Source organism: Pipistrellus kuhlii, unplaced genomic scaffold (assembly GCF_014108245.1).
Source record: "Pipistrellus kuhlii isolate mPipKuh1 unplaced genomic scaffold, mPipKuh1.p scaffold_m20_p_1, whole genome shotgun sequence".
NCBI classification, from domain to species: domain Eukaryota; kingdom Metazoa; phylum Chordata; class Mammalia; order Chiroptera; family Vespertilionidae; genus Pipistrellus; species Pipistrellus kuhlii.
Window position 1 is genome coordinate 10,226,473 of NW_023425404.1, and position 54,158 is coordinate 10,280,630.

Genomic DNA, 54,158 nt, shown 5'->3' on the forward strand with positions numbered 1-54,158 from the left:
GGGAGGTCCCTACAACCGATGGCAGCTGCCTCACTTCTCAGGTGGGACCGTGAGGCTCCCAGGCCAGGAGGCCAGGTGGTGCCAGGCTCACTTAGACGCCAGGTCTCTCTGCCTCCCATCCGGGCTCTCCTCACGGGACCCCTGGGCATATGCTCCTAAAGGCCCATGTCTGCATCCGCTGAGTGTCTGTCCTCTGCCATTGCTTCCTGCATCTTGAGCTCTCTCCCCTTGACACAGTTCATCATTACCATGACAACACGGCGTCTCCATGCACTGGCCTGCTCCCCACTGCTCTTTCCCGGCCGCCTAGCAACCCCACTGCCTCCCCCAGGTGTCTTCCTGGTTCCTAAAGAGGCCGACGTGGACACGCTCCCCTGTGGCCCTGAAAACCAGGGGGTGCTCCCCTGAGAAGGGCGCACCACCAGCAGCCCGGAGACGCCTAGATCAGGCCAGGCTTTATTGGCTCTCTCCCAGGCCCGGCCTCGGTGTTTGTCCGCGGGAGTCTCAGCCGGCGCTCCTCCTCCTCCTCCTCCTCCTTGCCGGGGGGACCGGCCTGCCAGGACTTCTCTGTCACAGACACTTCTCTCCGGGCCAGACTTGTTGCTATGGCTTCATCATTTCCAAGTCACTGGTTTGAAAGGTAAGGGGATAATGTTACCACCAGTGCAGCCTCCCGGCTGACGAGAGAACATTTAGGCTCAGATCCAATCGAGACCCTGGGGAACCCCACCTCTCGGCTTGGCAGAGTGCTGAACAAGGGTGAGGTTCGGAGTGGGCACAGGGGGAGGAGCAGAGAGCTGGGTTTCGTTGTTGGCCAGGATCTGGCAGTAGACTGACGTTTAGAATGTGCACACCCCGCCCTGGCTGATGTGGTTCAGTGGTCAGAGCACTGGCCTGCACACCAAAGGGTCACAGGTTCGATTCCCAGTCAAGGGCATGCATCTGGGTTGCAAGTTCAATGTGTCTTCCTGGTTCTTAAAGAGGCCAGTAGAGGTGGTGCAGGGTGCAGGCAACCAATTGAGGTATCTCTCTCACATTGATGTTTCTCTCTCTCTCTCTCTCTCTCTCTCTCTCTCTCTCTCTCTCTCTCTCTCTCTTTCTCTCTCTCTCTCTGTCTCTGTCTCTCTCTCTTCTCTGTCTCTCTCTGCCCCACTCCACTCTCTCTAAAAATCAATGGAAAAATTATCTTCGGGTAAGGATGAACAAAAACAACAATAAAGAATGTGCACACCTTTGGCCAGCTAGCACACCAGGTCTGCACCACCAGGCCTTTGTCAGAGAACACACATGTGCAAGCACTGCATACGGAAGGACATGGGTGACAGTGCCACTCGTAGTCACAAAACAGAAAACAAATGCCATCGTCACTGGCACGGGGGCGCTTGAGAACTCGGGCACCTGTGCCTGTTTGGGCCTGGCAGAGGCTGGCACGAGGTCGGGCTCACAGGTGTCGGTTATCGTTCTCAGTATTGTCACAGCCCCTTCCTATCTCTTCAAGGACTGAGCCTGCATCACAGCCTGCATCCCTCCCTAAGCCACAGGGGAACTGCGGGCCCCGTGCATGCTCCAGGGCATGGAACCCAACGTCCCTCTGCCCTCTCCTCTGTGTCCGTGTGCCACCCCCTCACCATGCCAGGGCCTAACCACTGCTCCTTTGTGCCACCTCCTATCTGCTGTGAGCACTGTGTCCCCAGAATCAGGCTCGCAGCCTGCAGTGTGCACTGAGCCCGAAACTTGGCCAAGTGAGCCAGCGGAAGATGAGGAGGGGATGGGGTGGGGGGCGGTGGGCAGACATGGGAGGGGGCAAAGGCAGCCTGCTATGCAGGGGAGACCAGGCCTGAGGCCATGCAGACGGGGTGGCCCCTGGAGCTCAGGGGTGCCTTCTAGAGCACCGGGCACCAACCTTTCGGACCTCACGGACCACCAGTGGTCTGCGGACGGTGGGTTGGCGACCGCGGTTCTAGAGAACCGAGGGCCTGCTGGGACAGAGGCTGGATGGGGCCCGGGCACGGGGCCTGTGCTGACCTGAAGTTCACCATGCCAGTGTTGTCTTTCAGCCGCTTGATCAGCTCCCTGAGTTGGTACCGGGTTAGGGGGATCTTGTTTTGCTGAGGAGGTGGGTGGAACATGTGAGGTTAATGGAGCTCTCAGCCTACCTGCTCTCCAGCCCCCCCCACATACATGCATGTGCACACACATGCACACATGTACCCAGGGGCACAGGGACAAGCACACCATTATCATGGCTTTCCAGAACTCGCCCACAGGCATCTTCATCAGCCCCGTCGGGGTCAAGCTCTTGAAAAAGTCCACGACCCTGATCTTGTTCTGCTCGGCATAGATCTGGGGGAGGGAGACACCAGGAGCAGATGCTGGCCCACGTAACACCTCTAACAACTCCCCTCCCCACCCAGGCCAGCAGGCCAAAAGAGGGCATGAAGAGGCAGTCCCAGGAGCTCGAGTCTCCCGCATGTGGGCCACTTAAGATCAAGAGTGCTATCCGCACAGGGCACGGAAGGAATGGGGCAGTGGCTGTGTTCATGTGCATTATTTAGTTTTGAAGTTGCCTCTGCTAAGACTCATGTGGATGGTGCACTGTGGGCAGTGGGTGAGCTGGTATTGGCTTAGAGTCCAGAAGCCAATCAACCGAAGCCACGCTGTTGTGAGGGGCGGGTCTGGTTCTCAGAATTCACTTAATCCTCATCATTTCACACAGATGCTTATAACTGTCTTAGAGTATTTAAAAAATACTCTAATTTAATTTAAAAAGTATTACCCACTCGCATTGTAAGGTAATTTTAGATGTGTAGAAAGAAGAAAATGAAAAATAAGCCATAGATCCAATCCCACTATCCAGAGGTAACATCTTGATGTGTATCCTTTTTCATCTATCGATCTATCTCTATCTATGTATCATCCACCCATCATTTTTCCACTGAACATACTGGTTTATGAAATGCACTCTACCAATACACTGTGAACACCCTTTCAATATCATTAAAATATTCTTTGGGGTCCTTGTTTAGGATCTTTGCTCACCTGAATCCTTGATCATCAAGGCCCTTCCCAACCCTATCTCTGCCAGGAAGCATCCTTTCCTGTTTTCCAGCCCTACATGCCCTCTCATCTGGGCTCTGATGATCTCTGCTGCTTTGCCACTTATTTATTATCTTTCGGACAAAGCAGGGGCTGCAAGGAAGCCAGAGTCCAGGTGCCAGAGGGAAGCCGGTGCTGGCAGCTGGGGGGGTGGGGTGGTGGTGAAGGCCTACTCTTGCACGAATTTCATGCATCAGGCCTCTAGTTTACCATATGACCCTTTCTATTAGCAATTCCTATGTCTGTCCCATTTTCCAAACCCAATTGTTGGCCCCTGAGTGGAAGGACTGCATTTAATCTTCACAGCACCCCTGCCAGGGTGTGTATTTTTGTTGTGTCCATTTTACAGGTGAAGAGATTGAGGCACAGAAAGCTCCAATGACCTGCCTTTGGCCCTACAACAGCAAGGGGAGGAGCCTGGCTGGTAGAAACCACCTGGTTCCAAGCCCCTCCCACTTCAGCCAGTTCTCAGCTGTTCCCTCCTGCTGAGGGCTCCCGCAATCCAGAGGGAATGTTCCTAGTCAGAGGATCCTTGTCAGAGAGGATTGTGCAGACGCTTGAGGGGGGAGGGGGGGGGAAGAGGCGGAGAGACTCTGGGTAGCTGACTGGGGCCAGTGCACCACTCTCTGCAGGGGTCCCTGTAGGGGCTGAGAGGAAAGCAGGGGCTCACCTGGATCAGCTTCATGGGGTTTGAGGACTGGAAGATGGATTTCTTTGCAGAGAGGCCTTGGATTGCCTTGTAGATCACGTCCAGCTGGGGGTGGATGTTATACACCCCATCTAAGATTCTCACGAATTGCTCGGACACCATCACATGCTGGGGCAGGGAGAGAGGGGACACACCATGGGGAGGGGGCCACCATCGTGCCATCCCCCTGCCCAGACCAGTGTCCAACCCAAGCCAGCCAGAGGGCCATGTCTCTTCCAGTTTGTCCTGCAATGCAGCTCCTAGACTGAGGGGAGGGGGGAGTAGGGGCTAAGGGGAGGGTGGGGGTGGTTCCCGTTGTTTAGAGCTTGTGGTTTAACTTGTATGCTTCCTGTGTGATGGGTCGGACGTTGTCTGCGTGCTGGGGGCTCATCACAGTGTCATCTCAGCGCTCTCAGGCAGCAAGCCTAACGGTCTGCGTGCGGCAGGTAGGATGCAGCGATGGGGCTGCCGACGGGCCCATCCCTGTGCCAGGGCTGGTCTGCAGAGCAGGTGCCCTGGACGAGGACCCCGCGTGCCCCCCACCTGGGCACGGCTCAGGCCACTCTGGGAACTCCCCTAAGGAAGTGCCCCGAGACCTGGGGGTCACAGGCCGCAGGAGGAGGTGTGTTCCGTGAAATAGCGTCCGAGAAACCCTGGCCTTCCTGGGGAAGATGAACCCGCTTTGTTCCTCGGGTTTGGTTCTGAGTATCTCCGGCCTTTCAAAGACTTAGATCCATGCTGAAGGGCTGAAGGCTTACTCTTTGTGTAGGTATTCTAGAGAAAGTTCTAGAAGCATCTACAGTGAAGGAATTCCAACACCACAGAGTTATGGCGGCATAGGTGAGGACAGGGAAGGAAAAGGCTAATTCAGACCTTTTGGTTCTGGTAGGCTTGTGGGTTTATTTTATTTGTTTGTTTGTTTGTTTGTTTATTTAGTAAAGAAAGCTAGAATTTATTGACCACAGCAACAAAGACAACAACAAAAACTCCCCCAAAACCCCCTTAGGACAGTGAAACACAGAAGGAGCTAGAGGAGGCTACAGTAGCGCCTAGGCCGGTCTGCTCTGGCTCACTGGGAGGTCAGAGAAAAGGGGGCCTCGGAGACAGGCTCAGGGGTGAGCCTGGGTGAGCTGCTGCTGCCCATGGCTGCCCTGGTAGCTAGCCTCATGGGGCTCCGTGAGGTATGTTGTGGTTTAGGAGATGCGTGTCTGCTGGGGAAGGAGAGCGGGAAGGGAACGGCACGGGTGTGCCCCCTCCTGGTCGGCTTGTTTAGTGGCAAAGTGACCCTAGGTCATGGGGCTCTGTGTTATCTGGAGCCTAACAGCACCATTTCTGACATCCCCTCAGACACACCAAGGCAGGTCCTGGCTCCATCCCTCCAATCAGCTTCGTGGGAGGGAAACCCAAACATCCATAAAATCTGAACCCGTGGTACCTGTGCATGTGACCCTACTTAGAAACAGGGTCTTTGAGTTAAGATGTGGTCAGAGGTGGACTTACTCTGATGTTGCCAACAACCACTGGATGTTAGGAGAGGGGAACAGATTCTCGTTCTAATCCTCAGATTCTCTCTCTAATCCTCAGATGGTGCCAAGCCTGCCAACACCTTGATCTTGGATTTCTAGCTCCCAGAATTGGGAGGCAATAGGTTTCTATTGCTTAACCCTCCCAGCTCATAGTCCTTTGCTACAGCAGCTCTGGGACCTACCTCCCGGAGGAGGATCCACTGAGCCGGCAGGTATAAAGTCACTTTGGGGGCAAAAAGAGTATAAAGTGATAGACAAGTGTAGGACACAGTTATTCTCAGCTACCGCCTCTAGGATGATTCAGGTGGGAGTGCCTGCAGAGTGAAGTCACTTCCTCAGGCTTTCCCCATCCTTCAAGGGATTTATTATTTATTTATTTATTTATTTATTTTTTTGCCTTAAAGACTGCTCTGAGTAGAGTAAGTTAAGTTATGAAATGAAAAATGCAAGCCTGTGCATGTTTTATTACTCAGATTTTAAAAGCCCTGTGATTCTGGAACCTTGCTGGGATCCGGGGCCGTCCTGGGTCGGATATCTGTGTTTTCCGGTGGTCTTAGGCTCTACAGCTGCGGTTCTCACCCGCTAGCAGGGTCGCCTAAGTCTTAGACCCTAAGGCCATCGGAAAACACAGATATTTACATTACGATTCATTCACAGTAGCAAAATTACATCTATGAAGTAGCAACGAAAATAATTTTATGGTTGGGCGTCACCACCACGTGAGGAGCTGTATTACAGGGCCTCTGCATCAGAAAGGCTGAGAACCACTGGGGTGGACGGCGTCTCACTCCCGGCCTCTGACTGACAGCTGCTCCTACAGAAAGGATTCCTGGAGGGGGCAGAGTCGCCATCCAAAAGGAGTGACCTTTTCAGGGAGCTTCTGGGTGAAGGCCCTCTGAGGGGTGTGGCTATTGGCACCTGCTGACACGGGTGCAAGCCACAACCATCTGACTACTTACGGAAATGTCAAGGTATTCCATCTTGGACCTGGGGTTCTTCCTGATGGACGTGATGAGGGACAGAGCTCCCTCCACGGTCATAGGGTTCAGGAACAGCTGTGGGGAGAGGGGCGGCACGGAAAGAGGCTAAGGCGGCGACAGGAGAGGCTGGCTCAGGGCACGGCTTCCGTTCCTTTCCCTCGAATCGCAGTCTCTGTCCCGCCCAGACTTGTCTGTGAGCACTGTCTCCCCGCCTGTCTTTCTATCCTGTGTCCCGCCCGCCTGCCCACTGGGGAATTGCTGCTCAAACTCGGCTCTGAGGCAGGAAGCCATGAAGGCCAGGGGAGGACATCAGCCTGGGAGAGCGTCCTGCAGACCCAGCATGGGAGTGAGCAAGGCCCTGGCAGGCCCATGGAGATGAAAGGAGACCCTGAGGCCTTGGGGGGAGCAAGGGAAAGCATGGGGCAAACGGAGTTTGGAGAAGCACACAGGCCTGAGAGACCCGGATTTGAGCAGCAGGTGGCCACAGAAGGGTCTCAGCAGCAAGAGAGTAGGTGGGTGAGAGTTGGGGGGAGAGGTGGTGGAGTCATTTATGCTCAAGAGCCTGCAGGAGACCCCCATGGGAGGAAAGAAGACCATCTAGGGGGTGAGTACTGTACGTGCACCAGCTGAGAGCAGGGGGCTATACTGGGTGGATAGCAGAGAGGCAGCCGGGAATATACGTACCATGTGAAGCACCAGGCACATTTCACAGCGATTCTCCTCAGCAATATCCAGCCCCATTGCCCTGCTGCAGCCATCCTCACACACAGGACGCACACATACCTACACACAATGCACCGATACATACCTGGATGCGCACTCATGGATGCACACACACACACACACACACACACACACACACACACAGAAGCACACGCAAACGGCTCTACCTTCAGAGATCGGAGGCACTCGTTGAACTCCAGGCCTCTGCTGATTTTGGAGATCCCTTCGTTGCTGATGTCATTGTTGCTGAGATTTAGGTAGGCCAGGGAGCTGTTGTTTTTGAGGACCTCCCCGAGGGCCGCGGCCCCCTCGTTCCCACAGCCATTCATGGAGAGATCGAGTGTCCTCAGGGTCACGTTGGACTCCAGAGAGGGGGAGAAGAGCACCGGCATCAAGGTGCATCTATCCCCGCCGGCATCCGGGCTGGGGACTCGGGGTCCCTGGAGAGGGCTCGCTGCCAGATCTCCGCAGACCTCCTGGCTGCACTCAAGTCTCAAGAACACACTCCTTTGGGTTCTGGTCATTCCCTACCCCATCATTAAACTGCTCTCTTGAAGTTCTTCCAAAGATGCCACCTGGGCCCTAGCGGGGTGAATTTCTCCTGGGCAGAATTTATGCTAAAGAACAACGTGCATCCGGGAATTGTGGGAGGAAGAGCTCAGTATGTCCGTATCAGGGGCAACCATGAGCCAGAAGTTCAAGATGGCAGGGCAGGACCTCCCTCGCACCCCCACCATCCCACCCTCACTCCGTCACTTCTTACCCCGCACCCCCGGCTCAGCACACCGCTCCCAGGGAGACCTTACCCGGAGACCGTAGTTCAGGGACACAGCAGCCCGGCCGCATAAATGATTCCAGCTCAGGTCCAGTGTCAGGAGCCCTACATTGAGGGCTAAAGAGGGGGTGGGGGATCAGGTTAGCATCCACCCCCTGCCTCCCAGAGAACCCCCTCTTAGGGCTGGCAGATAGCTATGCCACTGGGAATGAGGAGAGGTCAGTGCTCAGAAAAAGAAAAACACAGAGGGAACATCTGCTCAGTGATTCATTTGAACACAAAATGGTAAGATGATTTCCAATGTTGACAACGATGAAGTAAAAATAATCCTACTCATGCACTGCATGTGGCAAGCAACTTAATATCATCTATTTGGCAAATATCATCTGGTCACAAGTACTTCCCTATAAACACGTGTGCACCCTGTCACACAGCGGTATCACGTCTGTGATGCCTCCCAAGGGGACAGGCTATGAGATGGCTACACGCCTGTAGCTGTTGGCCATGGCCTCACTTATCCGAGTAAGGCAGGGGACAGGTCAAGTGAAGCATCAATATCCACCTGGTGGGATGTTACTCATGAAAGTAGAGGGAGACAGCCTGAAAAATAGGAGTTGTGTTGACTCAGGGAGGTTGCGACCCTTCCATGAAGCATTACATCCTGTGGTGTCGTTCACATAGAGACCTGCAGGGGGCAGTGGTGGGTCCAGACTTTCTATTTGGTTCAGCTTTAGGGACCCATTGGAAGTAGCGAGGCATCAGGCTTGTCTAGATGCCAGGTTTGCATGGAACGTGCACTGTTTTTTTGTTTTTTTTTTTTGTTTTTTTAACTTAAAGATTATTTTGTTTAAATGCTACCCGGGGCCGGGAAAGCATCCTATGTAAACATCTGGTCATTGTTACTTTTGTTTGGGACAAGGTGAGATGGAGTTGAGTATAGATAGAGTTGACTACACTCTGATTGCTGGGCCACTCCCTTGTCCCATGGTTTTAAATACATGTAGATGCCTTTGGATCCCAAATGTATTTGTCCGGCTCTGACCAACCTCTAAATTCACATAGCAAACTGCCTCCCTGATGTCTCCATTACCAATATTCCATGGACTGAATGGAAATCTTGCCTCCTAACTCCTGCCCCTCTACCCCTGTGACTCCCTGAGTTTTTCCCTCATGTAAGTAAATGACACCCACTCAACCAGTATCTGAAACAAAAGAACCACGAGTCTATCTTTTTCTTCCCCTCGTTCTTCAGGTCAAGTCCTTTTGACTTTGGAGCCAAAATATACTCTGACTCCATCTGCTCTCCATCACGGCCTGGTCCCTTAGCCCAGTGGTCAGCAAACTCATTAGTCAACAAAGCAGCAAACCGCAGCTCGAGAACCAGTTTGCCGACCACTGGTTAGCCCATGCATCATCCTCGGGCCTCCTCATTGGCCTCCCTCCTTCCATTCTTGTTCTCCTCAGTTGCATTCTTCAACAGAAGTTCCAAAGCTTCGAATCAAACCACATCATCCCCCACATTCACATCCTTCACCGACTTCTCATCACAGGAGAATAAAATCCAGGCTTCGTGCACATCCAGGTCCCACAAAACTGATGCAGGTGGCCACCTCGACGACCTCTTGTCCTTCTATTCTCCTCCACTGTCCACTCTGCTCCAGCCACACTCCCCCCCTTCCCCATGCTCCTCAGATGTGCCACACTCTATTCTTTCTGCCTCGAATGCTGAGCTTCTAGAAGCTAGCACGCTGCTTCTTTAATCATATTCAGTTTTCAACAGAAAGCCATCTTCCCTGTGGGTCTTTCTCTCATCACCCCTCTCCCCAGATTAGCACCCCCCACCCCCATACTAAGTGCCTCCCCTTGTCTACTCCTTTCCCCAGGGATGACCATTTAGGAGCTATTTTTTTCTTTTATGACAAGTTTGCAATGGAACTCCTTAGACATCTGTGTGTATGTGTGTGTGTGTGTGTGTGTGTGTGTGTGAGAGAGAGAGAGAGAGAGAGAGAGAGAGAGAGAGAGAGAGAGAGAAGAAGGAGGAGGAGGAAAAGAAGGAGGAGGAGCAGGAGGAAGAGGAGAAAGAGAGGAGAAGAGAGCTCTGAGACATGGAGAAGTGAATTGCTGCATCCTAGAAGATATGCATTTTTAATTTTACTAAATACTGTCAAATTGCTCACCTAAGTGCCTTTACCTAGCAGCTTCTGAGGGTTCTTATTTATCCCTGTGTTCACTACAGTGTGAATTCTCTGATTTGAAAATTTTGCAGCTTTGATAGATGACAAGGGGGAATCTTTTTGTTGTTTTACTAATGGCATATCTCTAATTACCAAAGAGGTTGGCATTTGGCTTTTTTTCATTGTCCATATGCCTTGAACACTGTTTTATTTTGTTTTAATTTTATTGATTTCAGAGAGGAAGGGAGAGGGAGAGAGAAACATCAATGATGAGAGAGAATCATTGATCAGCTGTTTCCTGCATGCCCCCTATTGGCGAATAAGCCTGCAACCCGGGCATGTGCCCTGACCGGAAATGGAACCATGACCTCCTGGTTCATAGGTTGACTCTCAACCACTTGGTCACACTGGCTGGGCCTGATCACTGTTTTTTGGAGTGTTTATCATCATCCAATTGACCTGTAGGATCTCTTATCAACCTTTTGAACACTAATCTTTTATAGTCTACAAATGCTGCAAATATCTACTTCTGACTATTACTTGCCTTTTAACATTGCCCACAATGTCTTTGATCATCCCCAGTTTTGAACCTATTGTCAAATACAAAGATAATTTTTGTCATGGCTTATACACACTGTACCTATGCAATAGGCGTTAACCTCTCTGAGGTCAGCAAATTCTTTCTCTAGATGTCCTAATCGTTTTAAAGGTTTACTTCCCACATTTACACCGTATTTCGGGTGTGGTCTCTTCTATAATGAGAACACTCAATAGCAACAACAACAGGAGATGCAGCTCTGACAAGAGATGGTTTGCCAAGTCCCTCTCCTTCACCAGCCCCTCCCTCCGTGGGGACTCACCCAGCATGTTGCCCAGGATCTCCCCGCCCTTATCAGAGATCTCGTTGTGGCTGAAATCTATGTCCTTAATTCTGTAATTGTTCTGGAGAAAAAGCAGAGGAGAGAGAGGTACTGTGTGTGGGTCTCCCATGGGACTGCAAATGCCTCGCGGATCCTAGGTCAGTGGGATGAGGGCTCCCACATACCCAGAACAAGGGGGACTAGGGTTCTTACACTGAAGACAATTTGGTGTTCATTTTCTGTTTGACCTTTAATGATACCTGGGCGAGTTTATGGTCATCCAAACAGTCCTACCCGCTGCTGTGGCTTTGGCCAGGATGGGGAGGGTCCAAACATTCACCAGCGCCCTACACCATGCACTTGCCTAGACCCAGAGGCTCCCCAGGCCCCCCAGGTCTCCAGGGACATCTCCCACGTGGCTCAGCGGGACCCACCCCTTGCTTCTTACCGACAGGGCCTGGAAGAGCAGCTCTGCAGACTGGTCCTTAAAACAGTTTCCTGTGAGGAAGGAGGGGTTATCAGTGCTCTCCAGGCAGGGCTCCTTTGCCCTCCCACAGCCTTGCTCTGCCAGTCTCCTCCCCTCAGAACAATCAGATATAGAAAAAGTGGCAAATACTTAAAGCAAAAGTATGGACACAGAGGAAAACAGGAGGAAAAGGGCAACTATTTACCATCCCCTTTGACATTCTCTTCTTGCTCTGCCTGACTGTCAGGGGAGTTCCAGGAGCAGAAACACTATACCCTGTGCATTGCTGGAAGCATCAACCCCTAGCCTAGTGCCTAAAGTGTGTCACAGTATAAAACATGCTCCTACAGCCCAGACGGCATGGCTCAGTGGTTGAGCATTGACCTATGAACCAGGAGGTATGGTTCGATTCTCAGCCAGGGCACATGCCCAGGTTGCAGGCTCGATCCCCAGTGTGGGGCCTGCAGGAGGCAGCGGATCAATGACTCTCTCTCATCACTGATGCTTCTCTCTCTCTCTCCTCTAATGTCCTCTCTGAAATCAATTTAAAAAAATGCTAATATAATCTAAGCAGTAGAGACATACCAGAAGGGGACAAGTGTGGCACTTGCCTTTGCATGCAAAATCTAAGGGGCACTGAAAGGCTCAGTAATCTCAATGAATAATATTTTAACATTTAAAAAAGTCCAAAATCAATGCAGAAGCATCCTATATAATAATCCTTTATAATAAAAGGGTAATATGCAAATGGACTGAACGGCAGAACGACTGGTCACTATGGTGTACACTGACCACGAGGGGGCAGATATTCAGTGCTGGAGCTGCCCTTAGCCCTGCAGGCTTCGATTGCCTGATCAGAGTCTGCCAGCCAACCTCTCAGTTCCTTCCCCCTGGCTGGCAGACTCCGATTGCCCGATAGAGAATGGGGAACCGGAGGTGGGTGGCAGTGGGGGGTGAGGGCTGAATGCCAGCAGCCAGGGAAGATGGCCCTGATCTCAGGCCAGGCCTAGGGATTGTACCGGTGCATGAATTTTGTGCGCCAGGCCTCTAGTTTATGATAAACAAAATTTTTAAATGTTAAATAAGGCAGGACCTGACCTGCACTTGAATAGCCAAGCCTCACTCATCTCACCCCACTCTGTCCCTTTTTTAATTTTATTATTTTATTTTATGAAACTCCATTGACTTTAAAGTCAATTAGCTCTTTGTTTTCAGTGAGACAGATGCTAAACTAATTTAAAACAGGGGGTCAGGTAGTAACAAATGGCATTTGCCCAATCAGGGCAATGGATAGGAAGTAATGGGAAGGGAGAGGGGCTGCTTTGAGGCAAGGTGTCAGAGCCATCCCCTAAGGAGATGACATCTGAGCGGATGTGAATGAAGCAAGAGAGCCATGGAGACATGTCTGGGGAAAGAGACTTTAAAGCAGAGGAAGGAATGTTGCAAAGCAAATCAGAAGTAGATGGTCCAGGGAAACTGGGAAGCCAGGAAGCCAGTGTGGCCATGGATAGGGGACAAGGGTGGCTGGAGGGGCTTGGCAGGTGCAGATACAGGGTTCTGGCCTCTTGAATCAGAAGCGCCCGGTCCAGTTCATCTCAACTCTGATTCTCTCTGCCTTTCACCTTCTTCCTTTCTCCTTTCCATCCCCAATGCCCTCTCCTTTCTCTTCCCTGGGCTCACCTGCTAGCTGAAGACTCACGAGTGAAGAGGAATTTTTCTGGAGAAACTCTGAGATGATTTTGGCCCCCTCAAAACCAAGAGCATTGTCGGAAACATTCTAAAATGCAAGAAACGGTTGTGTGTGTACAAACCCCAACAAAGGGTCCTCATTAACAAATGATATACGAGTGGGGCTGACCGGAGACCTACGCTAAGGGCGTAGGTTCTCGGTGGGGAGAGGGGCCTGGGGTGAAAGAAAGGGAAGGATCAGTGTGGTCCAGAGGATAGAAGAACAATAGGGGCCTGGCTTTTCTGTCGCCTCACTGTGAGGCTCTCGAGCTGGTCTCAGTTTGCTCTGAACTTAGCTTCAATCATTCCCCACTTCCCCAGCTGAGCTCTAGTACTTTAGAGAGCACATGGCAACTCTTTTGAAACCCAAGTCAGCTATATTTGAAGAGTTTGGCATAACATAATTGGAAAAATGAGTTTAGAGTAAATAATTACTTGCCAGTTCCATTCACTGATTCATGAAGCATGAATTGCTGCACTGGGAAGAGGTAGGGAGATAAATGAATATAGTCCTTGCCCTAGCTGGTTTTGCCAAGTGGCTAGAGCATTGGCCTGTGGACCAGAAGGTCCAGGGTTCAATTCCAGTCAAGGGCACATGCATGGGTGGCAGGCTCAATATTCAGCAGTGGGTGTATAGGAGGCAGCTGATCAATGATTCTCTCTCATAATCTAGAGTTTCTATCTAACTCTCCCTTCCCCTCTGAAATCAACAAAATATTGACTGAATGGCAGAACGACCAGAACAACCAGTCAACCAATCACTATGATGCACACTGACCACCAGGGGCATACTCTCAATGCAGGATCTGCCATCTGGTGGTCAGTGTGCTCCCACAGTGGGAGTGCTGCTCAGCTGACTGGTGAGTGGTGCTCCCACAGTGGACCAATCCCTATAGGCCACACTCCTCACCAGTGCACAAATCAGTGCACTGGGCCTTTAGTGTATATAAACATTATACACACACACACACACACACACACACACACACACATTGTCCTTCCACGCTAGTGGGAGAGATTTTATATACATTAGCCATTATTATCTTAAATTTTGCATCTTTTTACTGTGGTAAAATAGATATAACACAATGTTTGGCATCTAAAAACCACTTTTTAGTGTACAGTTCAGTGGTCTTTAGTATATTCATATTGTTGTGTGACCATCACCATCATCTATCTCCAGGCACATTGTATTTTTATGAAATTATTTCATGTTTTTTAAATTTTTTACTTTAAGGCAACTACACAGAAGTGAGTTCATCTATTTAGGGGTTTATGAGGTCCAAACAGAAATGGTTTCTTAGGGTTTCCTACAGCCACCAGGAGCACAGTCCCCTCTGGCCAGCCTATAAGGTGTGAACCTCCTCTGAGAAGTCACTTCTACCAGCGAGGGGCCCCAGACACACTGCAGAAAGCCTGAGGCTGGCCTGGGTTTGGGCAGGGCCTCGGCTTGTCTCCAGCGGGCTCTGGGACCCCGGGTGTGGTGGTGGGAACCAGCGGAGCAGGCACAGTACCAACTCCTGGAGGTAGTAGTTCTCTTGCAGCATCTCCACCAGGCTCAGGATGCCCTCCTCCATGATACTGTTGTCTGCCAGCTCCAGGGTGATCAGAGATGTGTTGGACTTCAGCCACAAGGGATGGGGGGGGGGGGGGGGGGAAAGACAGAGGTGGTTGGTGACCTAGGCAGTTCCCTGACCTTTCCCAGAACTTCCCAGCCATGTCAGAAAAGCACAGAGAGCAGACGAATCTCTGGATGGATCATTTTCAAAGCAGGCAAGGCAGTAAGAGAAGCAGCAGGCGGTAAGGAGCTCTAGCTTCAGCAAAAGGGAGAATGTGCTGCAATGAGGGATGGTCTAGCACCGTGATCAGCAAACTGCGGCTCGTGAGCCACATGTGGCTCTTTGCCCCCTTGAGTGTGTCTCTTCCACAAAATACCACGGCGTGGGTGAGTCTATTTGGAAGAAGTGGCGTTAGAAGAAGTTTAAGTTTAAAAAATTTGGCTCTCAAAAGAAATTTCAGTCGTTGTCCTGTTGATATTTGGCTCTGTTGACAAATGAGTTTGCGGACCACGGTCTAGCACATTGTTACCAACGAGGGACAGTCCTCCCAGGGCCTTCTTGCAATGTCTCTGGTCCCAGCTCTCTGGGGGGGGAATAATTCCATTGTGCTCAAGGGAGATGGCTTAGGTGGCCACCCAGTCTAGGTGTTGTTTAGCAGTGTTCAGAAACAGGTCGCCCTGGGACTAGCACAGCGTGTGGTACAGCAGGCAGCCCGATCCCCAATTCCATCCACATTCATCTCTCCCTCTGTGCTGAGTGTTGGGGAAACGAGATGAGCAGACAACATCGCTGCTCTCCAGGGCACCGAGGGCAAGGACCTGGGGCCAGGCCGTGGGGGAATAGAAGTGAAGAAGCTGGAAATGGGGCCCTTCCTAGTGGGATGCCTTTGACCCACCCCAGGCAAATGCAACATGGGAAAAGTTAAACAGCACAAAAGAAACACAAAGCATGAGTCCACCAGAATGTCATAGCAATTATCTAGTGAGTGACACAGAGAATCAAGGAAGACAAAACTCCTCCCAAACAGGAACTATTGTCACTACTGCCTGAGTCCTGAAAGGATTTCATAATTACCCTTTGTACCACCCCCCACCCCCGCCTGAGCTCCCCTCTCTCCATCTCCCCTCCCACCATGAAACTCAGGAGGTAACGGTGCATTCCTAACATGACATGAATCCGCCTTATAATGCTCAATAAATTTAAAGATGGCTTTGTTCTTTCTCTGTTCTTCCCTTCCTTTCCTCCCCCTTTTACATTTCCAAAAAACGAGTGAGCGGCTTTTCCTTTATTAATTGAACTTGCCCTTTATTGTCCTAAGTGAACAAACAGTGTGGTGCTCACGTACAGCTGTTACATTCTCTGTTTTCCTGAAGCGGGAATCGGTTCCGTACATAACCAGTTAGGATTATAGAAAGCTATGATGCATTCAAGGGCAAGTCCATGCCAAGCCCAGAGAGAACATCATTCCTATGGGAAAACCTGGCCCACGCTCCAGAGTGATCCTTAATGATCAGGTAACATTGCAAAAGGCAGACACTGAATGGAATGGCTCTGGCATTGAGACCCAGGCTGACCTTGGGAGAATGTGCTAGAGGGAGGGAATTAGCACCCGGCCCACTTTCCCGAAGAGGAAAAAGAGCACAAATTCCAAGGTCCAGATCTCTAGCAGCCTCCTTCCCAGCACCTACTGGGGAGTCCCTGACTGTAGGGAAAATGGGCAGTCAAGCTGAGCCTATGGCAGGTAAGGTGGGCATCCCGGATACAACTTAGGGTCCCATCACCCTGCCACCCCCCCCCCCCCCGAACCTCTGCCAGGCTTCATGTGCCTCCATGGGCATGCTCACCACCAGGGCGATCGCAATGGCCTTAGTACCGTGGGGGCCCAGCCCGTGGTGGTTGAGGTTCATGTAGGACTCCTCCATGTTGAGGATGAAGTAGGAGACAGGCACGACACCCATCAGATTGCAGGCCTCCATGTACAGCTCCTTCTGCCCGGTGGTGAAATACTTCTCAGTATCTGCATAAAAAGATGCGAATGGTTGAAGCTGGGGGGGGGCTTCTCTTCTGTCTTTGCCTTCTCTCTTCTGACCCCAGGCCATGTTCCCTTCTGATCTGTCTGTCCCTTGGGTGTGAGGTTAGAGGGCAGCTCCAATGGGGAAGTCAGCCAGCCCTGGGAGGGAGACTCACATCCAGAAAGGCTCAAATGGACGTCTCCCTTTGGGCCGACACAAGGCCCCTGGGGTTTAGGCCCCAGGCTCTCCTAGGACGGTGGTCGGCAAACTTCAGCTCACGGGCTACATGGGGCTCTTTGGTCCCTTGAGTGTGGCTATTCCACAAAATACCACGTCCGGGTGCACACATACAGTGCAATTGAAACTTTGTGACCCATACACAGACGTCGGTTTTCGGCTCTCAAAAGAAATTTCAATCGTTGTACTGTTGATATTTGACTCTGTTGGCTAATGAGTTTGCCAACCACTGTCCTGGGAGAAGGAGGCCCATGCCGACTTCCTGGGTTGGCCACATCCAGGGACTGACCACCAAGGGTGCGTGAAGGCCTAGTCTCCTGCCCCTCTTGGGGCAGCTCTGAAAAGCCAGACGAGAAGCTAGCGATCTGTGGTGGTTGAGGGAGCCTCCATTTCCCTTTTAGTTTTGCTACCACTGTTAAGATGTGAGCCATAAAAGTATTACTGAAGACTTAGAGAAGTGACAACTTAAAAAGCCCACGTAGGGCTGAGTAGGCTTCCCATGGGGGCAGATCAGGGCAGGATGGAGAGACCCTCAAACCAGCCAGAAACAAGGAAACTTGCACGTGAGTTGGCTTCCCTCCTTCGCAGACTTGCATGTCATTTTTTCTCTATAAAGATCTGTGATCCCTACTTTCCCAGTGACAAAGCTAGCCCAGAATACACACAGTGCTAATGCCAGCCGACAGATGACCTTCTGGAGCCTTTGTCTGTAGGCTTTAGACAGCCTGGCCCATGGGCAGCGGGCAGTGGGCCTGCCTGGTTGCCCATGTCCCACTGGCAAGACTTCCCAGGCCAGCTGAGGTCTAAGCCTGTGTCTGTTTTTTCTTCAGATCCCAGGGAACTTTGGCTAAGCCACCCCAAAAATTTCTAAGGTGGACAGTGGAGCTTTGTAATGATCAGACAACAGCTTGACAAGGAAGTTGCTTTTGCAGGTCAGGTTCACACCGGCTCTCTCTCTGCGATGGTTCTAGGGCAGGGTTTCTCAGTCTAGGCACTACTGACCAACTGACCGGCAGTCAGTGTTGGGCATTCTCCGCTGTGAGGGGCTGTCGTGTGCAGTGTAGGAGATGTAGCAGAACTCCTGGCCAGCAGCATCCCCCCAACCCAGTTTGCTAAGTATTCCCTGGGGTGCAAAATCACCTCCGAGGGAGAGCCGTGCATGTCTGCATAGGAGAAACAGCATGAGGCGGGTGAGCAACTTCTGCTCCCTTTTGTCACCTCACACCAGCTTGTATTCCCATGGGCTCCTGTCTCAGGCCGTCCCTGGAAGCCCTCCCTGCCCCAGTACCAGCCTCTCAGCCCCAGCTGCAGGGGCACCAGGAGTGAAGCCTCCGGGCCTCGAGCTTCTGTCTCAGCACAGAGCTGGCACCAAATGTAATCACTAGAGGTTCTCCTTGGCCAAAGCAGCATAGGGCACCCCCAACTTGTCCCTGGCCCTGACTCTGCTCTGTCTGATTCTGCCCACCCCTTCTACCTGTATTCACTATGGTTGTGTTTTAGAGGCAGCCTGCAATACTATTACCACTTGCAGGGAGTCGGGGCGAGGAGAGGAATGAGTAGAAGCAGGGGTTCTGCTTCTTCCAACCATGAAGCATTCAGTGTTGAAAGCAACATTCACAACAGACTTGAAGTGGAAAAGTAGAAAAAAGAGCAATAATCTATAAATCAACAAAATAAAAAAAGAAAAAGAGAGAAAGGGAGGAATGGAGAGAGAGAGAGAGAGAGAGAGAGAGAGAGAGAGAGAGAGAGAGAGAGAGAGAGAGAGAGAGAGAGAGAACAGAGGAACAATATGCCCAGGGGTGGCAGGGCAGAGGTGAATTGTATGGTGACCACAGCAGGGATTAGGAACTGACCCTATAGAGGAGTTTGAGGGTTGAATTTGACTGAACAGCCTCGCCTCCGTGTCTACCGCCTCTGATCACTGCCCACCACCCAGCACACAGGAGAGGAAGGGCCACTGCGCCAGCCTCAGCGGGGAGGTGTGAGGCTGGCCCAGCAGGAAGGGCCTGCATTGTTCTCGCCTTGCTTCATAGGTGTTCTTTGTGGCACTTCCCTTGTTGGGAAAGCCAGGAGGCTGAGGAAGAGGAAGAGGAGGAGGAAGAGGAAGGTGGAGGTGCTGTTTGCAGTAAGAGAGTCTTTGCTGCAGCTGAGACAGTCTCCCACCCGCACCCCCCGCGGTCATGCACTTGGATTTGTTAGGGGCTCTCACACAGGGGAATTCACACAGGGGCTCTCACAAACTCCACTGTGAGGAGAGGCATGTCATCAGGAGGCAGGTCGGGCCACAAACACGCAGGGGCCTCTGGAATATGGAGTGCTGGAGGCAGATTGGCAGGGCGGGGTGATCTTGGAATCAGCAAGCGTTGGTAAGCTCTCGGTGGCCTTGGGCAACTCATACAATCTCTTTAGGCCTCAGTTTCCTCCTCTGCCAAGGCAGGCAGGAATGCCTCCCTCCTGGGGCTGTGGCACAAGATGCCACGTGTGGGAACATTTGGGAGACCAGAAATGCCCGTTCATCGACTGGCTCGGCACTCAACAAGCTGATGTGCCCACGCTGCTCACCCGCCAGGCCCCATGCATGGGGTGGAGCCATGGCCAGCTAGGGAAGCCAGGTCTGTCCCCCACCCCTCCCAATGCCCCGTTCACCTTCAATCTCGAGGTCTGTTTCTGAACTCTCCCGGGTGGGTTTCCCTTTATCCACAGCCGGGGCGGACTCGGCTTCACAGTAGAGCATTTCATCACTGCTGTGCGGTGTTGACTGGGTTTCAGCCTCCTCTGGAACGAAAACACATCTCCGTGATGTTGGAAAGGAAACCCGCCAGCCTTTTAGGTGGAGCCACTTCCGCTTCCCTCCACCTCGGTTTCCTCCTGTGCCTCCCAGGTTCTGGCTGCCGCCTTTGTCCCCCAGCTGCATGTGGCTCCAGACACCAGGGACTCCATTCTGCAAGCCCTCCCTCCCCGGCACTGTTGGCCCCCCCCACCCCCAGCATCCGTGGGGTCGCATGCTACCCTTCTGCCATATTCCCACCCTTGGGCCTGACTTGGACATTGGCTTCTTGCTCCCTCTTCTCTTTCTTCCTGGTTTGGGTGGGGTTCAGAGTTGCTTTACTCTGAATGATGGTGAAAGTCACAGGCAGGGTGGGCGACTCGGTCAAATGTAAAATGAACCAGAACAGGAGTGGTCTCAGGAATCAAGAGGGATAACTGGATTCCTAAGAATTTGAGCTAACTTCTCCTCCTTCCAACCCAACATCTATTTTATGACCACAAAGAAGGCAGGGCTTGTAAAATCACCCTGGGATTAAATTCATTGCTATAATTAAATAGCTTCCCTCACTTGCTAGACATGGTCTTTCTGCCACTGGGCCACTGATCTGCGACCAGCTGTGGGTTCCTGACAACTATACACACATGTCCAGAGCTCATCCTATATCAGAAGGAAGCAGTGGTTTGGGAAAGCCAGGCTGCACTGCCAGAACTGAGCCAGCCTATTCTTTGGGTGGACTGAGTATTTGTGGCAGGGGCTTCAAGTTTTGACCACCCAGGTTCTAAGATGAGAATTCCTAATGAGTCTACACAGGTCTGTGTCTTTCTTAATCCTTGTCTATAGACCCACGCCCCGACATTTATTTCCCAGCCTGTAAGATAAGGTCTTTGTAATAAGGGGTGAGAGTAGCTAGTGGCCTGGTAGTTAGAAGACATACAGCAGATTAGCCAGCAAATTTAGCTATCAAGAAGTGATGACTTTCTGAGTCTTAATATCCTCAGTAGTCAAACAATTTTAGAATTCCATCCAATCTGTAGAATACTGGTAAATGTCTAACTGACTCTCCAGAAAAAAAAAAAAATCTGATGTGTAGTAAGAGCCAATTCCAGTGGTGTAAATGTTCCCAATATGGGTGATTTCAACTGCCAACATGATGTAGACCAGCTCAAAAAATGAAATCCAAAGTCGGCTAGAACTGGTAGGAGCCAATTCTGGCACAAACATGCATTCAATGCTCTCACCCCCTGTTTGGCAAGTCCTGATGCCAAGTCAATGTAATACATTATCCAAAATCTAGAGGGCCCCAAGTAAGAGGGGCTCTAGGCTTCTGGGTCCATGTGATCCCTGGGTATTACACTGAGGCGGCCTGGAAGGGCTGGAGTGGTGAGAGATGGGATGCCTTTTCACCTGTTGTCTCAGACTCAAGAGGTTCATCATTGTCCATGGTGCCAGGGGCCTCTTGGGGGCTGCTGCCAGCTTCTTGCCACCTTTCAGCTGCTTCCCTAAGAAGCACACCTGTCCATTCACCTCTGTCTCAAACTTTGTGCTCTCTGCTCTCACATAGACAAATCTGGGGGAGTGTGGTTATCTTCCTATCCCTGCAAGCCCTGGGGAGAGAGGGCTTTGGTGGAAATTGGACATGTATGGATTTGACCCCAACTCTGGAAGAGATAACTACTTCCCAGAATCATCAGGGAGAGTGGTACAGCTAAATTCCTAGGAGCCCTGTTGAAAGGATGTCCATCTGCCTGCAACTTTATGACTTAGGAGCCACTTTCATTTCATCGGCAACATTCCATGACCTCATGCAGACATTGTGATCCATGTGAGTGGACCTGGTAACAGCAAGTCTGCCACCCTCTTGGTGGCTCTGACAGTCATCTTTTTTCATATGTCTGCTGGGACCAAGCTAAGGCTTGGCTGTGATTACAAAGGTGCAGTGGGGGTGCCTCTCAGTGGTGTTGTGTTTCCCTCTGAGTCAGGACCAAACCCAAGCCCCTCAATCAGGTGACTGTGAAGAGCTGCCACCATGTTCTTCTCTCAAGGTGGTTGTGCTTCAGGTACGAAACTTCTCAGTGATGGGTGAAGTCTGTTTTCTTCTACCCAGTTCTCCTTCCTTTGTTCTTTTCCCCCTTGGGAGAGTATCCTCAATCTTGAAGCAGAAGATCTAAAGCAAAGCACGACAAACATATGTTCTATCACTACAATTTGTTGCAGCCAAACCTTTGTTCAATCCAAACTACTGGGCTGCCTAACTTGAAACCACTCAACCATCATTCCCATGCTTGGCTGTTTTTACGTTCGTTGAAGTTCACTTGCAGTTTACTGTCAAGAGACTCTGGAGGCATGTTTGTTCCTTCTTGATAAACTTTCAGCACATCAACGTTCAGGTCAGTGACTACAGGGCTTGGGGACATGAAAATGCCTCTTTGCCACTCAGAAGAAGGTTGAAGATCTAGGAATTTGTGTGGGGGAAAATATAGATCCTGGGATCAAAAGAAATATATAAATCTGAGATGTTAGTCATTTCTTCAGGCATTCAGTCTGAAAAATATAGAGCAAGGCACTAAAATAAGCACCATTATGGGGAGGGGATGCAGACATGATAACATGGACTTTCAGGGTATCCAATATAATAAGAGGTAATACGCCAATTGACCATTACCCCAACACACAAGATGGCCACCACAAGATGGCCTGCAGGGGTGGGCAGTTGTGGGCAGTCAGGCCTGCAGGGTAGGGCAGTTGGGGGTGACCAGGCCAGCAGGGGAGAGAAGTTAGGGGTGATCAGGCCTTCAAGGGAGGTCAGTTAGGGGTGACCAGGCTGGCAGAGGAGGGCAGTTAAGGGTGACTGGGGGGGCAGTTAGGGGCAATCAGGCTGGCAGGGGAGTGGTTAGGGGGTGATCAGGCTGGCAGGTAGAAGCAGTTAGGGGCAGTCAGGCAGGAAGGCAGGCAGGCAGGCAGGCAGGCAAGTAGTTGGGAGCCAGCAGTCCTGGAGTGTGAGAGGGCAGTCAGACATCCCTCTGGGGTCCCATATTGAAGAGGGTGCAGGCTGGGCTGAGGGACACACACACACACACACACACACACACACACACATCCTGTGCTCAAATTTCATGCACCGGACCTCTAGTATTATATAACAAGATAGAAATTGACAGGGCCACTTCTAGAGTGTGAGGATCCTGAGCAAATATTTCTGGCAGAGCTACTGTTCATATAAACAACTCAAGTCACCCTAAATAAGCATGGTAATACCATTCTAGTGGTCCAGTCTTACAGTTGTGGTTTCTTGAAATACATATCAAACAGGCCAAGGGAGTGATCAACTCCTGGCATAATTTGGTAGGCACCAGTCATGGAGAACCTCGGATCATCTGGTCAACCCCACATTGATGGAAAGGATAAGAAATTGTCCTGGAAGGAGAGAAATTGGGACTAGCGAGTATATAAGTCTTAGTCTAAACTCTGGATAGGACCAGGTGGTCTTAGGTACAAAAGGCACATTAGAACATTTGGAGGAAGGCATTCCAAATAGCCACTGGGCACAGGCACTCCTTGCCTGGGCCTAAGAGCAGTACTGGGAATTGATAAAGGTCATGAGTGATATGCTCCAGGAGTTTAAGGAGAGTGAGGTCTCTTTATGCTGGGGAGCATTCATGGGCTCTGGACATGGATAGTCCAGGGGAAAGGCTTTTGGACAAGTATAGTCTGAGGGAAAGACTTTTATATTAGGTCTAAGACCCATTAATTTTTTTAAAATCAGGGTACTAACATAAAATCTACAATTTGACCCTATTAAAGTGTACAATTCAGTGGCATTAAGTGTATGCACAATGTTGTACAACCATCACCACTACCCATTTCCAGAACTTTTCCTATGATCCATTTTGAGTTATTTTTTGTATAAGGTATGAGGCACAGGTCGAGATTCATTTTGCATGTGGATGTTCAAGTGCTCCAGCACCATTTGTTGAAAAGACTGTCCTTTCTCCATTGAATTTTTTTTTAACCACTATTAAAAATCAGTTGGCTATAGGCATCCTTTCAGTTTTTTGTGGGCCTAGCATTTCAGAAACCACATAACCAGCAATGTGATGCACAATCTATCAAAATGTTGCACTATGGTTCCTCTTATTAACAAGGGCTATGTTCAAGATCCCCAGTAGATACCTGAAATTGTGGGTGGTACTGAACCCCACATTGTTTTCTCCCATACTTACATACATACATGCATACATACATATCTATGGTGACATTTAATTTATAAACTAGGCACAGTAAGAGATTAACAATATGACTAATACTAGAATAGAACACTTATAACAATATACTATAATAAAAATTATGTGAATGTGGTCTCTCTCTCTCAAACTGTCTTCTCGTACTGTACTTACCCTTCTCCTGTTGATGTGAGATGATACAATGCCTACAGTAGATGAAGTGAGGTGAATGACATAGGCATGTTGACCTAGCATTAGGCTCCTGTTAACTTTGAGGAAGGAATGCCTAGGAGGAGACCTGAAGGTCCATCAGGCAGTAACCAGGTGAAGGCAGAGAGATGGGATAGGCTCAGTGGGGGAGGAAAGGTATTTGAGGGTGAGAAAAACATACATACAAAGTCCCTATGGCGTGTTGAGCGAGTCTCAAATTGTTTAATGAGGCTGGAGTGTGATTCTCATGGGGAGAAGTGGTGGTGGGAAAGAAAAAGAGAGATGAGATGGGAGGCGAGCAGAGGCCAATAATGAAGGGCCTTTAATGCTATGCTGAAGAGTCTGGCCTGTGTTTGAGGTTTGAGGGTGAGGCGGGCGAGGGGGGAGAGGCTTTAAGCAGCAGTGTGACCTGACATGACTCGAATAGCAGAAAAACTGCTCTGGCTGCAGGGTGGATTGAAGATAGGAAGAGGATCAACATCAATTAGGAGTGGCCGCAGGGATGAAGTGGACTGAATAAATATAAAGGCCATACTCCTTGGACTTGGGGGCAGATCAGATATGGAAGTAAAAGGGGAGATGTAAAAGCAGGAGGCCAGGATGGATGAGTGTGTCATCCTAAAGAAAAGGACAGAGGAGCCGGGGCAGTGATATTCTGGAGGAATGGTGGGGGAAGCTCATGAGTACTCCTTTGGGTGTGTTGAATCTGTGATATGTCCCTGGGAAGTCCACCGGAGAGGTCCATAGGCAAAAGGATTTATGTGTCAGTAGCCCAGGAGAAGGTTAAAAATGTAGATGTGTGAGTTGTCAGTATGTGGATGGTACTTGAAGCCATTGGAGTGGGGAAAATTTCTCAAGGAAGAACGTTAAAGTAAGAAGAGGAGAGAGGCCAAGGATAAAATCCTAGGAACACCATCATTGAAAGGAGGGAGGTGGGGGTCAGAGGAACAGAAAATAAAAGACACTAGGACAAAATGTCCAGAGAATTAGAAGGAAAACAATGTCACAGAAACTGAGGGAAGAGAATCTTACAAAAAGGGGGAGGGGGAGAGATGCAAAATTACAGAATATTCAAGAAATAATAAAGCCTGGAGAATGTCCATAGAATTTAGCAACAAGGAAGGCATTGGGACGTTTTAGTGGAGTGATGAGAGTGGGAGCTATATTTAGTGGAATGAAGGTAGGTGACAGGTGAGGAAATATAGACAGCAGAAACAGAAAAGGCTTTGAAGAAGCTTGGCTGTGAAGGAGAAGTGAGGAGATGGAGGCATGGCTGGAGGGGGACAGGGGCTGAAGGAGGGTTACATAATATAGGAGCAATTTGAGCAAGTTTAAATGTTGATGGAAAGAAGTCAGGGAAGAAAAGGAGAGGGGTAAACAGAAGGAGCACAACCTCTGAGTTGGCAGGAAGGAGAGGACTCCACTCCTGGTGGGGTTTTCAGCCACCGTGTTGGGAGGGAAGGAAGAAAAGTTGGTTGTCAGTGTGTTGGTGTGGCAACCAAGAGGAGGAGGAATTCACATGATGGTTCTACTTTTTCTCTAAAGTTGGTAGAGAGATGATCTCCAGAGAGCAAGAAGGGAGGCAATATGACAGCAAGTTTGTGGAAATGGGAGAGAAAACTAATTAAGAATACATTGGTGGGGAGGGTTGAGGGCTGAGGTGAGGTTGGAGACCAGCCCACGTATAGTTTCAATCTGTTGGTAATTTTACACTCCAGTGCTCAGCCGAAGATGGAAGAGCCAAGGAGAAGAATGGCTTTACTGAAACTGGGCAGGTGTAATCAATGAATTGTGGGCAAGAGAATTGATGTTGGGATGAGAGCGGAAAGGATGCCTGAGGGGAATTGAAGGTGACTAAGGGGAAGATTTAAGGCAGAATAGAGAACTCAAGGGTTTGATGGAGTTAAAGAACAGCATGCAGAAGTGAAACTGGGAAAGGCAGAGGGCCAAGGGGTGACCCACCAGAGGGGATATGCAAATTTATGATCTCAGAGGTGGAGCAGTTCCCAGTAATGACACATCGTGTGTGTCTGAAGTACAGAGGGAATGAGGTCAGTGAAGAGGCGATGACAGTGAGCTTCTAGGATTTGAGATGGCTCATCCACATTAATAATGGAGGGAGGACTGGAGATAGGGAATACTGTGAGTCTAGTGGTAGTGTCTTGATGAGAGAGGAGGAATGAGATAAAAAAAAAAAAGATAAGGGTGAGGTAAACATGGATGAGTACTTGGGAAATCTCTAATGAACACATGAATACATGAATCAGTGAGTAAGGAATTGAATGAATGCATCAACTCAGACCGATCTGGTGTATTCTGGGAATATCTAAATATATATCCTGAGATGCCAGAGGAAACACTGGGATCAGAGAAGGCAAGTTACTGAGAGTGTATGGGTCCAAATTATCTTGAGAGTTAAACATAGATAATTCTTTTCTACCTCCTATTTATCATGCTGTTTGAGCCCTCTAGACCTGCACAGGTTCAATATGATAGTCACTTAGTGTAGTTACTTGAAATATGGCTAGTCTGAATTAAGATGTGCCGTTCACCTGAAACCCATGTTGGATTTCAAAAACTTAGCACCAATTTTTTTTTTTTACTTTTCATATGCTTTACTGGAGGCCCAGTGCATGAAATGTGTGTATTCGAGGGGTGACGGGGGTCCTGGGGGGGGAGTCCCTTTCACAGTCCAGGAGCCCTCGGGGGATGTCCAACTGATGGCTTAGGCCCACTCTCCGCTGGCAGTCGGACATCCTTAGTACTGCTCCAGAGGCGTGAGAGGTTCCCACCGCCACTGCGCTCACCAGCTGTGAGCCCATCTTCTAGCTAAGCAGTGCCTCCTATTTGGGAGTGCTCTGACCACCAGGGGGCAGCTCCTGCATTGAGTGTCTGCCCCCTGGTGGTCAGTGTGTGTCATAGCGATCGGTCATTCTGCTGTTTGGTCTATTTGCATATTAAGGCTTTATTATATAAGATTGATTTCAGAGAGAGAAAGGGAGAGGGAGAGATAGATATAAACATCAATGATGGGAGAGAACCATTGATTTCCTGTCTCCTGCACACCTCCCCACTAGGGATCAAGCCTGCAACCTGGGCATGGGTTCCAACTGGGAATTGAAACATGGCCTCCTGGTTCATAGGTTGACTCTCAACCACTGAGCCACACAAGTTGTGCCAAAAAAATATTTTCAGAACATAAAATATTCATTTAGAAATGTTGATGACATGAGCTTCATGTTAAATATTTTTTGGTATATGGGGTTATATATATATGTCACCTACTTTTTTCTTTATATGTGAGGCTACTAGAAAAATTTAAATTACATATCTGCTTCACATTATATTTCTCTTGGAAAACACTACTCTAGGCCTTGGTCAGTAGCCTCTGAATTCCCAAGGAAAGCATTATGCCATCTTGTGTAGTCAACCAATAGATCAATAAAGGCAGTTCTCATATTGAATTTCTACATGTACCTGTTGGCAGAGTAAAATTTGAAATCTCAAAGCTTAAATTTCCTATATGCAGGAAATTTGCCTCTTAAAGAACATTTTAAATTCCTCAAAGAATTGCAAAACCTTCCACTTGCCCCATTAAATCGGTCTGCACCCTTGAAACCACTCAGCGGTGGACACAGAAGTTTATCATTGCTTCCACTGTTATCACAGTGAGGGTGAACTGAGGGGCTCATCCAGTCTCTCTTAGACTATTTCTGACATCATGAGGCTGCAGATGGTGTAGTTTATACTTGTAATTCTCTTTTGTCTGCACTTCTGTAGGCCAAGTCTCCCTGGAATCTGTAGTCCTGGCTTGCTTAGCAATGCCATATTGCAGTCTGAAGGGCCCTTATTTCTGCCAGGGATGGTAGAAGATGACCCCCCATTATCAGTAGCCAGAGATGTTTTTGGCTTAAATTAAAAAAATGTATATAACAGTAAACATTGAAAACTTACCCTGAGCTGAGCACGGTGAGGTAACTAAGCCTCCAAGAGGTTAGGTTGACCTGAGAAGTTCCAAAGGTAGAAAGTGGCAGAGCCAGGATCTGGGTGCAGAGGTCTAACTCCAAAGCTTGTGATCCTTACATCATCCTACTCTTTCCAACAGACCAGATTGTGGATCGGGAAACAAAAAGAGACCAGCCGTTCTTCATTGGCCTCAGGAAAAGCCTTTGAAAGAACATGGCATCAATTAGCCTGACACCCATTTACTCATACATGCAATGAATAGCCCAGTGGAGGCTAGATCTGTCTGCAGATGTTCCCAAAATGTAATCAGAATAACTTGGTCAGTTTTTAAGGGCTCCACCTCAGACCTGATCAGAACCCCAGGAGTAGGATCTAGGAATTATTATTTTAAAGACATTTTCCAAGTGGATAAGGAAACCCTAATTTCACAAAATGATAAAAATAATTTCTAGATAATTACTTTGATTTAGGGTCTGGTTTGGAACTTGGATTTCTGGGTAACAATTGGGGCAAAATGGCAGGAAGGTACAAGGAAGGCCTATTTAAGCCACATCAGAGGAGTGGGCCTAACTTGGGGGGACCCTTAGGTAACATTTGTGTACTAGTTTCTAGACCTTCAGAACGCTTTTGGGGCTTTTGCTTCATGGGAGGCCAAGGCAGGCTTGCTGTTGCCTGAAGGCACACACTTCTCTGGAGCTAAATAAAGGAAAACAGCCAGAAAGCCACAATACTGACTCTTTCCTGCTTCCTCCTTTTAGCCTTTCAGTGTTATGATGTATCCAGCTGGTCCTGGATCTGGTGACTCCCCAGAGGGCTTTCCAGAACAACCGAGGCTCCAGCCACAAATCGGAAACTGCACAGCTCAGACACTGGGTACTGAAATTGGTAGTATGTACAGTCCTTCCTTCCTCAGTGTGGTTGGGGCAGAAGACTCCGGTTGCAGAGTGGAGAAGAGAGAGGCACAGAGGTCTTTTGGGTAGCATAGAATTGCCAGGGGATCTGGCCTTCCTTTCATGACATGTGCTTTGTTCAGTCAACGAAGATGTAGTTAGCCCTACTATGTGCCCAACACTGTTGCACACACTAGAGAAATACCTCCATGAAAACCAGCCAAACAACCAACCAGACTTGGCCCCTGCCTGTCCTTGTGGAAGCCCCCCTCCCCGTTTCTTGACTCCCTCACCCAGGGGACGTCCCCTTTTACCTAGACCAGGTATAAAGAGGATCCATTTTGACACAGGATGAGGAAGGAGACAAAGGTGTGGGCTCAGCTTGTGACCTAGAATCTGAGCTGGAGGAGACGGTAGGGTCAGGAAAAAGAAACACAGAGACCTCGCTCTTCCCTCTCTCTGGGCTGAGAAGGGTGACATTATGGAAGCCAGGGCTGGGTGAGGCCTTAGGAAACCCCAATGAGAAAAGTGAAGGGCAGAGAAGGTACAGGGTGGACCCCAGTGAGGGGGCGGAAATGAGAATAAAACCGTGTCCTCTGGGTTAACACTAGGGAGCCCCCAGCGTGGCGCTTAGTAATTTCAAACTGCGGCCCTAGGAGGGCTTCCCGGAGTCTGAGTCGGGACCAATGCCATGGGAACAGGCCCCGCCCCCCCTACCCACGCGAGTTCCACGGCCCCAATAAAGTTGTTGTTGAAGCTGAGGGAGGCCACGTGAGCCTTCCGGGGGGCGGAGCTGTGGGCGGGGCCTGAGGCGGGGCGGGGCGATCCGGGGGGCGGGGTCTCTCTGAGAGCGACCGGCGGCTGCAGCGTGGAGGGAGGCGGACGCCGGTGGGGCGGCCGGCCATGATAGCGTCGTGCCTGTGCTACCTGCTGCTGCCGGCCGCGCGCCTGTGTCGCGGCCTCTCCCGCGCCCTCTCAGGTACTGGCCCCGCGTCCTTGCAGGCGGGAGCCGGGCCGGGGCAGGCCCCGCGGGGCCGAGGCGGCTTGCGGCGAGTCGGGCCTTACGACCCCCTTCCCTGGCAGTGCCCAGGGGTGGCGGGCGGCCCTCCCCGCGGAGCCAGGCCTGGGCTCCAGGAGGCGCAGGCCCGGCCGGCGACCCCCGCGGACGGCCCCTCCTCACGCTGGCTGCGTGGGGCCACAGTTAGCCCGGAGGCGGGCTGGGGAAGGGCAGAAGCCGCCCCTCCCAGGCCCGGGCTGCAGAGCGGTTCCCGGGCCCGCCGGTCACTGCTGTGGGGGCTCGGAGAGGGTTGGCAACTCCGGGCCTAGGCGAATGCCCGAGTTCTCCGGGTAGGAAGGAGCCTGTCGGCCCCGGGTCAGTGGGCTGGAGACCTGTGTTCCCAGGGTCACTCCACAGTCAGTTTCTCCAGCGCCTCTCAGCTCTGCTCTCCGCGGAGGCTCCGGTGGAAAAACATACTCAGCACCCAGAGCTGCGATCCATCCCAGTCCCGTGCGCTTAGGGATGTAGTGGGATGGATGGAGGCAATGCCCAGTTGATGCTGAGGAGAGAGTCTTTCACTTTCCGTGAACCGCCTGCCTATTTTCATTCCTGGTCTTTAAGATTCCCGAGGCACTCCGAAATCCTACAGAACTCCCAGATTTCTCTGGCGATCAGGGGGCAGGACAGGCTAACAAGCATGCTCTTAGAAATAAGGGTCCGACTGCATTCTGTGCCTTCCCTTCCTGGAACCCTTCCGCAGTGTGTTCACATAGAGGCCCGGTGCACACATATTACATAATATGTGTGTATTTCGTATAAGATGTTTGTTTCTGTCCGCTTTTAGAATGCAAGCTCCAGGAGGGAGGGTGGGATCACACCTGCTGTGTCTCTAGTGCCTTGTACACTCCTCAGAATATAGAGGGCACCAAGTTAGGAATGGCTCAGATGTAGGCACTTCTGAGGAATGAGAAACGCCACAGAAGTAATTGTTTTCAGGGAGCTAAAGAATATCCCTTCAGCCATGTCTGTCATTCTGGACTGAAGTTTTAAGGGATCTCAGAGGAGGGTCCACCCCTCCCACCGCCATTAAAATAGCCCCAATGGTTTTAACTTTGTTATATGGTTTCTACATATTTTAAATTTTTTTTTAAATAAAAGGATTCTGCTGCTGAAACACAAACCACCACCATCAACAAAAAAACCTACTAAATTCGGAAACTAGTAACAGCCCACAGGTAAATCAAAGAACCTCTGCCATATGTTACATATGGGTTTTTTTCAAGAAACTAAAACCAGCAACCCAGCCTATGGGTTTGAAGCAGAGTTTTCCTGTCTCAGCACTATTGACCTTTGGGCCTGGATAATTTGTTGTAGGGCTATCCTTTGCACTGTATGATGTTCAGCAGTCTCCTTCATCTCTAACCACCAGATGCCCATAGCATCCCCACAGCTGTGACAACTACAGTGTCTCCAGACAAGGCCAGATGTCCCCAAGACTGTTGAAAAGCACTATTCACATAGAGGCCCGGTGCATGAAATTCGTGCATTGGTAGCATCCCGGCAATCAGGGATAACCTGCAGGGCCATCAGTGGGCCCTGCTGGCACCTACTTGGGCTGGCCTGGGACCTGTGGGCTGGAGAAAGCTCCTGAATTGAGTGTCTACCCCCTGGTGGTCAGTGTGCATCATAATGATTGGTCGTTCCACCAGTGATTCTGCTATTCGGTTGATTTGTATATTAGGCTTTTATTATAGAGGATAGGCCATAAGATAGTGTCAACATTTGAACCATTCTGATGTTTTTCTTGCCTTAAAAAAAAATAGAGCTGATAAAATTAATCCAGTGATTGAGGGTCAGCATCATGCATGCCACTTGTTCTGTACCACAAATAAGGGACTTGGTGTGTATGGAGTGTTTGTTCGGACCAAAGTACTGAGCGTGGAGTTTGGGAGCCCTAATTTTAGAATTTCCCCCACTTGCTTTCTTGCCTGTTGTCATTTGTGGCTGCTGTAGCAGAAGGGTGACAGCTGTCTCTTGCTGTCACTTGTTGGCACCTGATTTACAGCCTCTGTTGTGTTATGGAAGGGGAAAGCTAATGAAGTTTGTGAAAAATTGTGAATAGAATAGTAATTAACTTTGACAAAAGACCAAGGGTTTTTGTAGGAAGTAAATTGTAGTCCCCCCCTCCCCCCCCCCCCTCCGGTGTTGCACAGTGGTTAGTTGGCTCATATACCAAAAGGTCTTGGATTCGATTCCTGGTCAAGGGCACCTACCTGGGTTTCAGGTTCTGATTGGGGCATGTTCGGGAGGCAACCAATCGAGGTATCTCTCACATCTAAGATTCTCTCTCTCTTTCCCCTTCACTCCCTCTTTCCCTCCCTCCCACTCGCTCCAAAAATCAATGGGAAAAAATGTCCTCTGGTGGGGATTCACAACAATAAAAAAAGAAGTAAATTGTATAGATTTTGAGACACCTTTCTTGTCTATTTTAGGGCTTTTTCTTTTGGAATTCATTCATAGACCAGGGGATGTATAGAACTAGAAAACTTCTTGGAAATTATGTAGTTCACATGTCCCCTGTCCCCATTTCACAGTCAAGAGCAAGTCCATCTCACTAGGGACATTGTCCAAGGTCACAATTTTATTAACTTCAGTGCTAGACCACAAACCACTGTTCTAATTCATGGTCGCGTTCTGGTTCCAGTGCAAGTGGCTCTTAGAACCAGAGAGTTGATGTTTCATAGGAGTCTCAACCTCGAAATAAAGAGGTGTGTTTATATGTGACCATCTCTGTCCTAGATTATGTGGGTCAGCCACTCTTTATTCCCACACTGAATATTTATCAGATCCATACCATATAGATTAGTCAGCACTTGCAAAGCACTTAGAATAGTGCTTGCCACATAGTAAGAACTTGGCCCTGATGATGATGAACTTCCAGGCACTAAGATGGGTAGGCTCAGAGATGGAACAAAGATGAGCGAAGTGAATATGATTTTTCTTTGCTTTTTTTTTTTTTTTTTTTTTTTTTATAGCAAAGGTGGAAATTTATGAAAGAACAAGTACAGACTCCCATGTGGGGAGGGGAAAGAGTCCCCCAGAACGGACTTCCATTTGGGGGAGAGGGTCCCTGTGAATATGATTTTTGTATGGGATTCACATTCTAGCTGGGAAAAGAGTGTGGGTGGAGTGATGCTGTCATAACATGGTATTTTGGCTCTCTTCCTAGATGCTTTCTTCACCTGTCGAAAAAATGCCTTCCTGGCGAAGAGCTCGCCCCCCCAGGTAGAGGGTGACTTTGCCATGGCCCCTCAGGGCCTGGACCAGGAAGAGTGTGAGGGGCTGCTGCAGCAGTGGCGAGAAGACGGGTCAAGCCAGGTGTTCTCGACTGTGAGCGAGGGTCCCCTCATAGATAAGGGACTAGCCCAGAGCAGCTTGGCACTCCTGATGGATTATCCTGGAGAACAGGACGCTGCTTCCGAGGACAAGTGGTGCAGCAGGCAGCTGAGTGACCTGCAGGCAGCAGAGAACCTAGAGGAGCCTTCCCCCGAGGTCCTGGGAGAGGAGTCACTGCCAGAGGGCGAGGGCCCAACGTGGGCAGCTGTCCCCATGCAGGCGGGCCCTCAGTATGCAGACTGCACCATCCTCCCAATGGGTGCACTGGCTGCAGAGGAGTGGGAAGAGGACCCCGCAGTGGTCGCCTGGAGCCTAGCACCTGAGCCTATGCCCCAGGAAGAGGCTCCCATCTGGTCCTTTGAGGGCCTGGGGCAGCTGCAGCCTCCCCCAGTAGAAATTCCTTATCATGGTGAGTCTGACAACTGGCTGAGAGAGCCAGGGGAGCAGGTGGTCAGGCTGTCGTGGGTGTGGGCAGAGCTATTGCTTAAGAAGTTGCTCGGTGGGCAGCTCTGCCATCTCTGCCACTGCATTCTTTTTCCAAAGACTCTTGCAGTGTCAGATCTAGATGGGTTTTAGAAATCACCTCATCTAGCCCCTGGTCTGTCAGAGGAAATAATGCCAGTGCAGAGAGGTAGCGGGACATGCCTAAAGTTACATAGCTCGCTAATGGCAGAGCAAAGCGGATCCTAGTTCCAATTCTCCATGAGACTGTGTGTCTGGAGGTGATCCAAGGGCTTCTTGGGAGGAAGTGGAGAGCCCTTGGGGCCTCTGCTCTGTACCTCAACAGAAGGACTCCTGTTTGATCTGTGGCACATACTGGGCTTCCATTAAAATTTGAAGAATGCGTTCTGTGGCTCAGATAGGTTTGAAATCCACTATGCAGCTCCATGCTTTAAGGGAGATGGACAAGTGGTTTCTAGCCCTACAAAATTTTCCAGATTTCAAGGTTAGAAAATACCCAAGGCTGCCGAAACCGGTTTGGCTCAATGGATAGAGCATCGGCCTGTGGTCTGAAAGGTCTCAGGTTCGATTCCGGTCAAGGGCATGTACCTTGGTTGCGGGCACATCCCCATTGGGGGTTGTGCAAGGGGCAGGTGATCTATGATTCTCATCAATGTTTCTAACTCTCTATCCCTCTCTCTTCCTTTCTGTAAAAAAAAAAAAAAATAAATAAAAAATATAATATATATATATATATAATATATATATATTGATATATATATATATATATATATATATATATATATATATTAAAAAAAAAGAAAAAAGAAAATACCCAAGCTGAGATTCTTGAGAAGTCTTTAAGCTCAGGTGACCATTAAGCACATTCATCTGAGTGAATCCTCTGAGACCAATGGATTTGTCAAAAGTGTGAGCCTGCATTTATTGAGCATGCACTAGGTGCCAGGCGTTATGCTAGGTACTGGGAGTACAGTAGTGAACAGCCCAAGATTGTCTCTGGCTTTATGGAGCTTACTGTCTAATGTGAGAATGTCCTTAGAGTTCTGCTCAGATGGCCACAGAGAGGGATCGGTGACATGGAAGGGGGAAAATTTGAGACACAGTATCACTGAGATGGGTGGAGATGGTGGGGCCTGTGGGTAACATGTACTTATCATGACCTCTTCTTTCCAACCCCTTTGCAGAAATCCTGTGGCGAGAATGGGAGGATTTTTCCACTCAGCTAGATATGCAGGGCCTGGAGGCAGGGGATGGCCCTCAGTTCCAATTCACTCTGATGTCCTATAACATCCTGGCCCAGGACCTGATGCAGCAGAGCTCTGAGCTCTATCTGCATTGCCACCCGGACATCCTCAATTGGAACTATCGCTTTGCAAATCTCATGCAGGAATTCCAGCACTGGGACCCTGATGTGAGTGAAGAGCAGGGAGGGCAGTGCATCTTACATTTGCTTTGGCCCTGGGCTATTTCCCAGTGCTCTTAGAAAATGAGTCATTCCCATAGTTGTCCACATGATTGAAGTCCTTCCTGGGGCTGGAGCTTGCCTGCCTGAAGTCAGAGTTTTGGCAGATGCTGAGAAGACTTTCCCTAGGTGCACTTTGCGGCACCTTTATGAAGGGAGGGAGACTTGATGGGGAAAATCCAGTGTATGTGTCTGGTCTCCTCAGCTTCACTCTGGCCTGTTCTTGCTGGGACTGGCTCTCAGTCCTGTGGAAGGTTCAGTGCCTGAGACCCACAGCAGTTTCCCACCTGGCCCCTGCCTGCTCCTGGGGTGGGAGTCCCATTCAGCATTCTGGGCATTCTAGAGTGATTGGTTTCCTTGTAAATTCCCCAGATCCTGTGTCTTCAGGAAGTCCAGGAAGATCATTACTGGGAGCAGCTGGAGCCCTCGCTGCGAATGATGGGTAATGCAGCTCCCTGGCATGTGTGCCAGTCTTTGTTCCTGCAGCCCTGTCTGCTTTCTCCGAAGACATCATGTTTTTCCTTTGTCTCAGTAAACCTTCAGTCTCACCTGCGAGCTAGCTCCTTTATGTGGGTGAAAAAGAAAGAGTTCGAAGTTTTAAAGTAACTGTGACATGTTGCCCTTTAATTCTTGAAATAACCAAACCTGTGAGGTCAAGTATTATTAGTCCCAGTTTACAGTGAAGAAACTGAGTTTCTCAAAATTTCTGTGACTTGCTCAGGGTCACAAAACTACAAAGCTAGTACCTCAATAGGTTGTGAGCTAGAACTCCAGCTTGTGTGACTTTATTTTATTATTATTATTATTATTATTATTTGTTAATCCTTACCCGAGATTATTTTTTCCATTTATTTTCATTTTTGACATGTTTCCATTCTTCAAATATATATATATATATATATATATATATTATTATTATTATTATTATTATTATTATTTTTATTGATTTCAGAGAGGAAGGGTGAGGGAGAGAGAGGTAGAAACATCAGTGATGAGAAAGAATCTTTGGTTGGCTGCTTCCTGCACTCCCCCTACTGGGGACTGAGCCTGCAACCTGAGTATGGGCCCTTGACTGGGATCGAACCCGGGACCCTTCAGTCTGTAGGCCAACACTCTATCCACTAAGCAAAACCAGATAGGGTTCCATTGACTTTTAGAGAGTGGAAGGGAGGGAAGAGTGGGATAGTGAGATAGAGAGATGAAAGAAAGAGAGAGAGAAAAAGTAGGGGATAGAGAGAAACGTTAGTGTGAGAATGAGAGAGACACATCAATTGGTTGCCTCCCACACATTTCCTGGGGGATTGAACCTGCACTCCAGGTACATGCCCTTGACTGGGAATGGAACAAGACACTTTGGTGCACAGGCTGACACTATCCAGTGACCAGGGCCAACTTGTCTGACTTTAGATTCCATGCTTTCCCTGTCAACTTATATTGCTTCAACCCCTTTCTCCTTCTTTCCCTTTAGAGCCTCTCACTCATCTGGTTGAAACTGTCAGGGAACCTCTGCAAAGCCAGGGAATTGGCAAGGGCAAGGACTCCCATTATTGAGCAGCAGGAGCAATGCCTTCTGCACACCCGTCTGGGTTACTGCCACTGGTTGGAGGGATTCAGGGTTCAAGGATTCTGATCCATCTTCTTGGCTGGGTGTTCCTGCAGGCTTTACCTGTTTCTACAAGAGGAGGACCGGGTGTAAGACGGATGGCTGTGCTGTCTGCTACAAGCCCACGAGATTCCGTCTGCTTTGCGCCAGCCCTGTGGAGTACTTCCGGCCTGGTTTGGAACTCCTCAATCGGGATAATGTGGGCTTAGTGTTGCTGCTGCAGCCACTAGTCCCAGAAGGCCTGGGGCAAGTGTCGGTGGCCCCATTATGTGTGGCTAATACCCACATCCTGTACAACCCACGCCGGGGTGATGTCAAGTTGGCCCAGATGGCCATTCTCTTGGCTGAAGTGGACAAGGTGGCTAGGTTGTCAGATGGCAGCCACTGCCCCATCATCCTGTGTGGGGACCTGAATTCCGTCCCTGATTCACCTCTCTACAACTTCATCAGGGACGGAGAACTCCAGTACGATGGGATGCCAGCCTGGAAGGTGAAATGGGCAGACCACTGCGGGTGGGAACGCGGCCCAGGGAGAGGCTTGGGTGTGGCACCAGTGCTACTTCTGTGGCAGGGACTTCAGTTATCCCGGTTCTGGCTCCCTCCTGCTTTCTTGTACCCGAAACCTGGATGTTAGGAGCTCTTGAGTGCCTTTGGCATATTGGAATCCTTTCAGTCTTTATCATTAATTTATGTTGAGTCTATAAGTAATACATAAGTACATCCTAGAAAGAATCCAAATATCATAAAATGAGGCCAAAGCCCCTTTTATTACCTACAATCCCTGCCTCTCCCCTTAGAGTCAAGTAATAGCTGAAGTCTGGTGGCATTTTTCCAGATCGTTTTTATGCATTTATAGTATTATTGATGTTCCCATGATAATATAATCTTAATTTACATTTATTAAGCAATTACTATGTGCCAGGTGCTATTTTAAGCACTTTAGATGTAATCATTAATTTTCATAATTTATATCATTGCCTCCATTTTACAAATAAGGAAACTTAAGGCACAGAGAAATTAGTAATTTGCTTACACTAGATCCATGGTCGGCAAATTGTGGCTCACGAGCCACATGCAGCTCTTTGGCCTCTTGAGTGTGGCTCTTCCACAAAATACCACAGCCTGGGTGAGTATTTTGAAGAAGTGGCATTAGAAGAAGTTTCAGTTTAAAAAATTTGGCTCTCAAAAGAAATTTCAGTCGTTATGCTGTTGATATTTGGCTCTGCTGACTAATAAGTTCGCCGACCACTGCTCTAGAGTATGCAGGTCATTTTCGTGACGGAGCCAGGATTTGTAGCTGGGTGGTCTGGCCCCAGAGCTCTCACCCTCCAGCACTATCTGTGCTTCTAACAGCTGGTATATAATCTATCATGTGTGTGTTTATAAACATATATTTTATTTTGTAGCTTTTTTTTCACTTAACACTGTATATATGGATCTGTGTTATTCGCTTTAATGGCTAAATGTTGATAGCACAGATATCTTATAGTTTATCATAGTTTGTTTAGTTGTGCTCCTGGGCATTCAGCGTGTGCTAATTTTTAAGCTAATTTTTAATGTTACTTAATCTTCCTGTTCCTCTGTTTTGCTTTGACTGATCCATCCAACTTTTTGCTTAGCTTTTGGCATGGCACAGTGGAGAAAGGACACAAAATGACTGAATTATTGAGCATTGTGGGCTTTTATTTTCATGAGGTTACTCAGGTGCCAGCAATGTCTTGGTTGCCTCATGTGAAAGGCATTATCCTTCCAGAAGGTTGTTGCAATCAAGGAGCTCAGGAAACAGGCAAAGAATTTACTAAGAGCCTACCTTGTGTGGCACCGTTAGGTGTGGTGATTAAGAGCACTCATTTTGAATTCCCGCTCTCCCACCTTGGTCACGTCATTTAACTTCCAAAAGCCTCATTTGCCTGATCCAGACATTGGGGATATAGTGGGACCTACTTCAGAGGTGTTCATTTCCTTGTTTGTTTGATGGGTTAAATAAAATAATGCACATGAAGTGTTTTCCAGTTCCTACTTCAAAGGAAGCAATCATACTTTGGTAGTGATTATTATTATCAACTTGTAATTACATGTGGTATCATTATACCATTTTATAGTACAAGATATTGAACCCAAGAGAGTTGGCTAACTTGCCCAAAGTCACACAGCCATTCAATTTCAGGTCTGTTTTACTTCAGATGGCATATTGGAAAATAACGTCCTTCAAGGGCAAAGAGATTGTGCCTATCACTGCTTTCTTCCTAGCACTTAGCTCGTGTCCTACACATAGTTGGCATTCACATATTTGTTGTTAAATGAAATAAAGGGAATTTTGTTAACACACGGAGATATGCAAATGGCTGATGTTGCCGAATATTTCCCCTGCTGCCTTCTGTCCGTACCCAGGCTTTGACTGAGGATGGTGATGTAAGTAAAGTGCGTTGGTGCATGTATCATTCTGCTCAACCCTGTGGTTTCCCAATAATAGGCTTACGATGCTAGACCTTGATCCAGAAGATCCAAAGATCAGGATAAACCTTTCCCCCTTGCACATTAAAGCTGCCGAAAGTTGATATTCTCTGTGGAGAATTGTGAAGATTTTTCTGAGGTAAAAGTTAGGGGATCACATGTTCATACAGTTCTATTCTCTGTCACTCACACACCTCATTCTCTTATCCCTCATTCCTGTCTCATGGACATTTCAGTGTTTTTAGTAAAAAAAAATAAATAAAAAAAAGGTTTTAATTAGTTCCTTATTTTTAACCTTCCCCTAAGACTTATGTTTTACTCATATTGTGTATGTAGCATATGAATGTGTGTGTGTGTGTGTGTGTGCGCGCGTGAGCACACACGCGCATATTTGTCTGCATGTCCCCCAAAATGGGCTGTTTCCTTTTTTCATCTTGGTTTCCTTCATTCCCACCTGCTCTTTCCTTGTAGGTGTCTGGACAGGAAGACTTCTCCCATCAGCTTTACCAGAGGAAGCTGCAGGCCCCACTGTGGCCCAGTGCCCTGGGCATCACTGATGGCTGTCAGTATGTCACCTCCCGTCATCCCAAGAGATCAGGTGAGCATGCACCATGATATTGGTGGCTGTGCCTTCATGCCCATTTTGAAAGAAAGCTGGCACCTCCATGACGAGAAAGTAGAATCCCCTCAGTTCCCTTAGCAAGGTCTTTGTTTTTCTCACTATCCTCATGGTCACCCAATGATTCTACAACTTTAAGTCATAGCTGTTGGAACACCTCCTTGTCTTCTGAGCCAGATTTCCCCTGTCCCTGTGCTGGAAGCTTTTTTATATTAAGGAGAGCTCACAAGGGGCTCCTCTTGCTTTCTTTTACTGTGTGGCTTTTCATGGTTTACAGAGAGACGTAAATATAGCCGAGACTTCCTGCTACGTTTCCGCTTCTGCAGCATTGCCTGTCAGCGACCAGTAGGACTGGTTCTTATGGAAGGAGTGACAGATACTAAGCCAGGTAATGGGAACTAAGTTGTTTTATTTTTAAAACCTCTTTACCCCTGATATTTGTCAATTATATGATTTCTCAGTCTTTCCTTGGCCTAATTCTTAGAGGTCAACTTCTGGTTATAAGTAGGCTTAGAAGGAAGATCAGTGGAGTTTAGTGGCCAGACACATGCATTGATGTGCAATGTCATGAGAACGTGGACAGGAATCAAGACCTGGGTTCTAACCAGCTCTGAGACCTTAAGGAAGCGACTTACCCTTTTTAGGCCAAAGTTGCTACTAACTAGCACGTAGACAGCATATATGGGAGAGAAGATTCATGTGCTAGGGGTTTGAGAATCAAAAGGTAATGGTAGCCTTGGTTGTAATAAATAGGCCTACTGAGAACTTCCAGACTGAACATAGCAGAGCATACTTGACATTCTACTCTTCTTGACTCTGAAACCACTTTGAAGCAACAAGGAAAATGGAATAAAGAAATGTAAACTCCATCTTTAAGAATACAAGATCTAAGGTATCTGAAACCATAAACCACAACACAGTGGAATGGCTGTGAGAAGCACTAGAGATCATGCAGGGGTGTTGGAGGAAGTGTGGAGAGATTTATCTGTGAGGCGTATGGATTCCAAAAAGAATCAGCAGAGTTCCTTCCTCCAAGGTGAGGAGTGTACCTGAGGCACCAAACCAAAATCCTTGTTTCATCAATAAGGAAAGGATGTCCAGGTGGTGATAGGACATTATCTCAACATGATTTAGTCCTAAGAGACAGTAGATGGAAGACTGATTAAGGAATCAAGCATATTTGCATCGAGCAGTCTAATATTCAGGGCTACACATCTTTTGCCTAGAGAGAAGCAAAAATGAAAAGGATTCATACATACCCTGTGTCATAAGGAAAATTCTGTTACTTGGGATGTATTTTTAATTCTCTTATGTAAACTTTGTATAAATAACTGGTAGCGAAACCTCAGCTAATTCAAAGCTGGACTGCCCAAAAGAAACCAGCATGAGATCTACACTAAAATACTAAAAGAAAAGAAAAGAAAAAAAAGATAGAAGGAACAGGAAAAATGAAAGGCAGATAAAGAATCCTAACTTCAAAGATAAAACTTCTTGCCATGGAGCATATGAAAATTGTAATTATTTTTCCATGAATAAAAATATGAAGCAATTGCCTTTATAAAATAAGAGCACAAAAATAAAACCATTGCCTTTTAAACATAAATTCAGGCACATGGCAAGACATCAGAAGATGAAATGTAACCTGTAGAGCGGAGGAAAGAAATGGAATAAAAGATTTTAAAAATCACATAAAATGAATACAAAATTGGATGCAGCATAAGAAAGAATAGATATTGCTGAAAACAAGACAAGACAGGCAAAGAGGAGTGGGGGGAAGCAAAAGAAAAGGAAGTAAAATGATAAAAAGGTCTAGAGAGAAAATGGCAGTAGTGAAAGATAAGTCAAGGCAACATATAATTGGAGTTAACAAAGAAGAAAACCAATATAGTGGCACTAAAGGAATATATCAAGGTGTGATTCAGGGAAGATTTTCCAAAGATGAAAAGATCTGAATCTTGAGATTGAGAGGATATGTCATATCTTAGTAAAAAAAAATAATAATATAGGAGAAGCAACACTAACTTCCTAGTGAAGTTACCAGAAGTCAAAGATAAAAGAATCCTTTGGACACTTGAACCAAAAAGATCGGGCTACTTCTAAGAGTAAAAATAATGAGGTTAGCAACTGACTTCTTAACATTAACATTCAACTCTAGAAGATGGGAGCAAGGCTTCAAGGAAAGGATTTTATACTCCACCAAAAGCCTTTTTTGGAGAGATGCCAGAAGACTAACTTATGACAACCAAGCAGTGACTGGAAAAAAACTGTAGTAAAAGGACTGGTGGTAAGCAATGAATTTATTTTTTTCTTGTTGGAATATAAATTAGCATTTTGCACAGAGCAGCAAACATTTCAATGGCTCAATTTTTTCAATTGCAAAGGTAAATGTATTATTACAACTGTAGCAACATATAATGATGATGATGGCATGTGTTGGAGCTGGGATAGGGCTTGTATCAGTTGGGCTCAGGCAGGGAAGCAGGGACTAGGTGTTTTAAGATTATAAAATCTTAAGGTTAAGCAGTAGTAGGATCCCACATAGGCAATTTTATGTTAAGAATAGGCTATTTTTTTTTTTAAAAATCCGTGCTATACTTGAAGCATAAAATAAACATTTCAGTTTTAACAAAATAAAAATCAGGAATCTTTTTAAAAAATATTTTTTATTTTTAAATTTATTTATTAACTAAGGTATTACATATGTGTCCTTATCCCCCCCATTGCTTCCCACCCCACTCATGCCCTCACCCCCCTGTTGTCTGTGTCCATTGGTTAGGCTTATATGCATACATGCAAGTCCTTTGGTTGATCTCTTCCCCTTACCCCCATCTTCCCCTACCTTCCCTCTGAGGTTTGACGGTCTGATCTATGCTTCTCTGTTTCTGGATCTGCTTTTGTTCATCAGTTTATGTTGTTCATTATATTCCATAAATGAGTGAGATCATGTGATATTTATCTTTCTCTGACTGGCTCATTTCACGTAGCATAATGGTGTCCAGTTCCATCCATGTTGCAAATGGTAGGAATTCCTTCTTTTTTTTTTTATTTTTTTTTTTATTTTTTTTATTTTTACCACAGTGTAGTGTTCCATTGTATAGATGTACCACACTTTTTTAATCCACTCATCTGCTGATGGGCACTTAGGCTGTTTCCAAGTCTTAGCTATGGTGAATTGTGCCACTATGAACATAGGGATACCTATATTCTTTCTGATTGGTGTTTCTTGAGATATATTCCTAGAAGTGGGATCACTGGATCAAATGGGAGTTCCATTTTTAGTTTTTTGAGGAAGCTTCATACTGTTCTCCACAGTGGCTGCACCAGTCTGCATTCCCACCAGCAGTGCACAATCTTGCCAGAATTTGTCGTTTGTTGATTTGTTGATGATAGCCATTCTGACAGGTGTGAGATGGTACCACATTGTGGTTTTGATTTGCATCTCTCGGATAATTAGTGACTTTGAGCATGTTTTCATATGTCTCTTGGCTGTCCTGTCTTCTTTGGAGAAGTATCTATTTAGATTAGGGGTGTCGAACTCAATCAGAGAAGGGGCCAAAATCTAAAATCCAGCCTAAATCGCGGGCCGAATGGTTTACTGAACAGTCATAAACTGTCATTGTGATGGAAACGCAGCAGAGTGCAGTGATGACAGCGCGGTGTGGGCCACATTGCAAGGCCTGGCGGGACGGATTTGGCCCGCGGGCCTTGTGTTTGACACATGTGATTTAGATCTTTTGCCCATTTTTTGATTGGGTTTTTTAATCTTCCTTTTGTTAAGTTGTGTAAGTTCCCTGTAAATGTTGGAGATTAAACCCCAATCAGTGATAACATTGGCAAATATGTTCTCCCATGCAGTGGGCTTTCTTGTTTTGTTGATGGTTTCTTTTGCTGTGCAAAAGCTTTTTATTTTGATGTAGTCCCATTTGTTTATTTTCTCTTTAGTTTCCATTGCCCTAGGAGCAGTATTGGTAAAGAAATTGCTTTGGCATATGTCTGAGATTTTGCTGCCTATGGATTCCTCTAGTATTTTTGGTTTCCTGTCTTCTGTTTAAGTCTTGTTTAAATCCATTTTGAGTTTATTTTAGTGTATGATGTAAGTTGGTGGTCTAGTTTCATTTTTTTTTTTGCATGTATCTGTCCAATTTTCCTACACCATTTATTGAAGAGATGTCTTGACTCCATTGTAGGTTCATGCCTCCTTTGTCGAATATTAATTGGGCATAATGGTTTGGGTCAATTTCTGGTTCTCTATCCTATTCCATCGATCTATATGTTTTTGTTCCAGTACCAGACTGTTTTGAGAACAGTGGCTTTGTAATATAGCTTGATATCTGATATTGAGATCCCACCTACTTTGTTCTTCTTTCTCAGAATTGCTGCAGCTATTTGGTTTTATTTTTTTATTTTTTATTCCAGATGAATTTTTGGGAAGTTCATTCTAGGTCTGTGAAATATGCCGTTGGTATTTTAATGGGGAGTAGATTGCTTTGGGTAGAATGGACATTTTGATGATGTTGAGTCTACCAATCCACGAGCATGGTATGTTCTTCCATCTGTTTGTCTTCCTCTATCTCTTTTTTCAGTGTCCTGTAGTTTTCCACATATAGGTTTTTTACCTCCTTAGTTAATTTTATTCCTAGGTATCTTAATTTTTTAGGTGCGATGGATTGTTTTTTAGTCTCTCTTTCTGTAAGTTCACTATTGGTGTGTAGAAATGCCATAGATTTCTTGAAGTTAATTTTGTATCTTGCTACAATGCCAAATTCATTTATTAAGTCTAATAATTTTTTGTTGGAGTCTTTAGGGTTTTCTATGTACAGTATCATGTCATCTGAGAATAAGGACAGTTTTATTTCTTCTTTTCCCATTTGGATGCCTTTTATTTTTTCTTCTTGTTTAATCACCATGGCTATACTTCCAATACTATGTCAAACAGGAGTAGTGAGAGTGGGCATCTCTGTCTTGTTCCTGTTCTTAGGAGAAATGGTTTTAGTTTTTGCCCATTGAGTATGATGTTGGCTGTGGTTTTTTCATATATGGCTTTTATTATATTGAGGATCCTTCTATTCCCACCTTGCTGAGAGTTTTTATCAAGAAAAAGTGTTGGATTTTGTCAATTGCTTTTTCTGCATCAATTGATATGACTATGTGATTTTTATCTCTCAATTTGTTTATGTGATATATCACATTTATTGATTTGCAGATATTGTACCATACTTGCATCCCTGGAATAAATCCTACTTGGTCATGGTATATGATCTTTCTGATGTAATGTATGTTGGATCCAATTTGCTAGAATTTTGTTGAGGATTTTGACATCAAAATACCTTCTCTTGAACATTTAAAAAATATTAAAAATTTTTAAGTAAAAGGTAAAATTTAAACTGAAACTACAGAATATCTAAAAATAATACTGAAAATACCATATATTTTTGGGATTATAGCTGTAACTGTTCAATGAAAAAAATCATAGAACAATATAAAATATTTAGAATCGCAGAATTATATTAATAAAAAAAGATGGAAGTAAGTATAGTAGGCATCCAACTTAAGACAGAAAAAAGAACAAACTGAAAGCAGAAGGATAGAAGAAAAATGAAAATAATTTAGAAAACAAAAATAGAACTAGTAAACTCTAAGAGTTGATGATTTGGGTGAAAAACAGTTGTCAATTAGATAAGCCCATTTGCTGACCTATTTAAGGAGTAGGCAAAAGTGTCCAGATGCACAAGAATTAATCCTATATAATAAAAGCCTAATATGCTAAGTGCCCAGTGTTCATCCGTTCAATCAAAGCAAAATATGCTAATGACATGTTAAGGTAGCTCAACTGCTCACTGTGATATGCACTGACCACCAGGGGGCAGACAGTCAACTGATTGACCAGTTGCTATGATGTGCACTGACTACCAAGGAGCAGATGCTCCAATCATTAGGTTAGCTTGCTGCTGGGGTCTGGCAAATCCGGACTGAACTAGACTGGCTGGATACACCCTGGAGCCCTCCCTCGGTCTCTCCCTGGCTGGCCAACCTCCCATGTCCCTTCTCGGCCCCGATCGCACACTGGTGGGGTCCCTCAGTCTGGCCTGCACCCCCTTGCAGTCCGGGACCCCTCAGGAGATGGTTTTTGGCCTGTTCCCGCGGGCTGGGTACAATATTAATATACAGAAAGCCATAGTAGTCATATAAAAATAATGACATATTTGTTAAGAGATATAATGAAGCCTGGCTGGTGTTGCCTAGTGGTTAGAGCACTGGCTTATGCACCAAAGGGTCGAGGTTTGATTCCTGATCAAGGGCATGCACCTGGGTTGCAGGTTCCATTCCTGGGCCCAATTGGGGCACATATAGGAGGCAACCAGGCAATGTGTATCTCTCACATCAGTGTTTCTCTCTTTCTTTCCCCTTCCCTCCCTCCCTCCCTCCCTCCCAATCTCTCCCTCCTTCCCTCTCTCCCTATCCCTCCCTCCCTCTTCTCCTTTCTCTCTCTCTAAAAATCAATGGAAAAAATATTTTCAGGTGAGGATTAACAAGAACAAAAGAGGTATGATGAAAAAACTCTTTATAATAGCAACAAATAAAAAAATCAAATTAACATGGAAATGTAAGATATATAAAGGAATATTTCATTTCATCTAAATTATCAAATTTGCATGAAATTGTAACATTTCCTTATCCTTTTTTAAAAGACCTTTATTGAGATTAAATGCACATACCATAAAATCCACCCACTTAAAGTATACAAGTCAGTGACAATATAATCAGAGTTGTGTAACCAACACCAAAATCATTACCCTCAAAGGAACCCCATATCTATTAGCAGTCACTTTCCATTCACCCCTCTCCTTAGGACAAATCAATTGACTGTGGACATATGGGTTTTGGACTCTAAATTATATTCTATTCATCTATATGGCCATCTTTAGGCCAGTACCACACTGTCTTGATTATCTTAACTCTGTGTAAGTTTGAAATAGAGAACTGTAAGACCTGTAACTTAGGTATTGTTTTCACTATTAGGTATGATATTTGCTCTCTGGGATCCCTTCATAGGGCATTAATTCCATTCATGAGGTCTCCTGAGTTGCAGGTTCAATCCCTAGGCCCAGTTGGGGCATGTAGATGACCTAATTACCCCCAAAAGCCTTGGCTCCTAATGCCATCCCACTGGGGGCTTAGGATTTTAATGTATTTTGGAGAGACACAAACATTCAGTCCATAATACCCATTAATGTCAGTAGGGAGGGTCTGTAATAATTTCCCCCCTTTCTTTCCTGATATTGATAATGTGCCTTTTTCTTTGTCTGTGTATATATACATGTGTGTAAAAGTATGTATATGTGTACATGCGTATATGCACATATATATGTATACATATTATATACACACAATAGATGGTGTGTGATAGAAAATCTCTGGAGGAACAGACCAGAAATTTGGTGCCATTGGTTGCCTCCGGAGAGGAGAATTGTATGGCAAGGGACCTGGAATGGGAGGAAGATTTTTCACTGATATTTATTTATTTATTTATTTATTTTTACTATGTGACTATATTACCTTCTTAAATTTATTTTTTTGTTGTTAATCCTCACCTGAGGATATTCTTTTTCATTGATTTTTTTTTTTTTAAGAGAGTGAAAGGGGTGAGGGGGAAAAGAGAGAGAGACAACTATGTGAGAGAGACACATTGCCTGGTTGCTTCCCCCACCTGCTCCAATGGGCTGGGAATGGAACCTGCAGTGAGGTACATGCTCTGGACTGGGAATCAAACCCAAGATCCTTTGGTGTATGGGGTCCAGGACTCTAACCATGGAACAACGCCAGCCTGAGCTGACTACATCACCTTTTTTTTTATTTTTTATTTTATTTTTTATAATGTACAGCACATTACATTTTATTTATTTATTAAATATATTTTATTGATTTTTCACAGAGAGGAAGAGAGAGGGATAGAGAGATAGAAACATCGATGAGAGAGAATCATCGATCAGCTGCCCCTACTGGGGATGTGCCCGCAACCAAGATACATGCCCTTGACCTTCCGGAATCGAACCCAGGACCCCTCAGTCCTCAGGCCGATGCTCCATCCACTGAGCCAAACCGATTTCGGCTACATCATCTTTTAAAAATAAATTTAAATTTTAAGAGAAGGTGCTGAGTCAAGGAAGATAAATGTCTACTTTAGAGGCCTCTATCTTCCTGCGGTTCCTGACTTTGATCCATTTTTTTTTCCACTCTTCACTATTTTTCCTTTTTTCCTTTGGGAGCAATCCAGTCATGGATCTGAGAAGGATTTCAGGGTGCAAGGTTCTGACCCTGCTTCACTGTCTGCGAATGACAAAACATCTTTCCGGTCTTCTACAGAGCGACCTGCTGGCTGGGCCGAGTCCGTTCTGGAGGAAGACACGCCTGAGCCTGAGCCTGAGCCCATCTCCCCCAGGTAATCCTACTTCCCTTCAGCTTGCATTCCAGAATATGAGAGAGATTCCTGTTGGTCTTCCTAAGGCTCAATTGGGGAGCATTTTTTGTTGAGCTCTCCCTTCCCTCAATACCTGCTAAGCTTATGGAGGGACATACGAGTGAACAGAGGCCAGAGGGGACCCACCCAGGGGCCTGCAGAGGAAAAGCCCACACTCTTCCTCAATGGAGTGAGGCCTCACAGAAGAGCTTGCTGACCATGACAGGGTATGCTTCGTCAGGGGTTAAGGGGAGACGGGGGTGTGTGTGTGTGTGTGTGTGTGTGTGTGTGTGTGTGAGGAACGTCGGGGCGAATGAGTTGCATGTGCTATTTCTAGGCTAATTTTACCTAAGATTGTCAGCCTCTTATTAGCATGGGGAGGAATTTTTATTGAGAATGTTACTTGGTATCATTCATTAAAAATACTTTATAGCCGAAACCTGCCGAGCCGGTTTGGCTCAGTGGTAGAGCGTCGATCTGCGGACTGAAAGGTCCTGGGTTCGATTCCGGTCAAGGGCATGTACATTGCTTGCGGGCACATCCCCAGTGGGGGGTGTGCAGGAGGCAGCTGGTCATGATTCTCTCTCATTGATGTTTCTATCTCTCTATCCCTCTCTCTTCCTCTCTGTAAAAAATCAATAAAATATATTTTTAAAAAACAAACAAAAAAATACTTTATAAAACCCAGAGAGAAAGTAACCTTGAAAAAAGTTCAATAATGTTTGCTGACTGAAACTATCCTCTATTCCCGTAGGACTATAGGCACCATCCAGCACTGCCTCCACCTGACCTCGGTATATACTCACTTCCTGCCCCAGCATTGCCGCCCAGAGGTCACCACAATGCCCTTGGGTATTGGAACCACGGTGGATTACATCTTCTTCTCAGCTGAGTCCTGCGAGAATGGGAACAGGACTGGTAAGCCTGGTGGGTCCTGGGTTCCTAAGAGCCATCCACATGAGTCCCTGGGACAGCTGATGGTAGGTCAGGCATTTGGTGGCATGACTTGGGCTGCTGGGATTTGACCAGCAAAAGAGCAGGTTTCATACCTACCTAGCACTGCTCATCCTCAACATCCTTCTCTTAGGCCACTTGTCTGACTTCTCTTTCGATCCTTGTAGCATTAGAGAGAGGTGGGCAGAACAAGCACTCTCCATCCCTGTTTTGGAGGGGGGGAAATAGAGCACCACGAAATTACTGGGTCTGTTCAGCGGTGTCTGGTTAGTGAGGAACTTGGTTAGGTTAGAGACCCTGTTTCCTATCTCCTCACCCCACTCTGGTGGTCACAGTGTAGCAGTCTATATGCCCTGTGTCTGTTTAAAGCATGTCTTTTAAAATGTTTAAATTGATTGCCTATGTTTAAAAATCAGATTTTTTAATAGAAAAATCTGGATTTCCAGTTTCTCTTAGAAAATCAGATTTTGTAATGTTGGGCCTGGACATATACTCTGAACCCACCCTGCTTCATTCATTGCTATATCATGGAGTATCTGAGAAAAATGAGGCCTCTCCTAGAGGCAGCAGGAGGTGAAGGAGGGTGGGCAGCCAAGGGGATGCAGCCTCTGCGAGGCATAGCTTCCATAGGCCCCGCCCTCTCCATGCTTTGCGACTGACTCTCTTACCCTCTGCCTTCTGCTTTGTGCCCCAGGTCACAGGCTATATCAAGATGGAACTCTCAAGCTCCTGGGCCGCCTCTCCCTCCTCTCTGAAGAGATTCTCTGGGCTGCCAATGGCTTACCCAACCCCTTCTGCTCTTCAGACCACCTCTGCCTGCTGGCCAGCTTCGGGATGGAAGTGACCGCCCCATGATGGGCTCCCAGGGGAAGAGAGCCGCTCTTCTAGAAGAGCCCACTGGGTCAGAGACTGGAAATATCCCATGCTTCTGGAAACTTAGGTCCAAGAAACTTACAGCCCCCGTCCTGTTCCCCTTTCCCATGGTTAGATTATCTGCGGGCCTGTCCAGGCTCTCTGCCTGTGGTCCCTTCCCTGCCCCAACCTCTTCCTAATCCTCTTGTGCCACATCCTTGGTGGCCGTGGGCGAGGCGGAAGGGGGGGTTCCCCCTTCCTTCCATGTATCCAGCGCTCCTCTTGATTTTTAATTACCAGGGTTGTAGGAGCTATTGATCTCATTTGTTATTTGCTTTCAGGCCGTTTCTTGGTGGTACTTTCTGATCCGACCTCCTCCCCGTCCTCACAACCTCTGTGCCCAGCCCTCTTGCCAGGCACACACATGTGACATGTATATAGTGTGTGTGCATCCTCTCAAGGTGGACTGCTCTGTGCGGCCGTACCTGCCTCCCTCAGCTGCTGTCCACACGGAGGCTGTCAGCCTAGGGGCAGGTTGAGAGCATGACCTGGTGCCTGTGTGCTGCCAGGCAGCAGCAGGGGCATGGGCCTTTCTCCTTTTACCCTCTGTGTCATTAGGCGTTCATCATGCCAGCCAGGGCATGCTCATCATCTGAGCTCTGGGAACGCATGGGTCCCCAGCCTGGAGCAGCACAATTGGGGATGCAGTACCTGCCCCAGAGGCCTCTGAGCCTCCGCCCCCGAGCTCCCCACCGGCCCCGTATGCTTTCACTAGGTTTGTCCCTGAGGAGGGTGAAAGTTTGTGTGGGGTCAGTGGGCTGGGATAGTGATTTGAGATTTAAAACTCCTTGAGGGTAAGGAGAAAGAACTTCAAGAAACAATGGGCTCACTGGACTCTGTAGCCCAGCGATCGCCAACCTTTCGGACCTCACGGACCACCAGTGGTCTGCGGACTATTGTTGGCGACCATTGCCCCAAAGGTTTCCTTAAACCAGCGGTCGCCAACCTTTTGGGCCTCACCGGTCACCGGTTGGTGACTGCTGCTGCACTAGGGCGAAGGTGGGAATGTCCAGTAGGGAAAGAGCAGGCGGGCTCTGCAGCTGCCTCAGCTGGGACTCAGGACCTCAGTGTCCTGTTCTCTTCCCTCCACCACTTTTACTGTTTGCTGCCTCCCTCGTTCCCTTCCGTTTTCTCCCTAGAAAAGCCTGCTATTTAGCTCAGGCCAAACCTTCTCAGTGAAAAGGTGGCCTTGGGCACAAGTGCTTGAGGAGTTGTTCAAGCCAGCATTGCCTTGCTGCTTGTTGCCTCTGCTTTCCCTCTCCTCGAGCAGGGCACCTGGCCCACTCAGGGGGCTTCCGTGCCCACACGCGTCACCTGCCTGCCTTAATCTTCTGTTGCTGGGGATGGCCCCGTGGGTTCCCTGACGCAGAGCAACCGCTGGCCCCGGTGGATTTGACTTGCTGTTGCCCACTTGCCCTCCGGCACAGGGCTGAAGGGATGGCTGAGAAGCCTGAGACAGGCAGTTAGCCAGAGGTGAATTTAATGACCTCTCCTTCTTCTGAAAGCCAAAGACCAGCTTGAATTCTTCTGCTATATTCATGGTTATAAACTTTCCACATCTAGGTTCTTGGAAATTTAAATGCGTGTATTCTTAAACAATGTTTCCTGGGTACTGGGCATGTGCCTGTCTGAGCCCCAGGCCTGTCTGTCCATCCCCACCGTACAGTCTGTTTGTCTCTCTCTGGGCACCACCAGAGAGGACAGTGCCCGGTGGTTTTCTAAGATGATTGCCCTTCCCTGTTCTCTGCCAGGAAATGCAGTTTAAATATGGCTGAAGATGGCAGAGGGCAGGTAGCCTGCTAATCATTTTTTGTTTTGTTATTTGTTTCTGTTTTGGAAACAAAATGGGGCTTTAAATTCTCTTTTCCAAATAAAGGTTTACTCCCCTCAACCCCCTCCTGTTGGTCATTTTATTAGGATCTTGCAGGGCACGGGGGAGAGAAGGCCTGGAGAATGAGGTGGGCTGAGAGGAGGAGACTGGCCTTGTGGTGGGGTCTCAAGTCTAAATCTCCACGGGAGAAAAGTGAGGGAATCTCCCTCTGCTCACGGAGGCGTTGGGGGAACCGGGCTTGGGCGAAGCCTCTGCCCTGACTTTTCTTGTGGGTCAGCTCTCTTCTCCATCCTAGCCAAGCTAGAGGAGAATAGCTCTTTCAGCCACTGTTGTTCTTGTTCCATCTGCTGCCCCCTCCCCGCTCCGTCCAGACTGCATTTCAGAAGGGTCTGTGTGGAGTGGAAAGTGGGACGAGAGTGTTTTCCTATGGCAGCTGCATGAGGCCTGGTGCTTGCAGCAGATGCCTCTTACTGAGCTGCTATTTTTGATAATCTCTTTTGTGTTCTGGAGCCAGAGCTGAGCTGTGGGCCATCTGTTGCGGGAAAGTTTCTCTTCTTCCTGGGCCTCACTCTGCTGGTACTTTTGTCCTGCAGCCTCCTTAAGCCGCAAGTCCACCAAGCCCGCGTGGGCATGGGAAGCTCTGAAATGGGGGTGGTTTTCTGCCTTACCTGACCAGATTCCCAGCCCCCACACCTGTGAGTCAGCCTCTGCGGATCTGAGTTACTGAAAGCTGCCAGGGTGATTCTGTTGAACCACCTGGGTTGGGAGTCAGTGGAGAGAGCACCGCCTGGGAGTAGGAACACCACTTGTCATCTTGGCCTGGGGACTGTGGGTGAGTTAACGCTTGTGTTTCGGTTCACACATCTTGGTGAAATGGAAATTAAAGCAATAATCTTTTCCACTTGGGAGGAATTTTCAGCTCTGAAATTGTATTGGTTGGGCGTTGACAAGCAAGGGCTGCTGAGGATTTTGGAGTATTGGAGGGAAGTGCGGGTGGGTAGTCCTCCCCAGCCAGGCTGGACGATTGGCCCACGGGCTGGGATTGTGTGATACCTCCTAAGCTTTGAGGTGTATCCCCAGACCCCTTTCCTGGCCTAGAGGGTTCCCTACAGCACTTCATCAACCAGGACTCCATGCCCACTCTGCACAGATCACAGCACTGTGACGGGCAGTCCAGGTATTCATGTATAATATTACTTTTACACCCGAGGAAACAGAAACCCCAAAGAGGTAAATGGCCAGTCTCCTTTGCTTTATTTCTTGCCACCCCATGCTCCTCAGCACACAGCTTTTCCAGGAGCAAGAGAGAGGCTATCTTTCAGGGCAGATGCATTGTCAGAGTGGTGGTGCTGGTGGTGGGGGAGTGTGGGTAGGGAGGGAAACCACCCACCAGGTTGCAACTGGTGTGCTTTTATTTTTAAACCCAGTTTTGTTTTTCTCTGCAGTTCTTGCCCTGGTATAGCTACTAACGGGTTGTTTTTTGATTGGTTACAGAATGCGTGCGGGGCTTCTCTCCTCCAGGTGTATGAGGGACTCAGGGGCAGAGAGCTGACCTATAGCCCTGCACTTCTAGGCTCACCCTGGTGCACCTCCTGTCTCTTTCCCTCCTGAGAACTGTGCAGAACAAAGCTGCTCCAGGCGAGGTCAGCCTGATGAGAGCTTGGGGTGCCGATCTTGCCTGGGTTGGGAGAAGGTAAACTTGGTGTTTTGAAGGGAACTGCCTCTGCCCCGACCCTAATCAGTTTCTATGCTCCTCAGGCCCGAGGCCTCACCCTGCTGTGGGGAGGAAGGTGCATACACTTAAATTCTTGGAGGTGCTGTCTTTCCTATGACTAAGTCCTTTCTGGCTGCAGGTTCGAAAGGATACGTTACCAGGTGGGCTGGCCTCAGAGCTGTCCTTCCCACTGACCTGAGGTGGCCCATCTCTACCACCTGCCAGGCCCAGCAGCATGTCCCCTCACCCTCTTGGCAAACACTAAGGATGGCCAGGCAGCCTGCAAGTGACCACTCTTTGGTCTGACTACCACTGCCTATCATCATCCCTGCCCTCGACACATTGGTCAAGATGTCAGGTCCTGGCAGACGGGGTGGCAGAGCTTCAGCCTCCTCACGTTCAGGGCTCTGAGAAGT

At 47.8% G+C, this 54,158-nt stretch overlaps 2 protein-coding genes across 7 annotated transcripts; one reads left to right on the top strand and one right to left on the bottom strand.

Moving 5' to 3' along the window:
* Positions 1-515: 515 nt before the first annotated feature.
* Positions 516-50,477, top strand: ANGEL1 (angel homolog 1). Of its 6 annotated transcripts, XM_045578407.1 has the most exons (11): positions 29,732-29,859; positions 31,036-31,112; positions 33,107-33,682; positions 34,920-35,146; positions 35,570-35,639; positions 36,857-37,290; positions 39,726-39,852; positions 40,151-40,261; positions 48,238-48,313; positions 49,086-49,258; positions 49,980-50,477. In XM_045578407.1, exons 3-11 carry the CDS (start codon positions 33,181-33,183, stop codon positions 50,138-50,140), a joined length of 1,881 nt encoding a protein of 626 aa, XP_045434363.1. In that variant the 5' UTR covers positions 29,732-29,859; positions 31,036-31,112; positions 33,107-33,180; the 3' UTR covers positions 50,141-50,477. The 6 variants fall into 6 exon arrangements, with proteins under 6 accessions (XP_045434356.1, XP_045434256.1, XP_036286475.1 ...); XM_045578400.1 differs by lacking the exons at positions 29,732-29,859; positions 31,036-31,112; positions 40,151-40,261 and adding exons at positions 516-640; positions 28,749-28,863; XM_045578300.1 differs by lacking the exons at positions 29,732-29,859; positions 31,036-31,112 and adding an exon at positions 28,749-28,863.
* LRRC74A (leucine rich repeat containing 74A) lies at positions 1,573-19,738 on the bottom strand. The gene is made up of 12 exons (XM_045574850.1): positions 19,471-19,738; positions 16,420-16,592; positions 14,531-14,638; positions 12,969-13,065; positions 11,271-11,320; positions 10,823-10,904; positions 7,820-7,905; positions 7,181-7,375; positions 6,270-6,365; positions 3,767-3,913; positions 2,236-2,343; positions 1,573-2,108 (listed from the first exon to the last, which is right to left on the bottom strand). Exons 1-12 carry the CDS (start codon positions 19,736-19,738, stop codon positions 1,914-1,916), a joined length of 1,605 nt encoding a protein of 534 aa, XP_045430806.1. The 3' UTR covers positions 1,573-1,913.
* Positions 50,478-54,158: the final 3,681 nt, after the last annotated feature.

Coding starts and splice junctions, on each gene's coding strand:
- LRRC74A (XM_045574850.1), bottom strand. CDS start 19,738: ATGCAGCTGGGGGACAAAGGCGGCAGCCAGAACCTGGGAGGCACAGGA. Junction 6,366..7,180: donor AGTGCCTCCGATCTCTGAAG/GTAGAGCCGTTT, acceptor CTCTCCCCACAG/CTGTTCCTGAACCCTATGAC. Junction 2,109..2,235: donor TCTGGAAAGCCATGATAATG/GTGTGCTTGTCC, acceptor CCACCTCCTCAG/CAAAACAAGATCCCCCTAAC.
- ANGEL1 (XM_045578300.1), top strand. CDS start 28,761: ATGATGTATCCAGCTGGTCCTGGATCTGGTGACTCCCCAGAGGGCTTT. Junction 28,864..33,106: donor CTGCACAGCTCAGACACTGG/GTACTGAAATTG, acceptor CTCTCTTCCTAG/ATGCTTTCTTCACCTGTCGA. Junction 37,291..39,725: donor ATGGGATGCCAGCCTGGAAG/GTGAAATGGGCA, acceptor CTTTCCTTGTAG/GTGTCTGGACAGGAAGACTT.